The sequence below is a fragment of the Solanum lycopersicum genome, chromosome 10 (genome assembly GCF_036512215.1).
Source record: "Solanum lycopersicum chromosome 10, SLM_r2.1".
In the NCBI taxonomy this organism is placed as follows: Eukaryota; Viridiplantae; Streptophyta; class Magnoliopsida; order Solanales; family Solanaceae; genus Solanum; species Solanum lycopersicum.
Window position 1 is genome coordinate 15,207,986 of NC_090809.1, and position 72,089 is coordinate 15,280,074.

Genomic DNA, 72,089 nt, shown 5'->3' on the forward strand with positions numbered 1-72,089 from the left:
CCTAAGGGTCTTTGGTTGACCAACTGTCCGTCGTTTGGTCAGTCTATTGATAATGCAAAGGCAGTGTCTCGACCATCCTTGGGTCCTTCTTGTGTTACCTTTTGCGGGGCATTTTAGAAGTCGTATCCGGACGTTTCCAATGTAAATACATACTTTAACAATTTTTAGACCTTAAATATAAATTTCACCCAAATCAAATAGCTGAAAATCGTCCAAATAGGCTAGGACCCATCAAGATACACGTTGACCGTCTTAATGGCTATCTTTCGAACGCCTTGGACATTCTTGGTCGTTTGACCTCCATACCTATCAAAACTCCATATACCATCTTTGAAAATAGTTATAACTCAATTTTAAGACTTATTTAGCTCATCTAATATAATACATAAACATGCATCGGCGCATGAGACAAATAGGTGAATAGTCATCGAACGTTTTGATCGCCCCTTGACGTTCCACTTCATAATCACTTCAACCTTTACACACTGACTCTAAACCATATTATAAGTAATTTTAGGACATTATAACCTTAATACAAACATTTTAGCATCTAGACACACTAACTCATTTTGGGGTCTTACAATATCCCCCACATGGGAACATTCGTTCTCGAGTGATACATGGGGATCTTTAATGGCAACAAGGATTTCAATGCATCATACAACAATAAATAAAATTTATAACGTCATCAAATCATTTTAGCACTCAATGATAACAATAAAACTAAACCATTACTCACTAACATTTTAATGCATCAAACACATTGTCTATTATCTTGTTCATAGGACGAACATCCTTATCCTAATCACAACACGGTCATCACACCTCGATTTATTTAAAGCTCATCTTGCAACTCTTCTTTATGTCATACTTAGGCAAATTTCAACAACACTCAAGAAGAAATTAGGCACTCATTCTTTAATGCACATAGACTGTAGTTAATTGAAGCAACAAAGATATTTATTAATTAAACCAAGTGCCATGAAGGTCATTCTCAACCATAATATGCTTAGTGGTGTCCATGGAGGAATTACCTTCTCCTCAACACACTTATATGTATCATTAGTTTACCCCTTAGAAAAGTACAAGGTCAATTCCCTTAAAAATGAGAAATTCTACAATTTTTCAAAAAAAGAAATGAGCATGTTTTCTTCATAGTGAAGTATAAATGGCAAGTTACACCAAATACATCACGACAATTAGGAAGCCATTTCAAAAAATATCTTTTTCTAACATAGTATTCACCTTCACAGTAAGTATTATTTGGGAAATATAATGCCAATCATAGGCATACAAATGAACACTTAGCTAAACATGCTTTAACTTTTTAAGAGTGAACCTACAATCATATTCCCAAACCATACAAGTCACATAATTTTCAAGATACTCAACATATTTCCTCTTAAAGAGACTCAACTTTCATTTTAAGGGTAAACATTACACCTTACAAGTGACTATTACCATGTCATTTATCTTATCTCATGAAGTCAAATGCACAAGTAAGCATATCAAGATGCAAATCAACATGAGAGAACATGAATTGTTATCAAAAATTTTCTTTCAAGCACTTTGGATTATTCATTATATCCTTAAGTTAATGTCAATCGATAAATACCAATCATATAAAGGTCGTGCAATTCATAAATTAACATAGGAAAACCAAGGTATTCTAAACCTTATCACCAAGGAAAATTTATCTGCAATTATAAAGGTCATATCATTCAACCACATAAGGTTTTTATACAATAAAATAGACACCAAGGTCATACATCATTAGGGGAACCATATAGGAGATTTACTCTTAAGGAGTCTTTCTTTTCTTTCGACATCAATGTAAGGTAACTTCTAGTCCAATCAAACCCACATCATCACCCTACATAAATAAGAGTGCTACCCTCAATTGAAGGGAAAAATCAATTCCACAACATCGAGGGTCTCATAACACAATAAGAAGTTTAAAAAAATTCTACAACTCATCATGACATAAGAGTGTCATTCTTCATTCTAAATAGCAAAAATCCTTTTTTTTACATTCATTATCATGTTCATATGAAGAAATTCTATGCATATTTCAACACTTAGGCAATTTAAAGTGATACGTTTAAAGTGAACATGCCTCAACATTCCAAAAATGCAACACTTAGGCAATTGATGGGAAAAAACATGACAATATGATATGCAAGACTTTACCAAGGCAAGCATAATATTATCACACCTAGGATAAATTTATACAAGGGACTCCAATCCATACTATGCAACTTATCAAGGACAACATATATAAAAGGAAACATTGAACACCTTAAAGTACAAAATCTTAGGGTAGCATGCTTCAATGTGTAGTCACTAAGGATTTGAAGCTCAAATTAGAATATAAGGCTACCATCATTCAACACAATAAAATAACATATTATTTCAAAAGAAATTCATGTAAACCATAATATTTTCTAACATGGTTTAACTATATCATGACATACATTTCTCAATATAACATGCATTTCATATAATTTTCATATATATATATATATATATATATATATATATATATATATATATATATATAATTGGCATCACATCACAAATATTCCAAAAGTGAACTTCACACATACTCAATAAAACCATAAAACAAAGATAAGCATTTAAACTCACCTTTTCTACCTTAAGCGTAGAGAACAATCTCATCCAAGAAATCACATCTTAAATGACTTTCGGACAAGAAAACATAAGCAAGAGATCTTATAGATTTAAGTTCTAAGGCATGATATAAAAATAATGAAGAGGGGAAACTCTATCGTTCAATAACATCTCGTACAAGTTGATGCGTACTCACCACCAATGATAGAAGACTCTACTAGACGTGGCAATATGAGACTTCTTGGACCCTAAACCCCTTTTAAAAATCTTGGTTTGATACAATGTTTGTCAAAACCAGGGAGCACCCCCTAGAAGTAACTTGGCGTACTTGACCTCTTCATACAAGCCCATATTTATCATTCATTGCATTGACATAGTAAATTTAGCAGAAAAATTTAATCTTTTCATAGCACATCATATGCTAGAAACTTTACTTGTTATATATAAAAAAATGTAAGTCGTAATACATATTTAAACCCTAAGTTTATTTGTGTACTTAGACTCAAAAACCTTAGAATACATTAGGGACAGAACCCTTAAAACATAAAACACAACTATACAGTCTTTAAATATTTTACATTAAGACATAACTAGGGAAACCTTGGAAATTAAGGACCCCTTTCCTTGAGCTTGGGAATCACATATCAACCTCCTCCATTATATAAATCCTTTAAGCATCCATAACCTACACTTTGACTAAAAATATAGAAGAATGGGATTAGTACAAGAATGCACTAAGTATGGCAACCATGCAATAACATGCAATTAAAAGGGACATTTTCTTGAAATTAGACTTCATGCATTTTTGGTTAAATCTTTATAAAACCTTGAAACAATAAAATTGATATCATTCACATACTTCATATAAACATATTCAAAGGCCAAAAATTTTATAAGATAACTTGTAGAATTTATTTCATTTTGGAGTCACATCATATTGAGCTTTTGTTCCCTTAACCGTGAGCTAATTTACCTTTATTCATTAACTTCCCATGAAACCCTCTAATGATACTTGGTGCAATGCATCACCTTGAGTTCACAAGGAAACATGCATATAACCTACCTACGCCAACACATTCATCATATAAGCATAATATATCCAGGACACATTTAAGTCAAAACTACATTGGCTCTACGGTAATCTACTTCAAGATATACATATTTTTACTCTCTTCCACACCCATCATTATAAATCCTCTTTAATGAGCCTAATCATAGTATACTAGTGCAATGAAAATATGAATCCCCATAACCCCATACATCCTTAGTTAACTCTTCATAAGACCACAAACCTTAACACTTCATACATCAACATAACAATTAAAAGTTACTTCATCCAAACTCGGAAAGACCTTCATCATATAGTCATTAAGACTAACATTATGAATATACATAAAAACCAATTTTGTAGGCTCATATCTTGAATTTCATCACAACATGTAGAACAATACTACAAAGGCATGCGTATAGTCATAAGCGTAAACATACACGTTAAGTCACCTTCCTAGGACTTCCTAACAAGCTACTTGTGCAATGTCTAGATTGGTTCACTACTTTCACCAATACTATGTAACCTCCCTTAAGTCCTCCTCGTTAGGATTTTATTCATTTACTTCCGTTGTCCATTTTATCTTTGGGGAACTATAGCCTTAACCGACACTAAGACCATGGGTTCTAAACATGGTATTTGGTGTTGTAGAGACTTACGCAAAAAGAAGGTGTTCCTACCTATAAAAGGTACAACAATAACATACATCTTTGAATCCTAAGTGAATTAACTTTTCTAGATCCTATGTGACAAAAATAGTTTATGGAACTAAGAGATATGTATTCCCTCTTTATACCAATCGATGATTGGGGCCTCATCTCATGAGAAAACATGGGTGAATCTTCCTCAAAGAAAAGTCAACACCTTATGTGATTCCAGAGGTGAGTGTTCCTTTAAGGGAAGTCAACACTCTATAAGGGACAAATGGTGAATTTTCTTCAAAGGTAGTCAACACCTCTCAATGGCAAGTTCAATCGGTGCTAAGCTAGCTTCCCTTGATTTAATAGTCTATATTACATTTATTTATAAAACATAGGCATGAAATATTTGATTCACATATGCTTATAGCATACTGAAGCACCTATCTAATTAAAGTATTCTTGGGCATCCCTCGCAAAGCCCCTACACTTAATAGACCATTATATATGTGTGTTATTGTATACATAGATGTGAATATATATTTCACATTACACCTTAAGTCACACATGTTAATGCATTCATATTCATACATATAGAAACTAAAACTAGAACTCTCCTATCAAGGTACACGTGTGGAATTCATAGACAAAGTCCCATACCCTTGCCCATACTAGTACACCTATGAAGTAATCCTAGTAAGGAATACATAACATACTTCAAATACATATATTTACATGCATAGTAGTAGATACTAGTGAATATAAGAAAAACCTTTCATTAGACATTATGAACATTTTCTACATTGTAAGCACGCATAATTTGTGAGTGTGTGTGTTCATTGGTCGACATGAACACATAATGGCAATCAAGAAATCTATAAGGCATCAACCCTCTTGGACCATATTACTACTTCAAGCATAGACAACACAACACGATAGCATAGGAGACAAGTCAACTTCATATTACACTTAAGATTCGTAACTTGTACTGTTCATGCATTCACATAGGGGTACATAGGTAAGGGACTACTAAAAATTTTAACACATCAGTGGAAGCACCTATACTTTTACCTGACATGAATATACACATGTTTATACAATAGACACACAACCTAGATCAATACTAGAATAGGAAAGTAGGCATAAACTTCTCACAGTGTAATAGTCATAACCAAACACTCAAGACCATGGTCAATAAAAATATAATGACAAAAAAGTAAACACCGCCACCAAATGTGGACCATACCACACAATTCTATACAAGGCTTCATCAACATTACTATAATGTAATAAAGAAGTAGAAGAGTAGAGGAATTTTTACCAAACCATTAGCCTTTGGTCATCATTGACCATTACTACTTTTTTATCAATAAATTAAGTATAGGGAAGTGTCTTAAGGTAGCATAATCATACATGAATTTAAATATAAGATACAATAAAATCATACTACAGCTAGTACAATACATTAACATACTAGAAGTTAGAAAAACATAGACTATATCACAATTACACTTAAATCAATTATATATCTTATTTAATTAATCTTATAAATGTAAGGCAGTATATAATCATACACTTAGTCATAATGAAATCATGCTTTAAGCACTTCAAGATCAAACTTCCAACATAGGCATTAGGCTTATTACTTTGCTAGAGTATAGAGGAATTAGCCAATACTACTGATTCCCTAAGACCTTGATCATCAATTATATTCTAATGATAATGTACATGATAGGAAGTAGCTCAACAGATCTTTACTAAGAAGAAATCATGCTTCATCTAACCATTTTTGAGATCACATCACGTACATAGCCTTTTTACTTCATAACCTAGAAGAACCTACATCAACTCATGAAAAAAATTTATTTAATTTGGATTCTATCCATAATTCACTAATTATTTCACCTAAAATAGGAGCTACAAGTGACTTACCCTAATCCAGAGTCTTACAACAATCGACCTAAAACTGACCTAATAGTGAATAGATAGATCATGTACTAGTCATGCTGAATTCATCATATGTTGATTGCCATGGATAGATCATTATCAATTCATAATATACTAATGTATATTGCAGTAGATGTAGACAATTCAACGTAAGAAAATCACAATTCAACCATTAACAAGTCATGATCACAAAGCCCATGAAAGGATAAATCGATTTGAGAAAGCAGGATGGGTTCATCATGAAATTGGAGTAAAATCATGTTGAAGCTACTGTATTAACTTCAATTCCTCATGATTTAATAATTCAAAACGTTTTTAGTAAGAACCCATGGATATATTAAAGAAGGAGAACTTTGATCATAAACATTCTTTGAAAACATTCACATTAACTCTCCAAATGAAAAGGTTATTTAGATATGAAGGATCAATATACCTTTATATACATTAAGACCTCTAAACCTTTTTGATTCAGACATGTAAATCCAAGTTCCAATCAATTCTTGATCTTCACCAACAATGGTGGTTTCTAGGGAAATATTTTAGAGGGAAAAGGTTTAATAGTGTAGAGAGGATTTCGGAATGTTATGTGCACCTGTTATCTGACTAATATACACCCAAAAGTATCTAAATAAACCCATTATATTAATTTTATGACATGGGATGAACTTCTCATTCACCCCTTAGTTCAAACATAAATTGAGAGCAACTAAGAGGCCACCATCGACGGATCAATCAACTCGTCGTTGGTAAGTCTACAATCCATCCTTTGTCTTCGGTTGGTTTGTACTTGGAAAAATTTTGGGTTGAGATCTGCCAAACCTAAGTATAAATCTAGTATACCTCACCTACGTGCCGTCGGTTTACCAACTGGCCATCATTTTGTTAGTCGATTTACACAGCCAAGGCAGTGTCTCGTCAAGCCTTGGGTCCTTATTGTGGGCACTTGCCCTTCAAAATTCATATATGGATGTTTCCAACGTAAATACAATCCTTAAAAAATTGTATACCTTCCGCATATATTTCACCCAAATTAAATATCTACAACTCGTCTAAACAGCTTAGGCCCCATAAAACTTCTCCAAACTAAATATACCATATTTCATAAAAATGATAACTCTTTTTAAGACATAATGATATCATGTAATACAATATATAAATGCATGGATACATGAGACAAAAAGATGACTAGTTGTCGAATGATTTGGTCGTCCATTGACTTTCGACTTTCAAATCACTTCAAACTTTACACATTGCGTCTAAAAAATATTATAAGTATTTTTAGAACCTTATAACCTTAATACAAACATGTTAGTCACTAGACATGCTAACTCATTTTGGGGTCATACAGGTTTAATGTGTAATGTTTTGGTTTTTGTATTTTGGAATTAGGGTTTAGGGTTTATAATTAGAGTTAGGGATAGGATTCGGGTAAGGGTTTAGGTTTTTTTTATTGTTTATGTTCAGGGTTTACCATTTGTGGTATAAAATCTATAGTTTTTTATTTAATGTTTGGATTTTTGTATTTTTGGCATAGGGTTTGAGGTTTATGACATAGGGTTAGGGTTACGGTAAAGGTTAGGGTTAGGGTTAGGGCTAGGGTTAAGTTTTGGTTTTGTAGATTTTTGGGTTTACATTTTAGGATTTGAGGTTTAATATCAATCTTTACTATTTAATGTTTTGGTTTCCGTATTTTTGTCTTGGGATTTTGTGTTTATAGTAGGGTTAGGATTAGGATTAATGTTAGGGTTAAAGTTAAGGTTAATTTTTTTTAGGTTTTATGTTTTGGGGTTAAGAATTTTACTTGTAATATCAAAGGTTTAGTGTTTAATGTTAGGGTTATGGAATTTTTGTCTTTTGTCCTTGGGTTTAATGTTAAGCTTTAATAGTTAGGGATAAGGATAGGGTTAGAGTTAGGATTCGTGTTTTGGATAGGATTAGGGTTAGAGTGTAGGTTTTTTTTAGTTTATAGGGTTTGGAGTTTAGGATTTACGGTTAAAGTCTATGGTTTAGTGTATAATGTTTGGGTTTTGGTATTTTGGGCTTGAGGTTTCAGGTTAATGGTTTAGGGTTAGGGTTAGGGTTTGTGATAGAGTTAGGGTTATGGTTTAGGTAATTTTAGTTATCATGATTTGTGGTTTATGATAAGAGGTTTAAAATTTTTATTTTAGTGTGTAATGTTTTGGTTTTTTAATTCTAGACTTCTGGGTTTTTTTTGTTTTTTCCACTTAGGGTTTAGGGTTAGGGTTAGGGGTTTGTCAGGTTTTATTGTTCAAGCTTTAGCATTTGAGTTTAAAATATATGGTTTGGTATTTAATGTTTTTTTTAGTTGAACGACCGTTGAGGTGGGTCAGGGGCTTAGCATCACTCCAGGCCTTAACATTTCATAAAATCAAATAATACAAGAAGGGGGACTTGACCTTACCTTCTATGGTTTGGTAAGTATGTAATTGACTTATCTACTAAGATATGTCAATTAAACCATATACAATATAGTGCCTATCTATGAAAAGAAAATTTTCCTAAGAAAGCATGAATTAGGGAGACTTTCCCTTTACAAGAGTGAAAATAAAAAAGAATAAACCTATTCTATTGACTAAATAGTCAATGAACAAGTTTAATGTCATTTGTGATGCTACATATATGATAAATTGAATTATATCTAAGGTGGATGCTTATTTCTATTGATCTTCCTTATTCTAAAGTTTTGTATACCCATCTTCTCCAATAGGTAACTTCCTCTAATCGCACCTTTGAGTTGTGTTGTTGTATAGAAATGTTGAAGTATTTCCTGATTGTGACTCCATTTAGATAACAAGTCTGCAGTATAGTTTGCTTCTCTATATATGTGATGGCATTGAAATTGATCAAATTTGCTAGTTATTTCTTGAATTTGTTGGACAGTGCCTTCATATCTCCAAGGTATATTTATTGTATTGTTGATCCATTTTCACAGCAACTCTCAATCAACTTCCAGCTCAATTCTTTTGTAGCCATGTTTTTCACACCAATCCAGCCCATATAGTGCAGCCTTTATCTCTGCAATGGTGTTAGTACCAAAACCAAATGGTAAAGAAAAGGCATAGACTATTTTACCTTGATGATCTCTTAGGATTCCACCTCCTCCAATCTTACAACAATTCTGCAATGCACTACCATATGTATTGAGTTTGTAAGTGCCTAAACCTGGTTTATTCAAGGTTACCATGACTATCTTGTATTGCTGCTGACATTGATCCACTAGGTTGATCAATTTGCTCCAACTAGATTGCCATGGTATAGTGGGGAACACAGTTTGGATAGCCTGCATCACATATTTGAATATTCCATATTGTACTCTGTGTATACTGGAGTTCTTCCTTCCATACATGACAGCACACCTATTTTTCCATTGATTCCAACAAATAAAATTAGGTAAAATATGTAGAAGAAGTTTGTGTACCTCATTATTTGCTTGCTGCTGTCTCCATTGCAGTAATTGATTTCTCAAATTTTTATTAACTGGCACAACACGAATTGTTGAAACATGAATCTTCCATATATATTTGGCAAAGTTGCCATTAATCAATTTGTGATTAAAGTCATCTTTGCCTTTATTGTAACAATAATAACAGTCAGATATATCAATACCAAATCTCTGCAATATTTCATTAGTAGGAAATTTACCTTTTAAAGCTCTCCAAATAAAGAAGGCTATTTTAAAAGGTATATGTTTATGCCAAATAATATTATTAATAGGATCAGTATTTCTTTTCTTTCTAATACTCTCCCATGAAGAAGCAATACTAAAATTTCCTTATTCAGTAGGTATCCATATTGCTGTATCATTTTTTCCTGCTTTATAATTGATATTTGTCTGCAGAATATTGGGAATCAACCAAGGAGGTAGTTGCTGTCTTAATAACCATTCGTTCCATTTACCCTCTATTAAGAAGTCAACTACTATACTGTTATTTAAACATGATATATGATCATATTGATGAGCAAGAGGTTCAATATCTAACCAATTGTCCCACCAGAAGCTGCAAGTACCAGACTGAATATACCATTTAATGAGAGGCTCCACCTTGTGTTATTTCTAGTTAGATATCTCCATAAATAGAATCCCAAGTATCATATTTTTTAGCCACGGGATTTGCTCTTTTACAATATTTGGCTTTTAAAAACTGACTCCACAAAGAATTTTTTGTTCTAAAATCCCACCACTGCTTATATTGAAAAGCAGTACAAACATCTTCAAGTAACCTTACTCCAATACCTCCTTCACTAGTTTGATATGCCATATTTTCCGAAGATGACCAATGATATTTCTTTCCATATTTATCTATACCCCAAAAGAAATCACCAAATAACTTTGTAATACAGTTGAAAGTAGTTTTTGGAGGGGAAATAGCAGCAAGTGTATGAATAGGAATAGATTGCAAGACATTCTTAACCAAAGTAATTTTGCCACATAAATTTAAAATTTTGGAATGCCATCCTCAATTCTTTTGATCACCTTTTCTACCACCTCAGAAAAGTAAATAATCATTTGCCCTCCAATATATAACGAACATCCAAGATAATTGATAGGGCCGTTCTTCCTGCCAAAACCAGTAGCTCTCTTGATTTCTTCTATAATATCATGACTAGTATTAGAAGTAACCATAAAGAAGATTTTATCTTTATTCACTTTCTTATCAGATACTTCTTCATAATCTTCTATAGTCTTTATTATAAGATGAATGGAATTACTATCAGTAGAAGTAAAAATCATTATATCATTTGCAAAACTAAATTAATTTTTGGACCATTACTTTCCATCTGAAACCCTCTATACTGCTGATTTTGATAAAGAAGACTAAGTTGTCTTGAAAGAACTTCAGCACCTAAAATAAAAGTGCTGGAGATAAGGGATCACCCTGTTTAAGAACTCTCTTAGATTGAAAAAATACATGCCTCTTCCCATTGATCACAATAGAATACCAATTATTGCTCATAATCCTCCAAACTCTATCAATAAACACTTCACTGAAACCCATTTTTCTTAAAAAATGCAAGTATAAGTCCATGAAACTCTATCATAGGCTTTAACCATATCCAGCTTGATAACTACATTACTGCCTTCACTTGGTTTTTTAATGCCATGAATAATTTCCTGAGCCAACAAAATGTTCTCAGAAATGCTTCTCCCTTTGACAAAACCTGATTGATTTTCTGATACAATACAAGGTAAGATAGATGCCAATCTAGTACTAATGATCTTAGAAATTATCTTATTGGTAAAATTACTAAGGCTGATAGGTCTGAAATCCTTTAATCTGCAAGGGTGTTTAACTTTAGGTAATAAGATTATAAAGGCATGAGTCATATATCTGGGCATAATATTACTACTAAAAAAGTATTTAACAGCAGCCAAAAGATCTTCTTTGATAATATCAAAGAATACTTTGTAAAATTTACCACAAAAACCATCAGGACCAGGTGAAGAATTAGGATTCATACTCATAATGATCCTTCTAAATTCATCCTCATCAGGTAATCTATTTAAATCCTCATTCTGTTCTTGTGTGATTATATGATTAATACACTGAAGAGTCTCATCTTTAATCTTCTCATTTCTTCAAGTAAAAGTCTCCTCATAATAATCACAAGCCTCTTAAGCAATATTGTCTTCCCCTTGGATCCAAGCCCCAGTGTCATCCATCAATTTGTGAATAACCATTCTATTTCATTTACCTTTAATCACAGCATAAAAATATTTGATGTTTGCATCACCCACATTTAACCAATGCAACTGAGTTTTCTGTTGGAGAATTTATGTTCAAGCTTCAAATACTTTATATAATTAGCATTGATAGCATTCAACTTCTCTCTATATTCAGTACTATTATTGAATATCATATCATCTTCAGTCTTTTTCACCAACTCCTGATACTGCTTTACCTTATCAAAAACAAACCCATATTCCTGTTTTGACCACAATCTTAAGGTTTTAGTTAACCTCCTCATTTTTGTATGTAGAAGCCACATAGGATTTCCAATCACTTTTCTTTTCCAACAGTTCTCCACGGTTGTTAAGAATGAATCATTCTCACTCCAACAATTCAGAAATTAAAATATTTAATAATATTGGACTGTGTATCAATTATTTCCATCAATAAAGGGCAATGATCAGATCCTACTGAAGGAAGATAAGTAATGCTAGAATGAGGCATTGTTTCAATCCATCTATCATTATTCATACCCCTATCCATCCTTTTCCAGATTCTTGCACCATCCTTCTTATGATTACACCATGTATAATTCTTACCATGATATCCCATATCCACTAAACCACAAGCCTCAATAATGCTGATAAATTCCAAGATTTTATTGATATTATCATCTCTACCACCCAACTTCTCACTAATTGAAGCTATAACATTGAAATCACCTAATATACACCAAGGGTTCATGGTTTCAGGCCACTTTAGCATACCATCCCAAAGAGGGTTCCTCAAGTGATCCTTACACTTAGCATATACATAAGTCATAAGGAACTTCTCACTGCAATTTTCATGTCTAACCTCACAAGTCACCTGTTGTTGATCACTATCCAAAATATCACAAGTAACTTCATTAGACCAAAAAATCCAGATTTTGTTATTAGGATTAAAATAACTATGATCCATGAGCAACTGCATTCTGTAAAAATTTATGTGAGTGTGATTAGAAAAAGGTTCTAAAATAGCCAACATAGACAGATTATGAATTTTCTTAAGATTAATCAACCTTTCTAGAGCACCAAAAGTATTGATGCCCCTAATATTCCAACAAAGCATTTTAATCATCAAAAACCTCTACTTCTAGCTCTAGTGTTAGGTTAACTAATTCTAGTATTTTTATTAGGTTTTAGAATTTTTCTACCTCTTGGAGAAAGGCCTTGTTTGCCTGTAACATCTCTAATTTCATCAACATTAGAGGTATGTAACAAGGGACCCTTTTGAACTTGGTAAAAAGTACCTATGTCTTCTCCTGGTTCCCTACCTTCCCCTAAGAATTGATTATCAGGATCATACTCATCCTCAGAGTCAGGTTCCTTATACTCATCAAGATTGTCTCTATGATGAATACTAAGATCATTGTCAGTGTTAGAACATTTAGGATTAACATTCTTATTAGAAATCTGTTGAGGATCATTAAGATTAATTTTATCAGGGGGTACTTTATCATTTAAGGACCCCTGTTCACCAATTTTACCCTTTCCTTTAGAAAGTCTGGATTGATTAGACCTATGTGTCTCCTGACAATCTCCATCCACACCTCCAACAGCTACACCAGCATTATCAACAACAGCTAAACCAAAAGGATCATGAACATTATGGGGTGTAGGGAAGGGGAGTATTGAGTCAATACCTGAGCTGGTTATTATTTCTTGTTGTTAACCAGTTTGTTCTTTCCTAGGCACATGAGATTCAATTCTTTGTTGTGTATTTCTTTGATCTCTATGCTCATTGAATCCAGTAGTATAAGCATGACTTTTGGGTGGCCTGTTTAAGGGAACATTCTGAGGCCTATGCTCTTGTATAGTATTGTCCTCTCCTCCTCCATAAGTTATGAATTCCTTCTCTTCCAGATCAATATAGTTTTTTTTGGTAGGGATAGTAACAATACCTGTCTGAGCCTGAACTTGTTGAGCAACAACTTTGTCTGCATTGAATCTGACTTTTTGAGGTTGATTCTTTCTCTTTTGTGTATGCCATTCCTCTTGTATCAATTGTTGTTGATTTTCATGTATTTGTCGTCTTTGTTGATTATGATCTGATTCCCTTCAACCTGTTTCCACAGCCTTAGGAATTTGCATACCTTCATTATTATGGTAAACACTGTCTTGCCTTTCTCTTTTTTTTTCCATTTCTTTTTTCCATTTGTTCTCACCATCCCTTTGTTTGATAATACAAGCAGATTCTTTATGCCCTTGATGCTTACAATACAAGCAGTAGTCTGGTATGCTATCATACTCTATTTTTTACCATCTTCCATCTGTTATATCTTCACCATTGTATCGCATCCAAACATGGGAAGGCCTGTCTTTAGTTAAATCTACTTGGACCTTCACTCTAGCCTGGCTACCTCTGGTTTTGTTAATAGAAGTTGAGTCCAAATACAATACTCTACCAATTGGGGATAAAAGGCTGGTAATAAACTCCTTGTTATAGCAGTGCCAAGGCAATTCAGGCAAAGATATCCATGTAGGGACAAGAGGAGTTTCTTCCTCAGGCTTGAAGGTTGGAGTTCATGCCTTGATTCACATGACTTTCCCAGCAATATTCACTCTCTGCTTTGTCCAAACCATATTGTAATCCAACACATTGTCAAGATATACGTAGACATGCCTAGAATTAAAGTGTGCAATTTTTACCCCCCCCCCAAGATAATTGAGTTTAGAGGATAAAGTTTTTCCTAATTAGTTCAACTCTAGGCATGGTGTAGATGAACTTCCCAATCAAGGTAAACTTACAAGTCGAAGCCAACTCTTTTACAACTTTATCCTTAACATATAAAACTGTTGGAATGCCCTGTTTGGTAGTATTCTCAGGCTCACTCAATTTAATACTCACACCTTTTTTGGATTAGTGAAACCTTAGTCTGTCTGCATAGGTTTGAATCACAGTATAAGGAGCAAGCTCTTGAGATTGATCTTTCTTAGGCAAATTATCAGCATTGCCTAGAGGAGGATCAATCTTTTCAGTCCTATTTTGATTGCTAGGTCTATCAAAGTTAATAGAAATCTTAGGAAAATTTGTTTGATATGCCTAAGTTCTAACAAAATCCATGTTCCTTCTTCAAGTATCTGGCAAATTACCATCATCATTGGGATTAGAATTGGTAATAGGAAAATTACCTTGATTTTTCCTTTGTTGATTGAGTATTTTTTATGGATTCCCAAGATTTTGATTGTTATGCATAGGATGAACTGCTATTGTCGATCCAGGAGTTCTTGTATTGATATTCCCAGATTGTTGATGTTGTGAATGTTTTTCTTTTTCCTTGTTCAAATTGGTAATATGCTATTGCGATTGTATAGATGAAGTATCCTTTTGATGACCATCGCGATTACCCTTTTCTTGACGATTTTTTGGCGAATCCACCATTTCACCTTCTTGTCGAGAATCCATATTTCGAACTCCCCTTTCTTCCCCACTCAGTTGAGTATGCGTATCTATACCATGAGATAATTCCCCCATAACAGATTCTTGTTCTTCAATATTTATTGACTGAACAGTCGATTTTTCAACCCCTAAAGCAGGATATGGGGGTCGAAATTGTTCATCTATTGGATTTCCATCCATTCCACTCAATTTACCAATCAATTTAGCCGATCAGCTACTACGAACACGAACAATTCTTGAAACAATTCTAGAGAGAGAATTTTTAGAGAGAGAAAAAATATGAAAAATGAAAATGTGATATGGTGGTTTAGGGGCTGAGCAACACCCCAAAGCCTTATCATTTATTGAAAACAAAAGTATATGAAGGGGGCATAAACCTTACCTCCAATCCTCAGGTGGTTTTGAGTTGATCAACCTACTAAGGTTATTTAATTCAACCCTATTATGTCATGTTTATTCAAAAAGAAACTATGCACCTACGGAGGACTCCTCGTTAATATATAGTTTAGTAGAATATATAAACAAGTAACACTCTCCCCTTTATAAGAAAAGTCTATAGAAAGTAAAAAAACCTATATAAATAACCACATCAAATATATAGTCAGTACAAATAGGATGTATGAAAAAGAAACAGATACGTATACAACCTGTAAACATAAGAATACCATGAATTTAAATAGTACAACAAGATTAACAACCTTTATTTCTAGCTCTAGTGTGAGGCCTTTCAATGTTCCCGAAACTTTTATTATATATTTTTTCCTCCTTCCATTTGGTGAAAACCCTTGTTTATCGCTAAAATCTTGAATTTTGTCATATTCAGTATCAATGGTTTAAATTCCTCTTCATCTACATTATTATCCAAGGATCTAGTATCTTCATCATACTTGTAAGACCTCGAAAATGAGATAAGGTGTCTAGATCTTAACATGTTTTTCTTAAAGTTCTAATGTCCAAAATATGCTTAAAATAATTATATGGGTAGTAGCTAAAATATTAGAGGTATTGGAAGTCCAACATTATAGGACGATTAAGATGTTCGACGACTAAGTTACCTAGATGTCTAATATATGGTTCTATCTTTTTATGGGTTTCATGATGTTTTAATGTATAAAATATCTTATTATATTTGTTAGAGGCAGTGTACAATGTTGGAAGTGATTTGGAAGTCGAACGTCAAGGGATGACCAAGAAATTCGACAAATAGTCGCTTATGTGCCTCATGTGTTTATGCATGACAAAATCTGTATGAAATGAGACTAATAATTCTTGAAATGGTTTAAAATTATGTGTAATGTTGATATATGATGATTCGTGAAGTTTAGAGGTCAAACGCCCAAAAACGTCCAAAGCATTCGAAAGATAGCCCCTTAGACGTTCATCGTATGTTATTTTTAGGCCAAGGCTGTTTGGACGTTCTTCTACTTCTCTATTTAAATATAGAAATGTTGCTGAAGCCTTGTATGAAATTGTGTTGTATGGTCTACTTATGGTGGCGGTGTTTAATTTATTGTCATTATATATGTGTTGACAATGGCCTTGAAGACAAAGTGATGAATATATGATTTAGTGTTCTAGAAGGATGGTGACTTTATGATGTAATTGTGCCTGTCTTCCTATCTAGTTTTGACCTAGGTTGTGTGGCTATTGTATTAGCATGTGTATATTCGTGTTCATTGATGATCTGAAATTATTAGTGGCCCCTACCCATGTACCCCTTATATGAAAGTGTAAATAGCTAAAGTTAGGAGTCTTGGTTATTATGTTTGTATTGTCTTGCTTTCTATGCTATTATGTTTTGTGTGGTTTGTTCTTGTAAATATAATTTGGTCTAATAGGGTGGCTGCCTCATTGAGTAATTGATATCCATTATGTGATCATGTTGACCAATGTACAAAAACTCTCAGTTACATGCATGTTACAAGTAGCATATGTCATGGTGTCTAAATGAAATGTTGTTCTCATATTCACTAATGTCTACTACTATGCATGCAAAGTATATGTATGTGAAGTATATTATGTATTCCTTACTAGGATGACTTGATAGGTGTACTAGTATGGGCAAGGGTATGGGACCTTGTCTATACATTGCACATTTTTAGATTGATATGATAGTTCATGGGTTTTGTTTCTATGTATATGAAAGATGAATATATGAACATGTTATGAATATGATGTATATGAAAGGATGAAGTATGAATGTTCATAGTGTCTTAGTAGGTTTATATGAAAGGATTGCTCATATAGTTATGCCTATAGACTAGTGCATTGATATATGAGCACGTGTGACATTATGGGTTATGTGAAAGGTTTGCTCATATCTATGTATACACTCATACACTTGAATGATGATATACTAAAAAGAGGATGCTTTAAAGGTGTGCTCAAGTGTATCCTAAACTAGATAGTGAGATTACATATGTTATGTCCATGTGAAAGGATATTCTTACATTATATAGGTTGATGAACTCTCATTTATGACCTATGAGCTAAGTATATGTGGGGATGACTCTCCTAAGCCTATGTTTTTATAAGTAAATGTTAATTAAGGCTTTTTAAACCAAGGGAATTTAACTTAGCACCGAGTGAACTTGCATATGAGTGTGTGTGCCTTTTCAAAGTGGGAAGGTAGGTCTACTATAAATCTTATGGGTGAATAGCCTCATGACCCAACATAGGGTGTAGAGTGAATATTTTCATAAATCCCCCAATTTCCATTAATATGTTTGCACCATAAGATACTAGGTAGTTGATCAACCTAGAAAGCTATGTTATGATGCGTTCTAGTTTGGCCGATAGACAACCCTTTATGGGTATGTTGTTCTATTACACCGGATTCCATATTTAGCATCATATGCTCTATGTCGGTTAAGGCTATTGTTTCCCCAAATTAAAATTACTTTGAAGAGGCTACTTAGGATAGGTGGAAGCAATAAACCTATCTAGACAATGCACAAGTAGATCCTTAGGATGTTCTAGGAAGGTGTTCTAATAAAAATCACTATGTATGTGTTTTCCTATGTATTACATTGTAGTATTTTTCTACTTGTTATGAAGATGTGCATGATATGAGTCTTTATGCATGATGTTGATCTTATTGAGTATATGATGAAGGTCTTGACATAAATATGTTTATGTGATATTATACTTCTATGATGGTTTGTGCTTTTCTATGATGTTTGGCCTTCGGTTGTGTTTCTATGAAGTAGGAAAATGATATATATGCTATTGATAATGGTTTTATGATTATTTACTCAAAATGTCATAAAGTATATTTACTCAAAATGACATAAAGTATGATTTCAAAGAAAATATCCCTTTTAAATGCATGTTTTTGCATGGTTGACATACTTAGTACATTCTTGTGCTAATCCCATTCATCTGTACTTTTTACACAAAGGATAGGTTATAAATGCTTAAAGGATGTATTGAAGGGTGAAGAGCTTGATAGGTGATTTCCCAAGCTCAAGGATAGGAATCCTTAAGTCCAAGGATATCCTCATGTGAACTTATTGTAAAGTATATTAAATATTGTTTAGTTTGTTTTATGTTTTATGGGCCATGTCCTTAATGTACTCCAATGTTATTAGTATAAGATGGAAAAGAGAGTTAGTGTCTATATATATATATATATATATTATGACTCATATTTTATATGTATATGAAGTAAAAATTCTAGCATATGAGGTGTTATGAATTGTTCAAAATTTTTCGCAAAATTTACTATGTAGATGCAATAAATGATAACTATGGTCTTGAATAAGACCTTAGAGATGTCAAGTACGCCCAATTACTTCTAGGGTGTGCCTCCCGGTCGTGACAAACGTGGTATTAGAGCACGAGACTTAGAAAGTTGTCATAGGTTCCAAGAAGTCTCATATTTCCATGTCTAGTATAGTCTTGCATCATCGGTGGTGAATCACGACACACCACATGGTATGAGAAGCTATAGGTACATAGAGTTTTACTTCTTCATCATTCTCATGTCGTGCCATAGAACTTAACTCTATAAAATCTCTCCTTTATGTTTTCTTGTCTGGTGGTCTTTTAGATGTGATTGCTTGGATGAGATTTCTCTATGATTGAGGGAGAAAAGGTGAGTTTAAAATGCTTATCATTGTTTTATGATTTGAATGAGTATGTGTAACGGTGATACTTGTCCTTATTTGATGATGTATAAACTAACTAAGGCGACTTGAAGGGTTGACTAGACTTAGGTAGGGGTATGGGAATCTACATATGACTTGCATTGGTTTACCTTTGTGGAGACCTTATGTGATTAATATTATGTATGAGTATGATGATAAATGTAAATCTCCTTATGTGATGATCTCTATGCTTATAATCATGTAAATAGTCTAGTGTGATAAAGATAAGGAGTTATGCATGCATGAAGGTTACAGATGAGTGGAGTATGGTGCTAATTGTAATTTCTGTTGGGTTACTTGATTTAGTAGGGGTATGGGGCCTTACTTTATCATTGAACAAGTTAACTCTTTGGGGATTATGACTGGTTATCATACCTTACTATATATGAAATATCTTTTATTTGATGATGTGATGCCAAATATTGAAATATATGAACTCTATGTGAAATAGCATGTTATGTCGAATAATGTATGTCATGATATAGTCAAAGCATTCTTGAAGTTATGGTGGTTAAAGTGAATACTCTTCGATTGTTGTATTCCTATATGGTTTTGTATGATGGTAGCCAAATACTATGATTTGAACTTGGAATGTTTAATAACTACCTATAGAAGCATGCTATCCAATGAATTTATGTGATTAAAAGTATGCATTGTCTCCTTTTGTATATAAGAGATACTTGATAAGTTGCAACTGTAAATTGGAGTGCCTTGTAGAAACATGATCCTTGTTGTAAAGATAGTATGCATACTTATGAAGGATAAGTTGGTAAGCTTTGTATCTTATATTTCCATGCTTGTCCCCTCACCTAAATGTTTTATTTGTTGATAGTAGGAAGCATGCTCACTATAAGGACTAGGCAACTTATTGTAACATGTTAGGAGAACCAACTAAATTGTCCTTTGATGGATATTTTTGAAATATGTGTAGAATTGATGTATATGAACATGACAATGAATGTTAAAAGGAGTTTTGCTTTTCGGAAATAAAGAATTAGAGTCTTATGACATGATGAGTCGTAGAGTTATTTCTAAACATCTTATTGTGTGATGAAGCTTGTTGTTGTTTTCCTCAAATGATGTATGACCTTAGTGACTATTTCATTGTAGGAAGACCTTATGTGAATTGAATAGTATGATCAAAATTGATGGTTGAGGATGATTTTCCTAAAATGATAAGGTTTAGAATGCCTTACTCTTGCTTAATTTAATTCATGAAAATTCCCTCTAAAGTAGTAATCACTTTAAGTGATGGAAATGAAGGTTGTGAAGTTAAGATCCTCTATACGTTGGGATAGTTTTCTCCTTATTGGGTCTACCCTAAGTGGGGGATTGTATTTGAGTAGTGAGGTTGTAGAAATTGTCTACATTGTCCTTCTATTCCAACTTGAATTGGAAAATAATGAATTCTTAGTAATCTTTGTTATGAATATTGTCTTGCATAAAGTGTGAATTGAATAACAATTATATGATTGGTATCAATTGATTGACATCATCTTGGAGACATGGTGAAATTTTTAAAGAGCATGAAGAGAATTTTCTAATAAAGTCCATGTTTTCTCATATTGATTTGCTTTTTATATGCTAATTGTGAATATAACTTTATGAAATGAGATAAGAAGCATTGTAATACTCACTTGTGAGGTAAAATGTTTTGACTTAAAATTAATTGTGTTGAGTATCTTTAAACTATGTGACTTTTATGATTTGTAATGCATAATTGTAGGCTCATTCTTGAAAGTGAAAGCATCTTTAGCTATGTTTCCATGTTTGTGCCTATAATTTGTGTTTTTTTTCAAAATGAGGCTTACAACAAGGTTCAGTATTATGTTAAGAAAAGAAATTTGTGGAAGGGCTTCCTATTTTGTTTTGATGTACGTGGTGTGACTTACCACTTGGACTTCGCTAGGAACGAACTATGAGCATATCTTGGTTAAAAGTTGAAAATTTCTCATTTTAATGAAAATTGATTTTCTACTTTGTAAGGTGTAAGAGTCATGATACATGTAAGTGTGTTTAGTAGAAGTATATACCTCCATGTACACAACTAAGTATGGTGTGATTGAGTATGACGTTTATGTCAGTAGGTCAAACTAATGAAGATCTTTGAGATTTAACTAACTCTGGTTTATGTGCATTGAAGTATGAGTGCTTAAGTAACTTTGAATAGGGGTTATGATATGTCTATGAGTAGATTTTTCAATATTTTCTTGTAATAAATAAAGATGTAATAATCATGTTATGATTAGGAGAATGATGTTCCTCCTATGAACATGATAGGAGCCTTTGTGTTTGATTCATTATAGAGTTAGTGAGTAATGGTTTTTCTTGATTGTGTGAATTTAGTGCTAAAAAGATTTGATGATATTTTAAATGATAAGAACTTCTCTTATATGTATTGAAGTCCTTGTTGTGATTAAAGAGCCCTCAATATCATTCGAGGACGAATGTTCCTAATTGGGCATGTTGTAAGACCCCAAAAATGAGATAAGATGTCTCAACCCTAAGATGTTTTTATTAAAGTTCTAATGTCCTAAATATGCTTAATATATAGTATATGGGCAGCACCTAAAATATAAGATTTATTGGGAATCGGATGTTAAGGGACGACTAAGACGTTCAACGACTAAGTCACCTATATTCCTAATATGTGGTTCTATGTTTTTATGGGTGTTTCATGATGCTATAATGTTCTACTATGTGTTATTATATGGTTTAGAGGCATTGTAAAAAGTTAGAAGAATTATGGAAGTCTAACGTCATGTGAAGACAACGACGTTCGACAACTAGTCGCTTATGTGACTCATGTGTTTATGCATGCCTAAATCTGTATGAAATTAGGCTAATAAGTCTTGAAATACTGTAGAATTATGTGTAATGTTGTTATATGATGTTTCGTGAAGCTTAGAGGTGAAACGCCGTAGAACGTCCAAGGCGTTCGAAAGATAGCTCCTAAGACGTTCATCGTAGGTCATGTTGAGGCCAAGACTGTTTGGACGTTTTATAGGCATTTGTTTTGGATGAAATTTATGTGGAAGTTCTATACCTTGTTATAATTCGTTATCACATTGGAAACGTCCGCGTACGACTTTTAAAGGTTCCCACAAGAGGCCCCACAAGAAGGACCCAAAGCTTCCTAAGACATATCCTAGCAATTTTCCAATGAAGTACCCCACGACAGAGGCCTGTGACGGTCCTTCATTGCTGTGACGCCCGGTCACTGCCTTCGTTGTATGTGGCCTGCAACTTGCAGCCTTCGTCTGTTTCATTAAAGTGATGAATGGAAAATTCACCCCACATTTTAACCTGATTATTATGGGTTTATTTAACTGATTTAGGGTCTATATAAGTCATCAAAAACATGATCACCCAATTCTAGAATCCTCGCACATGATTGAAACCTTTCCCTCAAAAAATGTTCTCTCTAGAACCACCATTGTTGGTGAAGCTCAGGAACAGATTCAAGCTAGGTTTTCTATGGATGAATCATTAAGTTTAAGAGTTTTTCAACTAATCAAAGGTATGGTGATCTTCATCTCTAGTTATCTTTTCATCTAGGGAGCCATTCTCAATGTTTTTCAAAGAAATCTTATGACAAGGTTTCCAATCTTGCAATCTAGCCATGGGTACTTTATCAAAGCGTTTTTAATGATTAAATAATGTTTAATTGAAGTTAATACAATGATTTGTACCTGATTTCACTCCAACTATATGATGAACCCTTATTCCTTCCAAAATTGGTTTAGGTCTTGCATGTGATTTGTGATTATGGCTTGTTCTTGATTAAATGGTGACTCTCTTACGTTGAATTGCTTGTGTTTATTTTTATTCACGCTTATTGATTGTTAAGTGATGATGATCTGTACATGATGATAAATATATGAAGATTTGAACATGAATAGGTTGTGTTTTCCACAAGTTATCTTGAAGTCGATTGAGGGATCATTTGTGTAAGGTTGTGATTATGTATGAATTGTTGTAGCTACAATTTTGGGGTGATAGAATGGATAAATGTTTTAGGTATAAATCCTTAATGAACAATCTAATAAATTCATGCATGAATTGATCTAGATTCCTTTAGGCTATTAAGTCATAAAACTAAGTGTGTGATGGATCTTGTGTTATCGTTATATAAAGCATGGTTTAATTTTGGTTTCTTACTAAATTAGATACTGCCTAATGAGTGTATTTTTTATAAAATTTTAATGATGATCAAAGCCTTAAGGAGTTCATGGTATTGTTGAAGTCTTCTACACTCTAGCAAATCGATAAGCCTAAATTCCTATGTTGTAACCTTAATCTTGAGTGTATGTAATTATGATTTCAATATATTTAAATTTAGGCTTAGCTACTGAATTATACTAATAATATGTATGAAATATGATATAAATAAATGAAAGGGAAATTAGCTAATGATCTATGTTACTCTACTTTCCTAGTATGTTGATGTGTTGTATTATTTTATAGTATTATCTTTTAGCGACTTGTACGTGGTTTCTTATGTGATTTAATTAAATTTAGATACTCTCATATATAGTTTATTTATTGATGAATAAGGTTTATTGATTAATTATGATCAAAGGGTGAGAAATTGGTAAGAATGCTTATTCCCTCTATTCTTCTACTTCTCTATTTCTGTATGGAAATGTTGATGAACCCTTGTATGGCATTGTGTGGTATTGTCCACTTATGGTAGCGGTGATTATTCATTGTCATTATTTATGTGTTGACCATGGCCTTTAAGTAAAAGTTATGAATATATGATTTAGAGATTTAGATGATCACTTTATGATGTAATTGTGCGATTCTTCCTATATATTTGTGATCTAGGTTGTGTGCTATTGTATGAGCATGCGTATATTCATGTTAGGGTATTGTATAGGTGCTTCCATTGATTTTTTAAAATTTTTAGTGTCCCCTACCCATGTACACCTTATATGAAAGCGTAAATAGCTAATGTTAGTAGTGTTAGTTATAATATTTGTATTTTCTTGCCTCCTATTCTATTATGTGTTGTGTGGTATGTTCTTCGAAGTATAATGTGGTCAAAGAGGGTTAATGACTCATGGAGTAATTGATATCCAATATGTGATCACGTTGACTAATGTACACACACTCTCACTTATATGCATGTTACAAGTAGCATGCATCATGGTGTCTAAATGAAAGGTTGTTCTCATATTTTCTAATGTCTACTATTATGCATGCAAAGTATATATGTGTGAAGTATGTTATGTATTCATTACTAGGATTACTTGATAGGTGTACTAGTATGGGAAAGGGTATAGGACCTTTTCTATTCACTAGACATGTGTATCTTGATAGGATAGTTCCTCGCTATGGTTTCTATGTATATGAAAGTTGAACATATGAAGATGTTATGAATATGATGTATATGAAAGGACGAAGTATGAATGTGCATAGAGTCTTAGTGGGTTTATATGAAAGGATTACTCATAAAGTTATGCCTATAGACTCATGCATTCATATATGGGTATATGAACATGTGTGAAATTATAGGGTTATGTGAAAGGTTTGCTGACATCTATGTATACATTCATACACATGAAAGATTATATAGTCAATAGAGGAGCCTTGAAAGGTGTGCTCAATTGTATCCTAAACAAGATAGTGCTAATAAATATGTTATGTCCATGTAGAAGGATATTCTCTTATGATTTAGGTTGATGAACTCTCATCTATGACCTATGGGTTAAGAATATGAGGGGATGAATCTCCTAAGCCTGTGTTTTTATAAATAAATGTTAATGAATACTTTTTCAACAAAGGGAACTTAGCTTAGCACAGAGTGAACTTGTATATGAGTGTGTGTTCCTTTCCAATGTGGGAAGGTAGAGTCTATTATAAATCTAATGGGGTGGATAGCCTCATGACCCAAAATACGGTGTAGAGTTGATATTTCCATGAATCCCCCAAGTTACATAAATATGTTGCCACAATAGGATACTAGCTAGTGGATCCAGCTAGAAAGCTATGTTATGATGGCTTCTACTTTGGCTAGTAGACCACCCTTTATCGGTGTGGGGTTCTATGACACTAGATTCCATGTTTAGCATCACATGGTCTATGTTTTTTAAGGCTATAGTTTCCCTACATTAAAATGGACAATGGAAGTTACATTACTAGGATACTAAATAGACCGACTTAAGGGAGGTTATTTAGGATAGGTGGAAGTAATGAACCCATGTAGGCATTGCACAAGTAGCTCCTTAGGAAGTTCTAAGAAGTTGTTCTAATGCATATTACTATCTATGTGTTTCCCTATGCATGACATTGTAGAATTTGTGTACTTGTTATGAAGATATGCATGATATGAGTCTTTATGAATGATGTTGATCTTGTTGACAATATGATGAAGGTCTAGACTTAACTATGTCTATGTGATATTATACTTCTATTATGGTATGTTCTTTTCTATGATTTTTTGATTTTTATTGTGCTTTTATGAAGTATGAAAATGATATATATACTATTGATAAAGGTTTCATGATTATTTACTCAAAATGTGATTGTATAAGACCTTCGAGAGGTCAAGTACGGCGTGTTCCTTCTATGGGGTGCCCTCCAGTCCTGGCAATACTCATCCTTGAAATCTATATGGCTATATTCGTCCTCTTCTTTACCTCTTTTTTGTTGTCCCTGTTGTGCCTTCCCTTATCATTTGTTAAACGCATTTTTTCTTTTTTAACTCAGCCTATTCAATGATTTGTTGTTACTGTCCTGAGGTGGATTGCCTTCGTCTTTATTTTGATTTTTCTTATCATAATTTTGACTCTTACTGTTTAGTGCAGGAGACTGATTTGGAACTGATATCTTATTGTCGTCATATTGATGGACTGGAGCTGATCTTGCTCAGTCAAACCTTTTGTTTGTATTTCCTTCCCTTAAAATAGATTCTATGCTCTCCCCTATTTTCATATTTTCAATTCCTTCCACATCTACATAAATTATATTAGTCTCACATATAATAGGAATGTGTTGTGGTAAATGGGATTTTTAAATCATACTTGGTAAAGCAGCTACATTTTGAACTTTACCTAATTCACTTTGTGCCTGGCCTATTTGTTGGAGAGTAACAGTTGCATGATCCTCATTGTTTATCTCCATTTTAGCTATTGTGCTTTATTCCTGATTATATAATTCAATGAGAAGTAGGAACATTAATATGCATATCTATTTGGACTGGTTGTTGTACATCTTACATAGCATGCTGCTGCAAAATTCTAGCTTGCATACAGTGTTGGGACAGACGTGCTCCTACTGCTTAGTTGGTTTCATTTTTGGCTTCTACCATTTATCACCTTGATCAACAAATTCTGGAACATGCTGCATTTGTTGTGTGTTATTTGCAGGCTGTTTACCCTGCTGTATTTCACCTGTAGCATGAGCAGAAGTATCCTTGTCTTTATGTTCTATATTGACTTTCTTTTTTTGCGAAGCTTCCAATTCTGTCCTTTTATAGAATTCCTTATCTCTTGAATTAATTGTGCAGTCCTTGAACATGCCTTGATGTTTACATTAGTGAAAATAGTCTCGTAAATTCTCATACTCAATACTTTGTCATTTACCTTGGTTAAAGTCTTCTTCATAATAACCAAGCTGCACATTCTTAGGTATTTCTTTTGCAAGATCAAGTTGGATTCAAACACTTTCCATATTTCCCCTTTTATTATTTACAGTAGCATTGTCCAAGTATAAAACATTGCCAATAAGAGACAAAATAGAATTTAGTAAGTCCTTATAATAGCAATGCCATGGGAGCTCCGGAGGCCTATCCAAACTGGAAGAATCGGTGTTTTCCTCAATAGGTTTAAAGGTAGGTGCCCAAGTTTGAATACGCATAGGCTGGCACTCAATAACAATTCTTTGTTTAGTCCAAACTGTTACAATGTCTAATACATCATCCAAATCAATGTAGACATGCCTAGCATTGAAATGGGTAATTTTAAATTCACCTGACAGTTGTGTTTTGTTGATAAAGCTCTGTCTAATTAACAAAACTTTCGGCATTTAATAACTAAACTTACCAATTATATTATACTTACAACTATCAGGCCATTTTACCAAAAAATCTTCAGCAGCAAATATAGCAGCAAGTCTACCTTGCTATGTACTAATCTTAGGTGTCTCAAACACTATTGGAGCAGAAGTTTTAGAAAAATTACATCTAAGCCTAGCTGCATACGTTTGTATTACAGTATTGGCAGGACGTTCTTGATCTTCTTCTTTTCTGACAAAGTGCTGACTGCTTTAATTAATGGATATTCTAACAGGACCTGCATTTTCTGGGAACCTTGCATACACAGATTTTGTCAAGTAAAATTGTTTGAAATTTGAGGGAATTCATTACGATTTTAGTCTGATTATCACCCCCATTCCCGCCTTGTACTTGGCTTGTACTTGCCTTATTCCCCTATTCTTTCAGCTTGTCTACAACAACAGAAGGTGCAAAATAATTCATGTTAGAAGTAGAACACACATTCACATTATCAACAGCAGCTAGACCAACTTCCTCCCTATCTATGCGATGCACACTAGTAACATTAGGAGCCATTTTAGTTGAAGCGATCTTACATGTGCGTACTAATTCATCACTAGTTCTCAATTCAGGACCTTGTATCTTCACTCCAGTCCCCTGAACTTGCTTTTTTTTGGTTGATCAAGATAAGGCTAGATTTTCTCCCCTATATGTTGACCTATCCCTGAAATACTTTGTGTTGAATCTTTTGACAAGGAACTGGTTTCAATTTGAAACATAAATTGTACATACACTTCAACAAGATTCTTGCTACATTACTCTAAAGTTTCTTCATGAATCTGCAAGTTAGTAGAAGTATGTTATGACAGATTAGGATTTTTAAATATTACCTTTTATTTAACGACTTAAACACGTGGTTTCTTTTCTTGACATTCATCCTCTTAAATTTTGATCGGAGTTCCTCCTTTACCACCAACTTAACTTTGCAGCTGGTCGATTCTGGGTTTGATTTGCTATTATCTTTCAGTATGTTGATCGCCGTGACAAGGAGAATAATCCCAAATATTTGGATTCACGTTTACATCACCAGAAATCGTTCAAAAGTTAGATCGCTCATCTAGCAATTTGTGATCTCCAATCTCGCGATTTAGCCTACAAACTCACTTGATTTTTTGACCTGTTTATTGCTCGCTACACCAAAACATTAACAATAATCACTTCGATCCATTGAAATATCAACATACCTACCAGTTCTATCAGTGGGAATGATAAAATTCGTTATGTTTTTAGATGAAGACAAAATGTGAGATGAAGATTTCCTTTCTTTCTTTGATTTAACAACTAGGGAAAAAGGATTCGAAATATCCATGTCCCGTCTTTCCAAATCCAATTCCTCTTCTGAATTTTTTACATGTTGTTTATCCGTTGTCTGCGGTTGCTTCACCGGTGGCAGAGATTCCATTCTGAATGGGGTTCCTTGAAGCTTTAGAGGGTCGGTTTTATAGGTTTAGGTATTTTGAGGTCAAGTTTATAGGTTTATGCTTTAGGATTAATGTTAGGGTAAATGTAATGGTTAGGGTTTCTTTTAAAATACTTTTTTAGGGATTAGGGTTTTTTACACCTGGGTCCTAGACCCTAGATGAGACCAGCGTCGTTAACCTCTCAGAGGTCATAGACAAACCTCTTCTTAGCTTTCATCACAATCATACAATTAAATTTAGCAGAAAATTTAGAACTTTTTAAATTTACTAAAATGTACTTAAAGTTCATATAGTTCCTACATAAGAGTGATATACTAACAGCTCAAAATAAACAACCATCTATTAACAGAATTAAAAATTGAAATGAAGAATTCATAATAACATTAATTGTTGACAAATCGACCTTAATACAAAAGTTTGAACAAATGTTTGAAAGAAAACACTAGGTATAACATCCACTAGCTATATCTAATCTACTAAAGCTAGAAAATAAAGCGTAGTCATCCTCAAACTCAAGAGGACCTATCAAAGTCAGGAGGTACTAGTCCAAATGGCTTCAACTGATCTTCAATCTTCTTCAAGGACCTTCACCTATGAAAAGTAATTGTATATGGGTTAGTACACACTTGTACTAAATATGTGTGGATGAATAAAACACATAAGGACTACGCAAGATCAAAGAAACCTCTTCCTATATGAACATGATATTTTTGAAAAGTGATGTCACTTCACTTTCCTAATTTGCTATTTATTAATCATTCAATGTATATGATATATTTTCATTCATTTAAAGAACACAACTCATTTTCTATATGAACATAAGACCTTAGAATCATGAAAATGATTGTAGTGCAAATGAAGAAAAATTTAATATTTTTTACTACCCTTAGGCCGAGAGCTCCCTTTCCCACACAGTTTATTTTTCACTCTTTTCTTATTTTTGTTATATAATTCAATTATCTCTTTTTATCCTATTTTTTACTGACGTGTGCAATTATTCATTGTAGTCCCATTACTAAAATGAATTAAATAAGTAATCCAATAGACTAAGGAAATGATTTGACCATCCTACTAACAAGTTATTCTTTCCATTCTTGTTAATTTGGGCATGGAGTCTTTATAAGGTAATATTTATTGGCTATGCCCTTTATTTGATAATTTGCATAATATAAAGATGCTGGGAATATATTCATACTCCAATTGATGAGTCATTATGTTTTGCTCCATTTATTGGCATGAGCCAATAATTGTTAAAACTTCATTCGTATCAAACACTAATGATTTGATATACTTATTCTTTTGATTACATAGTTCACTTTGAACTTACATTTCATCTTCTTTTATCTCATGTTCACTTTGAACATGGTAGGTTGAATTAGGTTATTCTTTTAAGACTTTCATAGGGATCTTTCTGTGCAATGACAAAGAATGGCTTACATCATTACTTAGTCTAACCTCACCATTTTTTCATCCTATCGGAACACCCTCACATTCCTAGTTCTTTCTTTCTTTATTTCTTTCTTTCTTACTTTCTAAAATAAATCTTTAGCGTTTAAGCAACATAGAACACTTGAGCTTAGGTGAAATCCAGTGTTTTCCCCACAATTAAAAAAGGTGGTTCACTGGCCAAAGTGAAATTGAATACTTCCTAGTTTTCTTAGGTGGATGGACTATGTAGTAACCTATGTTGGCGACATAGTTCAAAGTCTATGAGAATTTGGAGACAATTATCCACCTTTGTGGTAGTCTCATCTCATGAGGCTTACATGTACTTTCACAAGCTCATTACTAGTCAATCGGTGCTTAGCTCAATTTTTCATTCTTTAAAACTTTTAGTGTTCACTCAAAAATTATGGAAGATTCCTTCTAGTTCGAGGTATGCTCAGCTCAATGGATGACTTGTCATCCCTTTCATTACTTGATGAATGTGAACATAAATCCTACATTATGATTATGGTATTAATGAGACTTGTCTGACAATTTCTAACACCCTCTTATGTGAGTATATTTAACATAATTTTTTAGGTGCAAATGAGACTTGTCTTATTTCCTTTAACACCCCATTCTTGGTAAATTTCATAAGTAATAAGCTCTTTGTTATTTCAGTACTTACCTTATCTTGTTCAATGTTATTTGGTAGTCTTTGACAATTTTTTATGAAAGTTAGGAATTCTTATTCAATGTGCTCCTTTGTTCACAAGTTCATTGGGATAGGGTATGTTGGGACTTGTTCCAATCACCGACATACCCTAGGTTATGAATTCATTGAGTTACATCTTGTCAAGTCAATCTTTAACATGTATTTGTCCTTAAAAGAAATATCATAATTTACATTGACAATATATGATTGGTAGAACTTAGTCATTGTCCAATTCTATTACATATTTTGAAAATTATACTGCTTGCCAATTTAATGGCATAAAACAAACATTCACTAAACCCTTGACATGATATCATCACTAGCCAGGACAACTGCATCATGTATATACTATCGTAATCTCATGTAAATGATACATTAATCATAAGGATCTAAACTATAAGCCTCATTAGACATTATTCAATCATAGAAATCTACAAATAATGATCAGTTAGAACGACATACGAACTACATGCACGAGATTTACATTATACATAATACTAGAATCGGAAATAGAGAGAACTAGTGAGATTAACATTCGACAGTTTAATTGCGAACAACACTTGTTTCATTTTTCTTCAATTCAAAACATTTGAAAAGCCTCCTACGAAAAGGAATTTAAGAGAGAAAACCCATACCTTACTGTAGAATTTACAAAGATCACCCTATACTTTGCACGAAAATCTTAAAGTACTTCCTTGAAATCACTTAAGGAGAACCGAGAGTATTTTTTTATTTCCCTTACGTTTGTTAAATTTTTTTTAATTTCAAAGTGATTCTAAGTCTAAGGAATTGAATATTTACTAAGTTAACGTAGGCTAATTAACTTAACTAAATAAATCAATTAGCTAATTACAAAAACACCAATCCTAATTGACTAAAAATAGGAGAGCCATTGACTTAGCCAAATTAACAAAATTATCTAAGGATCTCGGGTTTGACCTTGTATTTTAATTAATTAATTGATTTTCTAATTTATATAATTAAGTGGCATAGGTTTATAACTAAAGTACCCCTAAGTCACTAGGACCATAACCAATCCCTTTGGACCATCCTAGGTTAGATACTAGGATTGTTTCTTTAGCTAGTTACTCAGCTAGTGTCACCCGGTTAGGTCTTAGAATTTCGGGCACTCTAGTTAGTTCATTTTAGCTATTCCTAGGTTACTTAGATAGTTAGGTAAGTTAGTTATAGCCTAGAGTTTTTTAGGAAGCTCAGCCCCACATGGCTTGACCGGATGCGCGACTGCCCCTTACCAGCCTAACCAAATCGGTTTTGCTTGGCCGCGTGGTGTCTTGGCTGGGAGCACATGTGTTCCCATGTACTTTACCATCCCTGCACTCTTTAGTTGCACATTGAAAGTTCACTTCTTATCCCAAGGATCCTCAATATGTCCTGGGGCACTGCTTAATCTACATGATATTTTTAAATGAATACGTACTACGGGACCTAGGCTTGACACTTGGATGACACGTACCTAATGTGTGTAATCGATGAAATCAAAAATTTTAGCTTAGGGTCTTCATTTCAGGTACAATTCCTCAACAAGATTTGATTGGAGCATTTGAACATCAAAGTATACCTTAAGTTACTTGTTAATGCCTAAAATTTAGTTAACACCCTTAAGGCAATATTCTCTAACATGCCCAATATTACTCAATATTTGACATTGGGATGTCTACGTACCCCAATACAATTCTTAAAATCTAATAGACTCTTCACTATACAAGTACATGTTATTGAATGTGATATTACCCACCCCCTTAGGAACATTCGTCCCCGAACGACACTATACATTATTAACTCATATAGTGCAAGTATAAAAACACAAAGTTATGGACATAAAACACCAGAACAGACTAATGCACTAAAATTTAGAGTTTCATAAAGAAAATAAGACTTAGGAAGAGTATATGTAACCTCAAGATCTAATCAAGTGAGGTTAACAGGATCTCATGTCGGCCTCGTCTTTCCATGTTGCTCATTCAACACGGTGGTTCCGCCATAACACCTTTATGATGGCAATTTCCTTATTCCTCAGCTACTTTACATTGAGATCTAAAATTTCAAGTGGAACCTCCCCATAAGAATGGTTCACATCGAATCCTAACCCATAAAAAAAAGGATGGATGTTGGATCACGTAGCCATTTTTAAAGCATCGAATCATGAAACAATGAATGAACAAAAGCCAAGTCATTTGGTAACTTCAGTTCATAAGAAACATTGTCTACTCTCTTTAAGACCTTATAAAGACCTATGTACCTCAGACTCAACTTCCCTTTCTTACCAAGCCTCGTCATGTCTTTCATGGGTGATATCTTAAGGTAGACTTCATCACGTACATTGAATAGAGCCCTCTTCCTGTTATCAGCATCGGATTTTTGACGACTATAAGCAGTATCTAATCTATCACTGATCATTCTCACATTTTACATAACTTCATATATGATATTAGGGCCAATGATGAAATACTCTCCTAACTCAAACCACCCAACTAGGGACCAACATCTTCGTCCATACAGTGCTTCAAAAGGTGTCGTTTCAATAGTGGAATGGTCGCTATTATTATAAAAGAACTCAATCGGTGGCAAGTGATCATGCCAAATCCACTTGAAGTCAATAACACATGCTCTCACCATGTCCAAAAGGGTATGAATGGTACGCTCTACTTTTCGATCCTTTTGAGGATTTAAAGAAGTACTGAGCTTTTCCTATTTACCCAAGCTCTTTCTAAATGATCTCCAAAAGTGATAGCTTATCTGGGCTCCCCTGTCTGAAATGCTAGATAAAGGGATCCATTACACCTTACTATCTTCACAATATATAGCTTTTCATAATCTTCGACCCTGTAAGTAAACTTCATAGGTATTAAGTGAGAAGACTTAGTCATCCTGTCAACAATGACCCAAATGGAATCATGTAGTTTACTTGTACTGTGTAGACCATCCATAAATTACATATTAATAGCCTCCTACCTCCATGTTGGGATCTCAATTGAGTGGGCAAGAACTCCCGGCTTAAGTTGTTCGACCTTAACCTGTTAGCGATTGGGGCACTTCTCAACAAACGTAGAAATATGTCGCTTCATAACTTCCCACCAATAGATCTTCATGAGATAACGATATATCTTGGCTAAACATGTATGAAAGGAATACCATGAGCCATAAGCCTCTTCTATAATATTAGGTCTCAGATTATCCATATTTGTCATGTAAAATTTTTCGTGGTATCTAAGCACACCATCCCCAAAGAGAGAATGATTTATTAAGCTTACTCATCACTGAGTCGTTCAACTCCATGAGTAATGAGTTGAGATGATGTTAAGATTTAAGATCTACAACAAATAAAAATTAACAACGGGAATGAACTTAAACACCCCCACTTAGTGTATTTACAAGCTGTATGCCTAACCTAGCCAATTTGTGTACCTATTCAACGAACTCCTTCTTCTCATTATCAATATGAGATACACTGTAGAGCTCAATCGGCTCAAAGATTCGACCACTACATTGACCTTACCTTGGTGATAGTGGACACTCATGTGATAATCCTTGAGAAGCTCTATCCATCTTCTCTGACAAAGATTCAATTCTCTATGTGTAAAAACATACTAAACAACATTATGGTCAGTAAATACATCATAATATACACCATGTAAATAATATCAGTAATGTTTTAACGCAAATACCATAGAAGCTAACTCAAGATCATGTGTAGGGTAATTCTTCTCGTGGATTTTCAACTGTGTTAATGCATATGCTATCACCTTGCAATCCTGCATAAGAACACATCCAAAACATACTTGAGAAGCATAACAGTACACCACATACCCTTCACCACTCTTCAACAATGTGAGAACTGGGGTTGAAGTGAGTCAATTTTTGAGCTCATGGAGATCTTTTAACAAGTTTTAGACCACTTAAACTACTCCTTTTTCTTTGTTAAAGCCGTCAATCGAGCAGCAATACAAAAAAAGACATCAATAAACATGCGATAGTAATTATCCAAACCCAAGAAACTCTTGATGTCTATAGGAGTGATGGGTCTTGGACAATTTTTTACTTACTCAATCTTTTCTGAATAAACCTCTATACCCTGGTCCGACACAGCATGTCAAAGGAAGGTCACTAATCTAAGCCTAAACTCCTATTTGCTTAATTTTGCATACAACTGATGTTCCCTGCGTACTTGCAATTTCATTCTCAAGTGTTGTCATTCTCTTCTATGGTCTTAGAGTATATGATTATGTCATCTATGAATATTATGACAAAATAATTAAGGTATTCACGGAAGACTCTATTCATAAGGTCCATAGACGAGGCTGGTGCATTAGTAAGGCCAAATGATATGACAAGAAACTCGTAATGAACATATCTAATAGGAAGGAAGTCTTAAAAATTTCCTGTTGTCTCACTCTAAGCGTATGATATTCTGACCGGAGATCTATTTTTGAAAAGCAACTGAAACCTTGGAGCTGATCATATAGAGCATCAATTCTGGGAAGAGAGTATTTGTTCTTTATAGTGAATTTGTTGAATAGCCAAAAATCAATACACATTCTAAGGGTTCCATCATTTTTCTTAATGAATAATAGTGGAGCACCCTGTAGGGATATGCTCGGCTGGATGAAGCCCATATCAAGTAGACCTCCAACTTCAACTTTTTGAGTTCAGTTGGATCCATTCTATAAGGATAAATGTTAATTGGTTTGGAGGTGGGATCTAAGTCAACAACACAGTCAATTTTGCTTTCAGGAGGAATTCCTTGTAAATCCTCCAAAAAGACATCCTGAAACTCATTCAGTATGGACATTTATTCTATGGAAGGAAATTCATGTTCTAAGTCATTGATTCTGACTAAGGGATATAAATACCCATTAGATAACATATTATTAGCTTTATAATGGGAAACTATTTGGCCTGTTGGCTATCTTATTAACTTTACGATGGGAAACTATTTGGCCTTTTGGATTTGACCTACGCCTTTCCCATTCAAGATCTATCCATTAATAAACAGAAACATTACTACCCTATTTCGATAGTCTATGGTAGCATCACATTTATGGATCCAATCCACAAAAAAATTATATCAAAGTCAAGAATGGTTAATTCTATTAGGTCAGCATAGTTAACTCTATGAAGAATAGTTATTGGGAAATCTCTACATACTCTTTCAGCTCTAATGCTTTATCCTATTATATTACTAACTAAAAAAGATTCATTCAACATCTCAGGAAGAAAGTCAAATTTACTAGATAATAAAGGAGTAACAAAAGATGAGGTGGATCCTAGATCTTACAATGCATAGATGGAAATAGAAAAGACATGCAAGTTACCAATGACCACATCAGTTGACTTCTCTTGCTCCTCTCTACCTTTCAAAGCATAAAACCTGTTCGTCTTGGGAGGCTCGACTGCATCAGTATGATTAGGACGAGGCTGAGTATCTTCATTAGCCTGATTTTTCAAATGTGGGCAGTCCCTGATCAAATGCCCTCTCTTGCCGCTCAAATAGTAGGAATTAGAACCTACAATGCACTCACCTCCGTGTAAATGACCACACTTACCATATGACTTTCTTTCACGCTGGGCATTTCTATCATTTTTTTTCTTGGGGCCAGACTTGCCCCCTTTGGCATTAGTGTTCGTGAAGGAGTTGGATTACCTGAGAGCTGGTGCCCCATATTGAACTTGGACTTGTCCTCGACCCCAAACAAACTCATACTAGTGCTAGAACCAGACTAATCGGAGGTCATAGGATTCTTGCCTTCTCAGCCTCTCTTCCTCCCACGACTCTCCTCCACCTACTGTGTATTAACCATAAACCTAGAAAGGTTCATGTTATCATGCAACATGGCTGCCTGACATTCTTCGTCTATATTGTCCATTACACCAATCACAAACCTGATCATTTCATCCTTGGGTATTCCAGGGAAGAAGCATATTTGGAAATTTTAAAAAACTTCAAGCAGTATTCCTTGACTAACATACCTCCTTGATGTAGGTTGATGAAATCCTCCACCTTCGCCTGTCGCTTCTGTTTGGGAAAGAACCTCTTCAGAAATGCAGTCTTTAGAATGTACCAAGTGATGGTGACTTCTCCTGGTGCTCGGGTATCTACCAACATCTTGTACTATAGTTGAGCCACATCCTTGAGCTGGTATGCAGCCAACTCAGCCTTCATATCTTCATTAACACCCATAACATAGACAATCTTGTGGACCTCATGTGCAAACTCTTGGGGATCCTCATTTGTTTTTGACCCAAAGTAGACTGGAGGATACATCCTTGTAAAATCTCTCAGTCTACTAGCCATGGTGATAGTATGTGGGATCTCCCTGGGAAAATCCTCTCTAGTTGCCTGGGCTTTTATATCCTCTGCCTGAACAGTGATGGCTTTGGCCATCCAAACCAGTGTTGTCTCACTTCTCCACCATGAACACAGTTGGGTTGACATGCAATTGCAGTCTAGCAGCTGGAGCTTGAGGAAGATCATGGTTTCCCCCAGCAACTAAACTATCCTACATGTGTTACTTCTTGTGTTCATTTTTCTACACGCACACATAAAAAGGAATTTAGATTTTAGAATAATACAAAGTGTCAATACTCTACACAACATGATAAAGAGTAGAAGAAGGGAAGATTCTTAACATCACTAAGTCTCTTAGTCATGGTTGTGGTTCATTTCACAACCATAAGCTCGACAATATGCATCATAGCTGTTTTGAGACTAGTTCCTAGGTAAATAAACTCATGCTCTAATACCAATCTTGTCACATCCGAGTCCTAGACTGTAGATGAGATTGGCGTTGTCTTAGAGGTCGCACACTAGCCTCTTCTTAGCTTTAATCACAATCATATCGTTAAATTTAGTGGAAATTTTAAAACTATTTTTATTTACTGAAGTGTACGTAGACTTCATATAATTCTTGCATAAGAGTGATATACTTACATCTTAAAACAAACAACCATCTATTAACATATCGAACAATTGAAATGAAAAATTCATAATTTGATTAATAATTACCAAATCGGCCTTAATAAAAAAACTTGAACAACTGTTTAAAAAGAAATTCTAGGGACAACATCCAGTATCTATATCTAATCTACTAAACCTTGAGAATAAAGTGTACGCATCCTCGAACTCAAGAGGACCCACCAAAGTCTTGAGGTACTAGTCCAAACGTATTCAACTGATCTTCAATCTTCTTCAAGGAACTTCTCCTACAAAAATAGTAATTGTATATGGGTTAGTACACACTTTTACTAAGTATGGGCGTATGCACATAAACACATAAGTACGACCCATGATCAAGGAAAGCTCTTCATATAGCAACATTGCCATTTTTTGAAACTAATGTCACTTCACTTTCCTAATTCGTTATTTATGAATCATGATATGTATATGACATATTTTCATGAATTTAAATCACACATCTCATTTTCTATATTAACATAAGACCTTGCAATCATGAACATAATTTTAGAACAACTCAAACAAAATTTAGTATTTTTTACTACCCTTAGTTCAATTATCTCTTTTGATCCTATTTTTTACATATGAGTGCAATGATTCATTGTAGTCCCATTATTATTATGAATCAAGTAAGCAAATTCAAAAGACTAAGGTAATTATTTGACCACCCTACTCACAAGTTATTCTTTCCATTCTTGTTAAATTGGGCATGAAGTCTTTTAAGCCAATCTTTATTGGCTTCACCCATTATTTATTCATTTGCATGATATAAAGATGCTGGGCATATATTCATACTCCAATTGATGAGTCATTAGGTTTTTCTCCCTATTTTTGCATAGGCCAATAACTGTTAAAACTTCATTCTTATGAAACACTACATATTTGATATACTTATGATTTTCATACTTAATTTGAACTTACATCTCTTCTTCATTGATCTTATGGTAACATTAAACATGCTAGATTGACTTAGGATATTGTCACGACCCAAATCCGGGCCGCGATTGGCACCCACACTTACCCTCCTATGTGAGCGAACCAACCAATCTAAACCATAACATTTCGATGTAATATCAACATAAAGTAATGCAGAAGACTTAAACTCATTAATAAAATCAATAACTATTATTATTCCCAAAATCTGGAAGTCATCATCACAAGAACATCTATAATCAAATTATTAAACTAAGAGTATTTTAAGAAGCTAAAAACACATAAGAAGCTAGTCCACGCCGGAAGTTCAAGGCATGGAGACTTGAAGAAGAAGATCCAGTCCAAGCTAGAAACATTAGCTCACCCTGAATTTCCGATGTAGTAAGACTGGCTTGAATTACTATTGAGTCGAAGATGACGGCACGTTTGCTGCACTCCACAAATAAACAAGAAGAAAACAATAAAGGTAGGGGTCAGTACAAAACACGGGTACTGAGTAGATATCATCGGCCAACTCAAAATAGAAAAACAGTATGCATTAAGCAATATCATAAAAACAACTAATATCCTTAGCATGCTACATTTACAGTTACCATAACCCTTGGTTACAACACCAAGCACATCAATGAGTACTCACACCTCCTCATCATACTCATTTGGGAATTTAGTTCATTAGATTGGATATATTAACGTATTTCAAGATTAATTATCTTTATTCCCCTCGTGTTTGTACGTGAAACTCCGCTCCTCAATATACTATCCTGGTATCGGAACTTGACACTCCGATCCTCATTCTATCCTGGTACCGGAACGTGGCACCCGATCCATATTCTATCCTAGTGTCGGAACGTGACACTCCGATCCTCATATACTATCCTGGTACCGGAACGTGGCACCCGATCCATATTCTATCCTGGTGTCGGAACGTGACACCCGATCCATATTCTATCCTGGTACCGGAACATGGCACCCGATCCATATTCTATCCTGGTGTCAGAACGTGACACCCGATCCATATTCTATCCTTGTACCGGAACGTGGCACCCGATCCATATCCTATCCTGGTACCGGAACATGGCACCCGATCCATATTCTATCCTTGTGTCGGAACGTGACACCCGATCCATATTCTATCCTGGTACCGGAACGTGGCACCCGATCCCCTAATCTCACCACTTTCGTTCATCAAGCCTTCTTTTATACCAAGGCATCATCATTAACAAAGTAGATTAGGGTTTCTTTTCAAGATTTGGGATTCAATAGCTTCATCATGCTTATTAATTCACAATTACATAATCACATCATTCATGCAAGCATACAATTAAGCATATAGAAGGTTTACAATACTACTAACACATATCATTCGCTATTAAGAGTTTACTACGAAAAGCATGAAAACCATAACCTTCCTCCACCGAAGAATTGAAATCAAGCAAGTTAATCCTCAAAGCTTTGTGTTTTTCCTCTCGTTCGACTTTCTCTCTCTTTCTCTTGTTCTTTCTATTTTCTTTATTCAAACCCTCTTTCTTTTACCCTAATTAGTATATAATTAAGAATAAAAGATGGCAATAATACCCCACTAATTAACTTAAGGTTACCTCTTTTAACCCCAAGAATTTGAGTTATTAATATAAACCCACGAACTTTATAATTAAGGCAAGAATAGTCAAAAACGTCCCTTAAAACGTATAAAGAAATCCGATCGAGACTGGGATTGCGCAACCTGCGATGGCCCGTCGTGCCTGCGACGGTCCGTCCTGCAGGTCGTCGCAAGGGTCAGAGACTCAATTTTCACTGAATAATCTGTGACGGTCCGTCACGCCTGTGACGCTCCATCCTGCCATTTCATTACGAAGTTCAGAGAGTCGATTTTCAGTCCGTCGTTGGGTTCGTCGCCTCAGCCTGTTTTTCCAGAAATAAAATCTGCTGCTCAAATCGACTAAACAGGTCGTTACGGATATTCTTTTAATACGTCCATTTAGATCTTTCTGTTTAGTGACTAAGAATGAGTTACGTTATTACTTAGTTTAACCTCACCCTTGTTCATGTGAGCTAACATGAAATTCAGTATCTTTCGCACAATGAAAAGAGGTGGTTCATTGATCAAAGTGAAATCAAATACTTCCTAGCTTTGTTAGGCTGATCCATTAGCTAGTAATATATACTAGCGACATAGTTTAACGACTAGGAGAATTTGGAGACATTTATCCACCTTGGTGATAGTCTCATCTCATGAAGCTTACATGTGCCTGCACAAGCTCATTACTAGTCTATCGGTGCTTAGCTAAATTTATCATTCTTTTAAACTTTTAGATTTGACTCATACATTAAGGAAGCTTGCTTCTAGTATGAGGTATGCCTATCTCAATGGATAACTTCTCATACCATTCTATACTTGATGAATGATAACATAAATCTTACATTATGATTATGTTGCTAATGAGACTTTTCTCACGGTATCTAACACCCTCTTATGTGAGTATCTATAACATAATTGTTTAGGTGCAAGTGAGACTTCTGTCACTTCCTTTAACACCCTATTATAGGTCAATTTCATAACTTATAAGATTTAAATTATTTCATTACTCACTTTATCTTGTTTAATGTAATTTGGTAGTGCTGTACCATTCTTTATGAAAATTGTAAGGACTTATTCAATGTGCTACTATGTTCACAAGTTCATTTAGATATTGTATGTTGGTACTTGTCTCAATCATTGGCATACCCTAGGTTATAAATTCATTGAGTTACATATTTTGAAGTCAATCTTTAACATGTATTTAGCCTTACAATAAACATCATAATTTACATTGGTCATATAAGATTGGCATGACTTAGTCATTAGCCAATCCTATAATATATTTAGGAAATAATATTGCTGGCAAATTTATTGGCATGAAAATTTCACTAAACATTTTTCATGATATTATCACTAGCAAAGTCAATTAACTTCATGTATATACAAATGTAATCTCATAAAAATGATAATTTAATCATACGGATCTAACTTATAGTCCTCATTTGAAATTATCAAATCATAGAAATCTACAAATAATGATCAGTTAGAACCACATACAAACAGAATCCTTGAGATTTGCATTATACATACTAGTAGAACTGGAAATAGGGAAAACAAGGGAGATGAACATTCGACAATTTCATTGCGACCAACCCTTGTTTAATTTTTCTTGAATTCTAAACGTTTGGAAAGACACCTGGGAAAATGAAGCAAAGAAAGAACACCCATACCTTACCCTAGAATTTAATCTACAAAGATTACCTTGTACTTTGAACCAAAATCTTGAAGAATTTACTTGAAATCGCCTTAGGAGAACCGAGATTATTTTTCTATTTTCTTACGTTTGTTCACTATTTTTGAGTTTCAATGTGAGTCTGAGTCTTACGAATTAAATTTTAACTAATTAATCTAAGGGTAATAAACTTAATTAAATAAATCAATTAGCTAATTACCAAAACGTATGTCCTAATTTACTAAAACTAGGAGACCTTTGAGTTTGCCAAATTCTTAAAATTTTCTAAGGGTAACAGGTTTGACCTTGAATATAAATTAATTAATTAATGATAATTTAATTTATTAAGTGGCCTAGGCTAATTACAAAAGTACCCCTAAGTCACTAGGACAATAACAAACCCATTAGACCATTCTAGGTTAGGTACTAGGATGTTTCTTTAGTTAGTTACTCGGCTAGTGTCACCCAATTAGGTCTTAGGTTATCGCGCACACTAGTTAGTTCAATTTAGTTAGTTCTAGATTAATTAGATAGTTAGGTAAGTTCTTTAGAGCCTAGAATTGGTTAGGAAGATCGGCCCTACGTGGCTGTACACTACACGATGTTGCCCCCTAACCGCCCTAACATAATCGGTAGGGCTTGGACGCTTGGACATTCGGCTGTTAGCACATGTGTTGTCGTGCACTTTCCTATCTGTGCACTCTGTAGTTGCACTTAGAATGTTCACTTCCTGTCCCAAGGATCCTCACTGTGTCCTTGAGCTACATAATCATTTCAAATGACCATGTTCTATGGTACTTAGGATTGACACTTGGATGCGATATACCTAATGTGTATAAGCTATGAAATCAAAAAATTTAGCTTAGGATCTTCATTGCAGGTACAATTCATAAACAAGCATGGATTGGAGCATTTGAACATCAAAGTATATCTTAAGTTACTTGTTAATACATTCAAATTGGCTAACACCCTAAAGCCAAAATTCTCTAACATGCCCAATATTACTCAATATTGGGCATCGGGATGCCTATGTACCCAAATACATATTCCTAAAAGCTAATAGACTCTTCACTTGACAAGTACATTTTCTGTAATGTTACAGGGTTAGGGTTAGGGTGTTCGTCATGTTAAAGTTTTTGGGTTTAGGGCTTAGGATTTAAGGTTTAATATTAATTGTTTAGTGTATAATGTTTGGGTTTTGGTAATTTGGACTTAGGGGTTATGGGTTTATGGGTAGGATTAATGTTAGGGTTAGGTTTAGAGTTTATTTTTCTTTTTTTTAGGTTTCAGTGTTTGGAGTTAAGGATTTGAGTTGTAATATCTATGGATTAGTGTTTGATGTTAGAGTTTTTGTATTTTGCGCTTAGGGTTTAGGGTTAACGATTAAGGGTTAGGTTTAAGGATAGGGTAAGGGTTAAGGTTCGTGCTAGGATAGGGTTTAGGTTTTTCGTAGGTTTTAGGTTTTGGATTTTTTTTTGTTAAAAATCTACGGTAAATGTTTAAGTTGTTGTATTTTGGACTTTTTTTAAAAAAAAATTAACTACCCTTGTGGGGGTAAGGGGCTAAGCAACACCCCAAATTCTTAACATTAATAAATCCAAAAACTACTGGGAGTGGGGCATAAACCTTACGTAGAGTCCTGTGATGGTTAAGAGTATACTTACCAATGAAATGTGTCTCAATCCTTTTTAAACAGATAACTAAGAAACTAAGCACCTTAAAGAGAGGACTCCTCTCAATAAGAGGGTTCTAGGAAATTTAACAAGGGAGAATCTCCCTTTATATTTTAGAAATAAAATAAAATGATCTATCTAACCTATTCAAAGAAGATATAATTTTAAATCATATATATGTTTAAAAGGTTATACACATTCAAGGGAGGTTCTCTAATCATCTCAGTCTTCTTCCTTCAGAAACATGGCATATCAAGTAAGTCTGGTTGACAATAGGCCTTTGCTTCCTTAGGTAAATCTTGATTGTTGTAATAGAGTTGTGGGCTAGTGAGGTTGTGTCTATGTTTTGAAATAGAATCAGCAACACAATTTGCCGCCCTAAAGATGTGTAAGTATTTGAATTCGTGGGTCTTGGAGATAAGTTCTTGCACCCTTTCCATCTGTGTATCGATATGCCATTCTGGGGTTTATTTTTGTAGAATCCAGTTCAGAGGTAACGGTGACTCCACCTATAAAATAATTTTCCCGTAGCCTAGTTCCAATGCTCAAATCATTCCAAAGATAGTTGCTCCTATTTCCGCTTGATTGTTTGAGACTTCTCCAAGGGGAGATGTATGATCCATCAATCCTATGTGGTATGTCAAGATTCCACCTACCCAAATCTTGCCCGGATTGCTTAATCCAGTTCAATCTGTGTTGATCTTGATACATTGGTTTGTTGGTCTTGTCCATGCAACCATTTGTACCTTGATGTCATGCAAAAAACTTTCTGCTAGTTGAATGATTTCTTTCCATGTTGTAGGCAATTAACCTTGGGAAAATTAGCAGTAATTAGTTAATAATTGTCGTTATAGATTGTATACCTTACCCTTCTACTGTTGGATGTTTTTCTTCCATATTTACTAGCACATTTATTTTTCTAGCGGTTCCAAAAGATGAGAATTAGGTGGTTAGTAATGAGTTTATGTGCTTTATTTTTGTGATTAATTGTCCACCACATTAAAATGAGTTGTTGCAGGAAACATTGAACTGTGATCAATTTTTACTCTATCCATGGTTGCAAAACTTCTCTAGACTTGAGTTTCTAGTGTTGTATTGTTCAAGGTGTGATGAATTGTGTTTAGACCTGATCTATTACAAAAATAGAAACAATTGATTGGCTTAATGCGAAATGTCATTAGCATTTAATTAGTAGGGAGTTTTTCTTCTTAAGCCTATACATAATAAAAAAAATGCTTTGAAAGGAATGTTTTTATGCCAAATGAAGGAACTAATTTAAGATTGAGTTCTCTTCTCCCTAATATCATGCCGGCTGAAGAGCAACTAAACAGTACGTTGGAGGTGAGTTTATTGTAATCTTGGTTAGGTACTTCCTGTTATGGTTGAATTGTTGTTGCAAGGACGTTTGCTAGTTGACATGGAAGATCCTATTTGATTAGCATATTATAATGTCATTCCCTTTTACTCAAGAAAGCTTCCAATTTGCGGTTGTCCAACCTGATAGTTTTAGTAGAGAATTGAGCAACATGCCCCCACCCAACTAGTTATTCCACCTGAAAGAATAGGTGCCAGAATTCAGTTTCCATTTAATGTGTTGCTCAACTTGGTTTCTTTTGTGTAGCATATGCATCGAGGTAAAAGAATGACCATAATCCCATTTCTTACGAATGGGATTGTATCTTTGACCTTACTTGACTTTTGTGAAATCTTTCCATAAGGTGTGTTTAGTCCTAAAGATCGACCATTGCTTTTAATAAAAGGACATACACACATTTTCAGGTTCCTCATTCTTACCCCCCTTCCTTAGTAGCGAAGCTTTAGTTTCTCCATGAGGCCCATTTGTAGATTCTTTATTCACTCTTCCATCCCCAGAAAAAATCTGCCGTAAGCATTTGAATCTGTTTAAGCACTATGGAAGGTTATGTGACTGCAGATAGTAAGTAGACTTGGAGAGCTTGCAACACATGCTTAATCAAAACATCCCTTCCCCCATTTCTTAGTTGTTTGTATGCCACCCTGTAATCCTACAGATCACCTTATTGACAAAGTCAGAAAAATAAATAATCTTAGGTTAACCAATAAAAAGAGGGCACCCAAGATAAGTAAGAGGTCGCTTTTTTTGCTTGAAACCTGTGATTCTTTTCATTATGTCCCTTGCACATTCAAAGACATTAAAATGAACCAAGAAATGCCTTTTATACTTATTAATTAGTAGCCTAGATGTTTCGTCATAATTCTTTAGTGTTTGAATGATAAGCTGAAAAAATTTTGCTATTCAAGAAGTGAATAATATTGTGGCATCTGCAAATCTCAAAAGATTCACATAGGGACCTCTCATATCCATGAATAAACCATAATATTCAGGATGGTTATGCAACCTATTCAATGAACTTAAAACACCTATGCACCTAAAATAAATAGGGAAGGGGATATGGGGTCACCTTGCTTGAGACCTCTAGTGAACTGGAGAAAACCAAATCTCCTCCCATTAATAATAATGGAATACCAGTTATTGGTCGTAACTCTCCACACGATGTTGATTAATGCCTAATAAATTCCCATCATCCTTAATACTAGACAGATATAGGCCCAAGATACTCTGTCATAAGTCATTGCCATATCCAGTTTCATAATGAGATTACTACCAATTTTAGGATTTTTTATTTAATAAATAATTTTTTGAGCCATCATGATGTTTTAAGAGATACTTCTACTCTTCACAAATAAATATTAATTGACAAAAATCAAATTAGGAAGAATAGGGCTCAATGTTTTGCTCAAATGTTTGGAGATAGTTTTTCTAATGAAATTGCTAAGGCTAATACGTTTGAACTACTTCATTTTCCTTGGATTACTCACTTTGGGTAGAATCACTACGGATGAATATTAAATATATTTAGGAATCATTTGACCACTCGAGTAAACCTTAATGACACCCATGAGGTCATGTTTGATAATCTGCCAACATTTTTTAAAATGATACCCATTCATACCATCAGGCGCTGCTGCAGACATGGTGTTCATGAAGAATATCACTTCTCGTAATTCTTCCATCTTAGGAATGTTGATGAGCCAGTCATTTTATTCTTGATTGGCCATTTTTGGGATACAGTCTAGAATATATTCAGTGATAATTTTTTCTTCCATAGTAAACAAATGCTGAAAGTAATCATACATAGCCTTACCAATGTTCTCTTCTCCCTGCAACCATTCCCCATTCTCATAAATTCTGTTAATAAATGATTTCTCCTTTTTTTCATCGTTAGAGAATGGAAGAATTTAGAGTTAGTGTCTCCCTCCTTGAAACAATGTATCTGCCATTTCTATTTCATAATGGAGTCTTCCAATTTGGGATATCAAATGTAATTTGTATTTAGCTAATCGAGTTCCTCCCTGTTGATTTAACTTTTATTTTGTATAAGATTTTCTTCAGCACATTTAATTTTTTCTTGATAGCCTCTAACGTTTAGAAAATTATCCCAAAATTCTCTCTTACACTAGGAACTAAGAGTGTTAGACAGTCTTTTCCACTTTTGACAGAATCTCCACATAGTATTTCCTTCAACCTACCAGTCCCACTATGTTTTCACAGTCTCTAGGAAATTATGGTTGTCTACCCAACAGTTAAGATTAGAATCTGAGAGTTGTCTACCCGGCAATTAAGTAATCTGAAACACTTAATTTACACCTCTTCTTTATTGACCATCTCCATTTACAAGGGATAATGATCTAACCCAGTAGAGGATTAATGAGTAAGGGTGGTTTGGGGCATCAGGTCAAGCCATGTATCATTAATAAGTGACCTGTCAAGTCTTCTCCATATTATGTGGTTGACACCTACCTTGTTGGACCAAGTAAATTTTTTACCACCAAATCTGATATCCATTAGACCACAAGCCTCAATAATAACTGTGAAATCCATGATCTTTCTAATGATATGAGGTATCCCTTTCAACTTTAAATCTATAGTTTTTATTAAATTATAATTTCCCACTGAACACCAAGGTTTGTCTACCCTATCACCCTATTAGAGCATTTTATCAATAAATGTCGTCTGAGATGCTCTTTACATTTGGCATAGACAAAGTTTATAGTGATATGATTTGCAAATGATTATGTTTAAAGTCACAAGTAATCTATTCCTTATCGTCATGAATAAAACTACAGTCAATATCACCATCCCAAAAAAGCAAAATTTTACAATTACAGTTACTCACAACATTATCCATGGGTAATTAAATTTTTAAGTTCATCACATTAACTATGTCCGCAAAGGGATCCAAAGTAACAATGATAGAGAGTTGATGCATTTTGTTTAGCGTATTAAGTCTTTCTACATCTTCTTGTGTGTTGGTTCCCCTCACATTTCATATGATTGTAATAATCATTGAGAACTTTAGAAGCGAATAGTCTGGTATTTGGTCTTCTAGAAGTCACTGTTCTAACATCCTGAGTCTTCAACTGAAATTTTTCATGCTGCAGCACTCTTGGAGATAGACCTTGATTTGGAGTTATCTGTTGAAACTCATCTTCAAGAGCTTGAGAATTCTGAAGACTAAAAGCCCTTATTAAAGATTCACTAGTCTCATCTTCATCATCAGGATCATGAACTGACTAATTATCTTTGTCAACCTCATTTTCTGAATGTTCCACTTCATAATCATCTATAAGGGGTATAGTATTAACTTGACAGTAGCTTTGTTCTTTGTTCGGCGGGGCCCTTGAAGGTGGTGTCCTATACTTAGCTTGTAAGGGAGGGTGTCCAACACCTGCTGATCACTTACTACTACAGATTTAGTGCATGGTTCCTCCTTCCCTTCATGTTCCCTTTCTTATTTCTTACTTAACCTTCTTTTAGCTGCATCTCTTTTTTGCTTGCTTTGTTTGTTTTTGCTCTTGGGGGCACTTTAATGTGGTTGCGTTAATCCTCATCTCTTTATCCTTGGAACCGTTGCTTTGATTCTCACTGCAACCAGCTTGCTTGCTCTACTTTTACTTTTTTCATGCATTAGTACCTTATTTTTTTGCTTCTGTCTACTGTGTTGTATGTACCATATTCTGTTTTTGCATGTTTTTGTTTATTTTTGGTGTTAACCTAGAATCTATGGTAAGTGTTTTGTCTTTGTAGGCCACCCATGCGAAACATGAGGAAACTTCCCCCCTTTGGTCACCCCTTCCTGCATGTTATAGTAGGGTTCTCCTGACATCCCCAATCCTTCCCTCTTTCAGCTACACCAGTCATAATTTATTTCAAATGCATTTTATTGGAGATAGGTTTTACAGCTGTGATACCAGAATTCATATTCTTGTCTTTATTTTCTTTTACCTTTACTTCCTTTTTTGACTGCTTCCGTGATCAAACTTGCTGTGATTTTATTGTGTTACATTTTCCTAATTAGTTGGTTCTTCACTTGTTGTAGTGTTTTTTGCCTATATACCTATATTAGTAAATATGTTATTTGGAGAATTAATAGTCATACATGTTTGTTGTAGATGTAACTGTTGGTTTTCTCAATCTTTTGAGCAGCTTCCAGTTGATGTCTTTGGTTTTTCATTCTCTGAGTGTGCCATTCATCCTCCTTTTGCTGAATTGGTTTTTTTATCACTTTTCTTATAATGTTGTTGTTGCTGTTCTATAACATCTTTTATTTGTCCTGTTGATTTTCATTTTCCTTGATGTTTTGGTTTCATTTATTTTATTTTTGTTTTCATTTTATCTTTCATTCTTGTCTGTATTCCTCATCCCTCATTCTGGATTTTCATTCTTCTATACATTGTCTTTTATGTCTATAATACACGCAACAAGGGGGGTTGTTTTCATATTCGACCGGTTGCCATATACCTATTGTATCATCATCATTGCATAACCCAATACACACATGTCGAGGCCTATGTTAAGTCAAATCAATTTGCATCTCAACCTTAGCCATCCATACCCTAGATCTTTTGATAGAGGTTCTATCCAAATAAAAGACCATGCCCACATATTCCAATAAGGGAGTGAGGAAAGGTTTTTTCAAACAATTTCAAAGTAAGCCTTGTAGTATGATCCAAACAGGGACAATAAGTGTCTCTTCTTACGGAGTAAGGAAAGATGTCCTAGCTTGTATCCTCATGAGTTTACCCTCAATGGTCATTCTCTGCATTATCCAAACAACGTTGTAATCCAATTCATTCTGAAGGTCAATTGAACAAATATTAAACATTACAGAGAGCAATGTTGACCTCCTCACTTAAATAAGTCTACTAGATGAAGCTTTTTTTATTAGCTCAACTTCAGGCATTGTTGTACTAAACTTCCCAACAATAGATTATTTACGTTCCACAGTAAGTGTGAGCATATAGTCATGCATATAAAACATCACTGTTGTTTAGCCTTAGTGGTTTGTGTGTTGATGGTTTTAAACACAATAGTTGCACTTTGAGTTGCATGGATATGTCTTAGTCTAGCAGCCAAAGTTTGGACAACTGTATACGAAGGGGGGATGATTCATGGACATGTTCCTGATTGTTCGTTGGAAGGACTTTTGAGATGGTAGGTTCATTTGGTTAGGTAGTTTTAGCATTTTTGTTGTAATTGTTGACTACATGGGTTCTTTTACAAAAGTTACTAGAGATTTTTGGGAATTCTCTATGGTAGTTATTTTGGTCATCTATCTTTCCCATCTCATACTTTTTAATTTTCCTAATATTCCCATCCATATGTTTTTTATTTTGGTCCCTTTGGATATCAAAAGGGTTGATTCTATCTCCCTGCATCTGATCACTAGACACCAAAGCTGAATTTCCCAAGGCATTATCATGCACACGAAAAATACTAAAACCATTACTAATATGATTATGACTAGAAGTAGAAGTAGAGGTAGTATACTTACCTTAATGTTGTTCCTCCCCTGATTAATATTTATTCTTATGTTGATGGCCATGTCTTCAATCCTTTACGGCTTCCTCAATGTCATTTGCCCTCATACCTTTTTTTGCTATTCCAACAGTGTGCTTAAGTTTATCTGTAGGATTGAATCACAATATTTTGATGACATTTCTACATTTATTACTTCGTTTTAAACATGTAGAACATTTTCTTTGTAATTCTTATTAGCCAAACTTGCTTCCATGGTTCTAGCTCTCCCTATTCCACTATTATGAATCGTCTCATTTCATTTTGCTTTAGAATTTTCAGATATATTTTGTTCTTTAACTAGGTGGTTAGATATATTTTTGATGTGTACATCATGTATAGTAAACCAAGCTTAATTATCCTCCACACTATTGGCTTTCCTTTGACTTATATAATGGTCATCCGAGTTTTTGGCCTCAATGATATGGCTTTCCGTTCAACTTGATAATGTTGTAATATGGACCTCTTCTCGTTGGGAGTAAATCCCATTAGGTAGTTAATCTCGAAACATCTCAGAAAAGGTTTGATTTTGGGATTGGCCATCGCGCAGCTCGTCTGCAATTTACCCAAAAATTGCCTTACCTATTCTCTCGATTGATGAGATGGAATTCTGTGATTTTTGAGTATGTTGTGGTTCTTGATTATCATAATCATTCCCTGTAACTTCGTGTTCTTGCTTTAACCTAATGTAGTCAAGGGAAATAATTTGATGATTCCCTTCAACTTTATTTTGAGCGTTTGCACTGTTCATCGCTCCTTTTGATTGCGAATTCATGGAGGTTTACAACGAATACGAGGGCAACTCATGGATGGATATGTTCTTATTCTCAAGGAACCTCTTATGGGGCTGGTCCGGTTGTATGGAACGTACCTCTTGCGAGTCACAAATCATGTCGGCCTTGCTGAACTAGCCGCTGGAGAATGAATTTTACATAAATTTTATGGATCTTTTGGCTTAAAGAGATATTTTAGATAGAGAAAAAATAAAGGAATTGTGGAGGCAATTATATTTTGGGCTTAGGGTTTTGAATTAAAGGTTTAGGGTTAGTATTTGAGTTTTTATTAGGTTTTATGGTTTGTGGTTTATGATTTGATATTTAGAATCAATGGTTTAGTGTTTAATGTTTTTATTTTTGTATTTTGAACTTAGGGTTTAACGTTAAGCTTACGATTAGGATTACATTTAGGGTGTAGGTTTTGTTAGGTTTTATGATTCACGGTTTTGCATTTTAGGTTTAAAATATATGGTTATGTATTGAATGTTTTGATGTATATATTTCGGCTTAAGGATTCAGGTTTATTGTTTTGGGTTAAGGTTAGAGTTAGGGTTAGGGTTAGGGTTTTTTTGTTTTTTCAGTGTTTCTATTAAGGGTTTAGGATTTGAGGTTAAATATTAATGGTTTAGTGATTAAATTTTGGGTTTTGGTTTTTTTGGTCTTGGGGTTTAGGGGTTTATGGTATATTTAGCATTAGAGTTAATGTTGTAATTATGGTTATGGTTTATGTTGTTTTTTATGTTTTAGAGTTTGCTGTTAATGATTTGAGTTGTGACATCATTAGTTTAATGCATAATGTTATGTTTTTGGTATATTGTGCTTCGGATTTAGGATTTATTGTTTAGGGCTAGGGTTAAGGATATGATTAAGGTTAGGGTTAGTGTTATGGGTAGGTTTAGGGTTTAGGTTTTTTGAGGTTTTATGTTTTGGGGTTAGGTTTTTTGATTAAAAACTATGGTTTAGTGTTTCATGTTTTGGTTTTTGTATTTTAGTCTTGGGTTTTTGGTTTAATGGTTTAGGTTTAGGTTTAGGGTTAGTGTTAAGGTTATAGTTAGGGTTTTTGAGTAAGGATTAGTGTTTAGGTTTTATTTCGGTTTTGGGTTTGCGTTTTAGGATTTGAGGTTTAAATTCTATTGTTCAGTGTTCAATTTTTAGGTTTTTCAAATTTGAACTTGGTTTTTTTTGTTTTTTTGACAGAGGGTTTAGGGTTTAGGGTTAGAGTTAGTATTAGGGTTAGGGTGTACGTTTGTTTTGGATTTTATAATTTAGGTTTAGCATTTGATGTTTAAAAAATAAATGGTTTAGTAATTATTGTCTGGGTCTTGGTTATTTGGGCATAGGGTTTTGGATTTATGATTCAGGGTTAGGGTTAGGGTTAAGGTTAGGGTTAGGTTTAGGGTAAGGATTTTGGGTTTTTTTAGGTTTTTGTCTTTAGGGTTTAGGATATGAGGCTTAATATCAATGTCTTAGTGTTTAATGTTTGGGTTTTTGTATTTTCTCTTGGCATATAGGATTTATGGTAGGGTTAATGTTAGGGTTAAGGTTAGGGATTAGGTTGTTTTTTCGATCTTGTGGGTTTTGGGTTAAGGATTTGAGTTTTAATATCTATGGTTTTGTGTTTAATGTTAGGGTTTTGGCACTTCTTTATTAGAACGACAGTTGTGGTGGGTCAGGGATGATCAACACCCCCTGACCTTATCATTTATTGAATAAAAAATTACTAAAGATGGGAACACAACCCTTACCTCCGATCCTAACGTGGGTTATATGTCGACTATTCTACTAAGGATAGTCAACTCTACATGGTACATCAAGTTGTATTTAAATTAAACTAAGCACCTAGGGACTCCTCCTCCTTAATAGATAGCTTACTAAGTATACATAAATGAGGGACACACTCCCTTTTACCAGAATGTCTAAAGAAAATAAAGATCCTACTCTAATAACTACATAAAAAAATGTAATCATTATATTTAGGGTGAACATAAGTATGTGTATTATAAGATATTCATTACTGTCTTCATATTTGTGTTAGGAATAGGGTTAGGGCTTAGGGGTTTTTTAGGTTTTAGGTTTTGGGATTTAGGATTTTTGGTTCATAATATATAGTTTTGTGTTTATTGTTTGGGTTGTAATTTTAGGCTTGGGGTTTTGCTTAATGGTTTAGGGTTAGGGTTTTGGTTAAGGATAGGGTTAGGGTATGGGTTAGTGTTAAGGTTAGGATTATGGTTAGGGTTTAGGATTCTTTTCAGGTTTTAAGTTTTGGGGTCTAGGATTTTTGGTTTAAAATCCATAGTTTACTGTTTAATGTTTAGGTTCGTTATTTTGGGATTAAGGTATGTTTTAGGATTACACTTAGTGTTAGGGTTTAGGTTTTTTTTGTTTAAAGGTTTTTGGCTTAGGAATTGAGGTTTAGAATCTATGGGTGTGTTTAATGTTTGGATTTTCTTATTTTGGACTTAGGTTTATTTTTTGACTTAGGGTTTAGGGTTAGGGTTATTGTTTAGGTTATTTTTATGTTTTATGGTTAAGGGTTTAGCTTCTGAGGTTAAAAATAAATGGCTTAGTATTTAATGTTTATGTTATGGTATTTAGGTGTTAGGGTTTCGGCATTATTGTTTAGGTTTAGGGTTAGGGCTGAGGTTAGTGTTTGAGTTTTTTTTTTTAGGTTTTTTGGTTTATACATTGTGATTTGAGATTTAATTTAAAAGGATTAGTGTGCAATGTTTGGGTTATGGTACTTTTTGCTTGGATTTTATTGTTAATGGAAGGGTTAGGGTTAGGGTTAGGGTTGGGGTTTAGGTTGTATTTTAGTTTTTAGAATTTGGGGTTATGTATTTGAGTTGTAATATCTATTGTTTTGTATTTATCTAAGGGTTTTGGTAATTTGGACTATGGGTTTAAGGTTAGGCTAAGGATAGGGTTATTGTTAGGGATTAGGTGTTTTTTTTAAGTGTTCGATTTTGGGGTCTAAGATTTTTGGTTCAAAATCTATTATTTGCTTTTTAATGTATAGGTTTTAGTATTTGGGTTTTGGGTTTTCTGGTTAATGGTTTAGGATTCGGGTTAGTGTTAGGGTTTAGGTTTTTTTTTAGGTTTTAGGGTTGTTTCTTTAGAATTTGAGGTTTAGAATATATTGTTGAGTGTTTAATGATAGGTTTTTCGTATTTTGGACTTTGATTTATTTTATGACATAGGGTTTAGGGTTAGAGTTAGAGTGTACATTTTAGGTTTTACAGTTTATGGTTTAGCATTTGAGGTTTAATATGAATGGTTTAGTATTTAATGTTTGGGTTTCATTATTATGAGCTTAGGGTTTTGGTTTAAGGGTTTAGGGTTAGGGTGAGGGTTAAGGTTTGGGTTAGGGTTACGATTTTTTTTAAAGGTTTTTGGGTTTAGTTTTTAAGATTTGATGTTTAATATCAACGGTTTAGTGTTTAATGTTTCGGTTTTTGTAATTTTGACTTGTATTTTAGGGCTTATTGTAGGTATATGGTTAGGGTTTAGTTTAATGCTAGGGTTAGAGTTATGATTTAGGTTTTTTTTTTTATAGATTTAAGGTTTTGGGGTTAGTGATTGAGTTGCAATATCAATAATTTAGTGTTTAGTTTAAGTGTTTTGGTATTTTGGGCTTTTGATTTAGTTTTTAGTGTTAGAGTTAGGCTTATTGTTAGGGATAACGATAGGGTTAGCATCTAGGGTTATTTTAGGTTTTAGGTTTTGATATTTAAGATTTTTGATTTAAAATCTATATTTTATTGTTTAATGTTTGTGTTTTGGTATTTTGGGTTGGTGGTTTTGATTTAATGGTTTAAATTTTTTGTAGGTTTTAGGGTTCGTGGTTTTGAGGTTTAAAATCCACTTTTTAATGTTTAATGTTTGGATTTTCGTGTTTTGGACATATTTTTTTTGGATATTTTTTTTGGACATAGGGTTTAGGGTTAGTGTTAGGGATACGATTAGGGTAAGGATGTATGTCTTGTTTAGGTTTTATTGTTCAGGGTTTAGCATTTTATTTTTAGAATCAATGGTTTAGTATTTAATGTTTGTGTTTTGGTATTTATGGCTTAGTGTTTCAGCATTAGGGTTTAGGTTTAGGGTTAGGGTAAAGGTTAGCGTTTGTGTTTTTATTAAGGTTTTTTTAGGTTTTTGGGTTTATAGATTAGGATTTGAGATTTAATGTCAATGGTTTAGTGTTTAATGTTTAGGATTTTGTACTTTGGCTTGGAGTTAAAGGTTTATGGTAGGTTAACGTTTAGGGTTTTTGTTCTTTTTTATGTCTTAGGGTTTGTCGTTTAGGATTTGAGGTTTAGAATTAATGGTTTAGTGTTTAGTGTTTGGATTTTCATTTTTTGTACTTACGTTTTAGGATTAGGGTTAGGGTTAAGTTGTAGGTTATTTTTTTTGTTTTATGATTCAGGGTTTAGCATTTGAGGTTTAAAATGTATGGTTTAGTATTTAATGTTTGGGTTTTCGTATTTTTGGCTTAGGATTTTGGGTTTATGGTTTATGATTAGGGTTTTAGGGATAGGGTTATGTTTAACATTTTTTTTTTTGGGGGTTTAGTTTTTAGGATTTGATGTTAAATATACATGGTTTAGTGTTTAATGTTTTGGTTTGGGTATTATAGGCTTCTGGTTTAGGGTATATTGTAGGTTTATAATTAGGGTTAGGGTTGACATTAGAGTATTTAGGTCGTTTTTTTAGGTTTTAGGGTTTAGGGTGAAGGATTTAAGGTGTAATATCAATGATTTAAGCTTTAATTTTAGTGATTTGGAATTTTGAGATTTGTGTTTTTTTTAGTGCTAAATGTAAAGATAATGTTACGGTTAGGGTTCTTGTTGTGGATATGGTTAGGTTTAGGATTTATGGTTTCTTAAGGTTTTAAGTTTTGGGGTTTAGGATTTTTTGTTTAAAATCTATAGTTTTGTGTTAAATGTTAAGGTTTTGGTATTTTGTGATTGGTGTTTCAGGTTAATGGTTTACGATTAGGGTTAGGGTAAGGGTTTATTGTTTTTTAGGTTTTAGGGTTTGTGATTTAGTATTTGAGGTTTAAAATGTATGTTTTAATTTTTAATGATTGGTTTTTCGTATTTTTAACTTAAGGTTTGAGTTGTAATATATGGTGTAGCGTTTAATGTTTGGGTTTTTGTATTTTTGTCTATGAGTTTAGGATTTAGGGTTTATAGTTAGGGTTAAGGATAGGTTTAGGGTTAGAGTTAGGGTTAGTGTTAAGGATAGAGTTAGGGTTAGGGTTAGGATTTAGGAATTTTTTAGGTTTTAGGTTTTAGGTTTTGGGGTTTTTTTAAAATTCTATTGTTTAGTGTTTTGTCAAGACCGGAATCTAGACCCAGACGAGACTGGCATCATTGACCTCTCATAAGTCACAGACAAGCCTACATACGCCATTCTTACTTCATCTAGCTTTATTTTAGAGGAAAATTTGAACTTTTTTTCTTATTTCATGGTAAACATTGAAAACTTAACATCATAGGCATTCAAAAATCAACCATAAATATATAGATAATCAAATGAAAGAAATTGTTCATAATTGCATTAATGTATTTTCTCCAAAATGGCACCAATACAAAGTCTAAACAAAAATTGAATGAAACACAAGCGGAACATGCTCCACTAGCTATAGCGTACATATAATCTAGATTATAATGATAGACATCCTCTAAAGCATGAGGGCCTACATTTCTGGATGAAAGCTCCCTGTTCGGATAGATGCAAGGTCAAGCTGTAAGCTCAAGCGTCCACCTATGCCTAAACCTAAACATGTAGAATTCTGTGGAATTAACACACACTTGTACTAAGTATTGGTCTTTGCCATCACACGCCAAGGACATATATGTTTAAGAACAGCTCTTTCCTAACAACATGATTATGGAAAGTAAGGTCGGTGGACTTACCAAAATAGGATTAGGAAAGTTAGTGAGCTTTCCAAATTTTGATTAGAAAAATTAGTGAGATTTCCAAATTTGGATTAGGAAAGTCATGCCATGAGAGTAACATGCATTATCATAATTATCGTATTGCACACATCACATTACAGCTTGCAAATAGCACATAACATATTGCATATAGCACATAACATTTTTCATATCATTCCTTCATATACCATGAGGCGTTTGAATCATTCACATGACATCAAGACTTCCCAAAATGAGGGCTCAACATATGGGACCTAAACTAGTGAATTTTCTTTAGAAAAAACAAAGTCTACTTCATTCATTCATACGTAGTTCATTTCTTTTTCATTCATAGGCTAGTGTGAACAATAGTTATACCTAGGATATAGTTTAGGACTTTAATCGGGTTTACAGTACAATGATCAAGAATGACATAGTGTCATTGCTTGAGTTTAGCTCACCTCTTGATTATCCTATCCTAACACCTTTGGTATCACTCAATTCATTATGTGCATCATCTGAGGATGGACTCTATCATTCATTGGGAATTTTATCTTTAACAGAAATAGATCATATGAGAATCATGAAATCCAGTGTCTCCCTCACAACGAAGAGAGGTGGAATCACCAACCAAAGTGATCCAAAACATGCTATCTTACGTGGGAATTGAACCCCGCTAGATCCTTGTATTAACAGAATAGGTTCGAAGACTAGGATATATAAGGAGACCCATACCCGGCATGGGAAAAGTCTCATGTGATGAGAGTTACGTGAACCTCCGCCTTTCCCAAAATAAGGCATCATTTCTCAAAGATAGACTATCGATGCTCAGTATAAAGTTCCATTACATTCAACTCTTACGTCATGGAAGCTGACTTCTAGTATGAGGACATCATAGCTCAATAGGTTATTTATCATCTCATCATTAGTATTTAGTGTGTTAATCTCAATAATTTAATTAGAATGTTCATAAAGACTGGTCTCTTAATTACCTTTACACTCTTATAGGTTAGTACATTTTGGTAACATTTACTTAGGCTCATTTGAGATTGCTCTCATATTTATCATTACACACATATTATGTTGTCGCCACATTAATTAACATAAGCACATTTTCTCTTCATATGCGTGAATTTTCATTTAATCATATGCCAATGCACTTGACTATTTGGTGTGTTTCACACTATTACATAACCCTTCTACAGTATCATCATTTCATTGTTCATTTATTATTTCATTGTTCATTTCATCATCTCATTGTTCATTTAATTATGTGCCAATGCACTTAGCCATTTACTGTGTTTTAGACTCTTAATTAACCCTTATAGGGTTACATCATTTCATTACATACATCTTAGTTTCACTTATTTTTATTTATATGCTAGACTTATGGGTCTATACATACAATCCATGAGGCTTTGTGCATAGTTTGTGTAAGTGATTCATATCTTCTTTAGATTATTTGGTACAAGACTTATACATCTTGTATGTATGCCAAGATCTTGATTTCGATGTAAGTATGCAACTTTATTATTGAATATTTAATGCATGTATGACTTATGTATCAATAAGAAATCCGAGAAAGGGAACCCGGATTCGATTACCTTAGACAACACTTACATTTTTCATTTATATTATTTTGGTCCACATGGCTTGGGGACCTCAAGATCAAGCCCCACCACCTTAATTTTCTTTTAATTTCTTTTATTTACATTTTCTATTTCTTGAACGAGGCGTTGTGGGATCTAACCCGCACAACCCCTTTTTCTTTTACTTTCTTTTTCCATGGCTTCTTCGAGGTTACCATAAGGTTATGGGATCGAACCCCCACAACCTTACTTTATTTTTCATCTATCTCTCCTTTTCCGCCTAGGGGTCGTGGACTTGATTCCCACGCCTCACACCTATTTTATTTTAATTTTCCTTAAGCTTGTCTAATAGGTTGTGGGTTCGAATCCCATTCCTCTTATTTCTTAGTTTCATACATCCTTTTCCACCACAAAAACATTGTTCGAATCCCTTTCACAACATTCCATTTTACTTTTTTAGTTTAATTATTCTTAACATGGTGAGGTCACGGGTTAAATCCCTAGTGATCTCACATATTTTAATTCATTTTTTCATAGCATGAAATTTCCCCTAGCTTTTCCAAAATTCATTAACAAGATGGTGGAAATTATTACAGCCTATTTTCTCACTTCTTTAATATTAATTATTTAGTCGTTTTAAGTAGTTTTTAGTTTGTTCTTTAGGTTAATTTTCAAGATTTCATTCGTTAAAGAATTGCACTCAAATCAGCATCATTACAACACTTATGAATATAAGTGTCACGACCCCAAATCCGGGCCGCGACTGGCACCCACACTTACCCTCTTATGTGAGCGAACCAACCAATCTAAACTCTAACATTTCAATATAATATCAACAGTAAATAATGCAGAAGACTCAAACTCATTAAATAAAACCATTTCATTAACTTCTAAAATTCAACATCTATTATTATCCCCAAAATCTGGAAGTCATCACCACAAGAACATCTATGATCAAATTACTAAACTAAGAGTATTCTAAGAAGCTAAAACAAATAAAAGCTAGTCCATGCCAGAACTTCAAGGCATCAAGACATGAAGGAGAAGATCCAGTCCAAGCTAGAAGCGTTAGCTCACCCTGAAGATCCGGTGTGACGAAGACCGGCTAGAATTACTGTTGAGTTGAAGACGACGGCACGTTTGCTGCACTCCACAAATTTAACAAGAAGAAAACAATAGAAGTAGGGGTCAGTACAAAACACGGGTACTGAGTAGATATCATCGGCCAACTCAAAATAGAAAACAGTATATATAAAGCAATATTATAAAATCAACTAATATCCTTAGCATGCAGCATTTACAGTTACCATAACCCTTGGTTACAACACCAAGCACATCAATGAGGACTCACGCCTCCTCATCATACTCATTTGGGAATTAGGTTCATTAGATTTGAATATATTATCATCTTTCAAGATTCATTATCTTTATTCCCCTCATGTCAGTACGTGACACTTCGCTCCTCAATATACTATCCTGGTGTCTGAACGTGACACTCCGATCCTCAATATATTATCCTAGTGTCGGAACATGACACTCCGATCCTTATTCTATCCTGGTATCGGAACGTGACACCCTATCCATATTCTATCCTGGTACCAGAACGTGGCACCCGATCCATATACTATGCTGGTGTCAGAACGTGACACTCCGATCCTCATATACTATCCTGGTACCGGAACGTGGCACCCGATCCATATTCTATCCTGGTGTCGGAACATGACACTCCGATCCTCATATACTATCCTGGTGTCGGAACGTGACACCCGATCCCCTAATCTCACTACTTTCATTCATCAAGCCTTCTTTTATACCAAGGCATCATCATTAACAAAGTAGATTAGGGTTTCTTTTCAAGATTTGGGATTCAATAGCTTCATCATGCTTATTTATTCATAATTACATACTCACATCATTCATGCAAGCATACAATTAAGGATATAGAAGGTTCACAATACTACTAACACATATCATTCGCTATTAAGAGTTTACTATGAATAGCATGAACACCATAACCTACCTCCACTGAAGATTAGTGATCAAGCAAGCAAATTTTCTCCAAAGCTTTGTGTTTCCCCTTCTCGATCGACCCTCTCTCTCTCTTCTTGTTCTTTCTATTTTCTTTATTCAAACCCTCTTTCTTTTACCCTAATTAGTATATAATTAAGAATAAAAGAACACAATAATACCCCACTAATTAACTTAAGGTTAACTCTTTTAACCCCCAAGTAATTAGACTTATTAACATTAACCCACTAACTTTATAATTAAGGCAGGAATAGTCAAAAACGTCCCTTAAAACGTATAATGAAATCCGACCCGAACTGGGATTACGCAGCCTGTGACGGCCTGTCGTGCCTGCGACGGTCCGTCCTGCTGCCCGTCACAGAGTTCAGAGACTCAATTTCTCTGAAGAGTCTGTGACGGTCCATCACACCTGTGATGGTCCGTCCTGCCATTCCGTCACGAAGTTCAGAGAGTCGATTTTAAGTACCCAGTTTCAAATTTTCTAAGTGTTTTGAAACGAGACCCCTCGACGGTCCGTCGTGCCCATGACGGTCCGTCGTGGGTTCCGTCGTCTTAGCCTGTTTTTTCCAGTAATAAAATCTGCTGCTCAAAATGACTAAACAGGTCGTTACAATAGATACCAATTTACCAATCGTTCGTCCCCGAACGATCACAAGAAGGAAAACAAGGGCGAAAAGGAGTACCTGAATCTGTAAACAGGTGTGGGTATCTTTCTGGCATATCATCCTCTTTCTCCCAAGTGGCTTCTTCGACTGGTCAATTCTTCCATTGAACTTTGATGGATGCAATCTCCCTTGATCTCAATTTGCGAATTTCTCTATCTAGAATGGCAACAGGTTCCTCCTCATAAGACAAATTTTCACCAAGCAAAACGGAATCCCAACGGATGATGTAGTTTCCATCCCCGTGGTATCTTTTCAACATCGATACATGGAATACCGGATGTACTCCGGACAGCCCTGTAGGCAAGGCTAACTTATAAGCCACCTCCCCTACTCGCTTAAGTACTTCAAAGGGACCAATGTACCTTGGGCTTAGCTTGCCTCTTTTACCAAACCGCATCACCCCTTTCATGGGCGAAACCTTCAGCAAGACTTGTTCCCCCTCCATGAACTCTAAGTCTCTAACCCTTCGATCTGCATATTCTTTTTGTCTACTTTTCACCACTAGAAGCTTTTCTTGAATATATTTCACCTTCTCCATCGAATCCCTCAAGAGATCAGTACCCCAAGGTCTAACCTCGAACGCATCAAACCAACCAATGGGGGACCTATATCTCCTACCATGCAATGCTTCAAATGGAGCCATATAAATGCTTGAGTGATAGATATTATTATATGAAAACTCCAGTAAGGGTAAGAAGCTATCCCAATGGCCACCAAACTCTATCACACATGCGCGAAGCATATCCTCCAACACTTGGATCGTTCTCTCAGACAGACCATCGGTCTAAGGATGGAACGCAGTACTAAGGTCCAACCTAGTACCCAATTCCTCATGCAATGTTTTCCAAAATTTAGAAGTAAACTGCGCACCTCTATCTGATATGATGGATAGTGGAACCCGATTCAACCGAACAATTTCTGAGATATAGATCTTGGCTAACTTCTCGGCATTGTAAGTCACCTTAACCGGAATAAAATGAGCAGACTTAGTTAACCTATCAACAATCACCCAAATAGAGTCGTACTTACCCATCGTCTTTGGAAGACCAACCACGAAGTCCATTGCGATTCTCTCCCATTTCCATTCCGGAATGGGCATCCTCTGAAGTGTTCCTCCGAACCTTTGGTGTTCATACATTATTTGTTTACAACTTGGACATTTGGCAATAAAATCCACAATATCACGCTTCATTCTACTCCACCAAAAGTGTTTCTTTAGGTCACGGTACATCTTGGTTGCACCAGGATGTATAAAATATCCGGAACTATGAGTCTCTGTAAGAATGGTGTTGATCAAATCATCGACAAGGGGTACACACACCCTTCCCTTAATCCTCAAAACGCCTTCCTCATCGATCGTCGCTTCTTTAGCCTCTCCTCGCAACACTTTATCTCAAATCCGGATCAATTTTTCATCATTGAACTACTTTCCCTTAATCTTGTCAAGGAAGGAAGATCTTGCCTCCACAAAAGCTAAAAATCCTCCCTTCTCATTTACTTCTAATCTCATAAGGTCGTTAGCCTGAATCTGAACTTCTCTAGCCAATGGGCGTCTAGAAGCTTGCAAGTGAGCTAGACTTCCCATGCTTCCCGCCTTTCTACTTAAAGCATCCGCTACAACATTCGCCTTCCCCAGATGATACAAAATAGTGATGTCGTAGTCCTTCAGTAGTTCCATCCATCTCCTCTTTCTCAAGTTCAAATCTTTCTGAGTAAAGACATACTGTAGGCTACGATGATCCGTATAGACCTCACACTTAACCCCATATAAATAGTGTCTCCATTGCTTTAATGCAAACACTACCGCAGCCAATTCCAAATCATGAGTTGGATAGTTACGTTCATGCACTTTTAATTGCCTCGAAGCATAAACAATCACATTCTTCTCTTGCATCAGCACTACACCCAAAGAAGAATAGGATGCATCCCCATAAACAATGAAGTTCTTACCTTCCACTGGCAAGGTGAGAATTGGTGAAGTAGTCAACAGAGTCTTGAGCTTCTGAAAGCTTTCCTCACACTCATCTGACCATACGAATGGGACATTTTGCTTAGTCAAGTTCGTCGGTTGGGAAGTAATAAAAGAGAATCCCTTGACAAATTGGCGGTAGTAGCTAGCTAACCCAACAAAGCTCCTTATTTCTGACACATTAGTAGGTCTTACCCAATTCTTCACAGTTTCAATCTTAGAAGGATCCACCATTACTCCATCCTTTCAAACCACGTGCCCCAAGAAGGACACTGCATCTAGCCAAAACTCACACTTAGAGAACTTGGCATAAAGCTTTTTCTCCCTTAACATTTCCAATACCATTCTCAAATGCTCCTCTTGTTCTTTCTTGCTCTTTGAGTATATCAGTATATCATCAATAAATACGATCACGAAGAGGTCCAAATATGGCTTAAAAATCCCGTTCATCAAGCTCATGAACGCAGCAGGGGCATTCGTAAGGCTAAAAGACATCACTACAAATTCATAATGCCCATACCTCGTCCGAAAAAGCAGTCTCTGGCACATCCGTTGCCCGTATTTTCAATTGATGATAACCTGATCTCAAGTCAATCTTAGAGAAGACACAAGCACCTTGTAACTGATCGAACAAGTAATCAATGCGAGGAAGAGGATACTTGTTCTTTATGGTTACCTAGTTTAGTTTTTCTGTAGTCTATACACATTCGAAAACTCCCATCTTCTTCTTTACAAACAAAACCGGAGCACCCCAAGGCGATGCACTTGGTCTAATGAAGCCCTTGCTCAACAACTCTTGAATTTGGGCTTTTAACTCTCTTAACTCCGCGGGAGCCATTCTACAAGGGGGTATAGAAACGGGGAGAGTACCCGGTTCAAGATCAATACAGAAGTCAATATCCCTATCTGGTGACATACTAGGAAGATCTGCAGGGAACACATCCAGAAACTCACGGACCACCAAAACCGACTCAATCGAAGGTACTTGGGTAGTGTCATCCTTGAGATGTGCCAAGAAAGCTAAACACCCTTTACTAACCATTTTCTTAGCACGAAGAAAGGAGATGATACGCACCGGATTGGAAGTGTAGTCACCCTCCCACACTAACGGATCTGTCCCAGGCTAACGTCACCGTTTTAGCATTACAATCCAAAATCGCAAATTGCGGAGAAAGACAAGTCATACCCAGAATGACATAAAAATCATCCATTTCTAAGATAACCAAATTTACATAAGTGTTGCTCCCCACAATGTTCACCAAACAAGACCTATATACCTTTTCAACTACCACAGACTCACCCACTGGAGTAGAAACACGAATAGGCATATCAAGTAATTCACAATGTAAATTTAGACCACTAGCAAATGAGGAAGATACATAAGAAAATGTGGATCCAGGATCAAACAATACAGAAGCCATGCAATCACAAACCAGAAGATTACCTGTGATGACAGCATCAGATGCCTCCGCTTCAGATCTCCCAGGGAAAGCGTAGCAATGGGCCCTCTCACCCGTCTGTCCGTTGCCCCTACCATGTTGTGATGTAGTGGCTACAGGTTGCCCATCTCCTCGGCCGTTCTGGTGACCACCATTACCTCGACCACCACGTCCTCCAGAATAACGGCCTCTACCATGACCACCTCTACCTCTAACATTTGGAGGTCTATAACTCTGTTTTGGACAATATCTCTTAATATGTCCAATCTCCCCACATCCATAGCACTCTCTGGGTTCATTCATAGGTCTCTCAGAGAAGTGTTGACCGGTCGGAGGTGGACCCTCAACTACAGTCTGTAGTGAAGACTGAATTGGTCGGACTGAGTAACCTCCGGAACCTTGTCCTCTAGAGTAAGAACCATTAAACTCATCTCCCTTTCGAAACCTTTTTTTATGTAGTTGTCGTGGTGAAGTCATCTGGCTTCACTCCTTCCACCTATATCACGAAGTCTACCACCTCTTGGAAGGATTTTTCCATAGCCGCTACCTGTAAGGCTGAAATACGCAACTCTAACCTCAACCCCTTCACAAAATGGCGAATCCGCTCTTGTGGACTGAAACATAGTTGGGTGGCATACCGGGATAATGCACGAAACTTAGCCTCATATGCATTGACCGACATCCTACCTTGCTCTAGGCTCCAGAACTCATCCCTTTTCCTATCCCTCAATGTTCGGGGGATATACTTCTCCATAAACAAGCTAGAGAATGAGGCCCAAGTCATAGGCGGTGCCTCTGTTGGTTGACACTCTATATGTGACCGCCACCACATTTTGGCGTTCCCTTGAAACTGATAACTCACGAACTCAACACCAAACCGTTCTACTATACCCATCTTGTGTGGTAGCTCATGACAGTTAACCTGAAAATCGTAAGCATCCTCAGATTCCGCACCCTTGAAGACTGGAGGTTTCAATTTCAAGAACTTACTGAAAAGTTCATGCTGATCATTTGTCATTATACGCCCAGTAGTCAGATGTGGAAACGTTCCTATGTCCAATGAGGCATCCATACGAGGAGCCATAGTGGCTGCATGTTGTACCTCTGAAATCGGAGGTGTTGGTGCGGAAAACACAGGAGGTGCCTGACCCTGATCAGATAACCCACTAGATAAGCTAGAACCTAATTGATCATCGCTAGGGTAGGTTGGGGTGGCAATTCATCATTTTGCACTTGTTCATTTCCCCTTCCTCACCCTCTCTTACTACTTCCTCAGTCGGTGGAGGAGTCACCGCCCTAGTATCAGACGGGCTAGGTGCTCGTCCTCTTCCTCTAGAGGACGTCCTCCCACGACCTCTACCACGGCCTCTTGCCGCTACTCTTCCTCTAGCTGCAGCCCTAGTGGCTGGTTCAGACGCACCCTGTCCCGCCGGTGCTGGTGTTGGCGCGGTCGTTGCTCTAGTTCTAACCATCTGCGAAATAGAGTGAAGATGGTCAGATACCAATTTGTATCACCTAGATACCAATTGGACCCAAGTAATAGCACGAAAGGAAGAAAGAAAGAATGGAATTTTCCTAAAGTCTTATAGCCTCTTAAAGAAAAGTAAAGGCGTCCCCCGACCTTTCCTTAAGACTCTACTAGACTCGTTCTTGTGTGATGAGACCAACGAAGCTAATGCTCTTGTACCAAGTTTGTCACGACCCCAAATCCGGGCCGCGACTGGCACCCACACTTACACTCCTATGTGAGCGAACCAACCAATCTAAACTCTAACATTTCAATATAATATCAACAGTAAATAATGCGGAAGACTCAAACTCATTAAATAAAACCATTTCATTAACTTCTAAAATTAAACATCTATTATTATCCCCGAAATCTTGAAGTCATCACCACAAGAACATCTATGATCAAATTACTAAACTAAGAGTATTCTAAGAAGCTAAAACAAATAAAAGCTAGTCCATGCCGGAACTTCAAGGCATCAAGACATGAAGGAGAAGATCCAGTCAAAGCTAGAAGTGTTAGCTCACCCTGAAGATCCGGTGTGACGAAGACTGGCTAGAAATACTGTTGAGTTGAAGACGACGGCACGTTTGTTGCACTCCACAAATTAAACAAGAAGAAAACAATAAAAGTAGGGGTCAGTACAAAACACGGGTACTGAGTAGATATCATCGGCAAACTCAAAATAGAAAACATTATATATTAAGAAATATTATAAAATCAACTAATATCCTTAGCATGCAGCATTAACAGTTACCATAACCCTTGGTTACAACACCAAGCACATCAATGAGGACTCACGCCTCCTCATCATACTCATTTGGGAATTAGGTTCATTAGATTTGAATATATTATCCAATTTCAAGATTCATTATCTTTATTCCCCTCGTGTCGGTACGTGACACTCCGCTCCTCAATATACTATCCTGGTGTCAGAACGTGACACTCCGATCCTCAATATACTATCCTAGTGTCGGAACGTGACACTCCGATCCTCATTCTATCCTGGTGTCAAAACGTGACACCCGATCCATATTCTATCCTGATACAGGAACGTGGCACCCGATCCATATACTATCCTGGTGTCGGAACATGACACTCCGATCCTCATATACTATCCTGGTACCGGAATGTGGCACCCGATCAATATTCTATCCTGGTGTCGAAACGTGACACTCCGATCCTCATATACTATCTTGGTGTTGGAACGTGCCACCCGATCCCCTAATCTCACTACTTTCATTCATCAAGCCTTCTTTTATACCAAGGCATCATCATTAACAAAGTAGATTAGGGTTTCTTTTCAAGATTTGGGATTCAATAGCTTCATCATGCTTATTTATTCATAATTACATAATCACATCATTCATGCAAGCATACAATTAAGCATATAGAAGGTTCACAATACTACTAACACATATCATTCGCTGTTAAGAGTTTACTACGAATAGCATGAATACCATAACCTACCTCTACGAAGATTAGTGATCAAGCTAGCAAATTTTCTCCAAAACTTTGTGTTTCCCCTTCTCGATCGACCCTCTCTCTCTCTTCTTGTTCTTTCTATTTTCTTTATTCAAACCCTCTTTCTTTTACCCTAATTAGTATACAATTAAGAATAAAAGATGGCAATAATACCCCACTAATTAACTTAAGGTTAACTCTTTTAACCCCAAAGTAATTAGACTTATTAACATTAACCCACTAACTTTATAATTAAGGCAGGAATAGTCAAAAGCGTCCCTTAAAACGTATAAAGAAATCCAACCCAAACTGGGATTACGCAGCCTGTGACAGCCTGTCGTGCATGTGACGATCTGTCCTGCTGCCCGTCACAGAGTTCAGAGACTCAATTTCTCTGAAGAGTCTGTGACGGTCCATCACACATGTGACGGTCCGTCCTGCCATTCCGTCACGAAGTTCATAGAGTCGATTTTCAGTACCTAATTTCAGATTTTCTAAGTGTTTTGAAACGAGACCCCTCGATGGTCCGTCGTGCCCATGACGGTCCGTCGTGGGTTCCGTCTTCTCAGCCTGTTTTTCCAGATATAAAATCTACTGCTCAAAACGACTAAAAAGGTCGTTACAATAACAATTTTCATAAACATGTATACATGAAATACAAAGAAATAAAATCACATTTTAGAGCCTTAAACGGAGGCACATAGTCATGGTTCACATTGCACACATATTTACATACTTCCGGATCACATAGGTTATCCTTCATACGATTTTAATAAAATTTTCATGAATATAGTAAACACAAAAACACAACACACTCCTAATATCTACCAGCAAGCATACCCAACCTACGAATCATTGGGAGCTAGTGATAGGGACATGCAACGGGGAACAACCCTAGTTTAAGGAATAGATTCTTTTGAACCTTAGGGGTCTCTTGGGAAAGGGACCAGGAGAGTATAGAACCTATACGATTTTGACGTTCAAGCCTCAACTTGCTGCAAAAAAATTTCTCCAAACACATGTCCAAAACAGAAAGTTCAACACCCCACTCGATGGAAAACCTTCCTTTTGCCTACGCAATTTATTAAATTTTATTTTTCTTATATTTTTGTGTGATTTATTCAAGTGTGAAATACCTTGGTAAATTTTATATTTTTGAATAATATTAGGTAGAGAGAAACGTGAATGGAAAAAGAGGGTGACCGTGAATGATGAGGAGATAGACGTGAGAGAGTTAGAGTCTTATTAGGCTTTGGAGTCAAGTTTAGGACTTAGTCAAATAAGGTTTTATTGAATGATAAAAAAATCTGATTTCCCTTTTATTTATATCATCTAATAAATATTAATTAATTACAATAATTTACTAACTTAAATTAAAACAAATTTTATTAATCACTTCCACCTAGGTTGGAACTCAGGTGGAGCAAGACATTACTTCAAGAGACAATTTCCCGTCCACTCTCACAAAAATACCCCTCCACCATATTAAATAAAAAAATAATTATACATTTAGGGTAATTAAGATACTACCCTTAGCCTGGAAAAAGACCATTTTACCCCTAGACCCTCCAAAAATAAGATTTTTCCTTTTTATGTCCGGTAAAGACTCATTCGAGTAAATCTTAAAATTCAGGAGCCCTACATGGCTGGACTCAACCTCTCCAAGCTCAAATAACTCCCCAAGTTAGTTGGCTTGGCTGTCGTAAGGGTTTAGAGGTTTGGTTCGATGCTCATCAATCTGTGTGAACCCGGTCTAATTGTAGGGATTTTAGGCACCTTAAGCATCATTTAGCATAGCTGTTTTAATGTTTGTTACATGTTTAATGTTTAGATTTTTGTATTTTGTGATTGAGATTCAGGGTTGATGGTTCAAGGTTAGGGTTAAAGTTAGGGTTTAGGTTTTTTTTAGGTTTCAGTGTTTGTGATTTAGAATTTTAGATTTAGAATCTTTGGTTTAGTGTTTAATGTATGTGTTAGGGTTAGGGTTTAAGTTATTTTTGTTTTACGATTTGTGGTTTAAAATTTAATATTTAAAATCAATGGTATAGTGGTTAATGTTTGGGTTTTCGTATTTTGGTCTTTGGATATTTTTTTGACTTAGGGTTTAGACTTTAGGGTTTAGGGTTAGGGTTAGGAATACGATTAGTGTAAGGATATATATTTATTTTATGTTTTATTTTTCAGGGTTTAGCATTTTATTTTTAAATCAATTGTTTATTATTTAATATTTAGGTTTTGGAATTTTGGGCTTTGTTTTTCAGCATTATGTATTAGGTTTAGGTTAGCGTTAAGCTTATGGTTCGGGTTTTGGTTTTTTTATGTATTAGGGTTTATAGATTAGGATTTGAGATTTAATCTCAATGGTTTAGTGTTCAATATTTGGGTTTTTATATTGTCGGCTTAAAGTTAAAATTTTATGATAGGTTTAGTTTTAGGGTTAGGGTTTAGTTTTTTTTTGTTTTTAGGGTTTTTGGTTTAGGATTTGAAGTATAGAATCACTGGTTTAGTGTTTAATGTTTGGGTTTTCGTATTTTGGACAAAGAGTTGGGTTAGGGTGAGGGTTAATATGTAGGTTATTTTTAGGTTTTATTGTTCAGGATTTAACATTTGAGGTTTAAAAAATATGGTTTAGTACTTAATGTTAGGGTTTTTTTTATGTTGGGCATAGGATTTTGGGTTTATGGGTTTGGATTAAGGTGAGGGTTAGGGTTTAAGTTTTGGTTTTTTTAGGTTTTTAGATTCATTTCTTAGGAGTTGAGGTTTAATATCAATGGTTTAGTGTTTAATGTTAGGATTTTGGTATTTTTGTTATGTGGTTTAGTCTATATTTTAGGTGTATGGTTTAGGTTAGGGTTAATATTAGGGTTACATTTTAGGTTTAGGTTGTTTTTTTTGGTCTTAGGGGTTAAGGATTTAAGTTGTAGTATCAATAATTTAGTGTTTTGGTATTTTGGGCTTTGGGTCTACTGTTTAGGGATAGGGTTAATGATAGGGTTAGGGTTAGGGTTCATGTTAGGGTTATGATTAGGGTAAGAATTTATGGGTTTTTTAGATTTTAGGTTTTGTGGTTTATGTTTTTTGGTCTAAAATCTACAGGTTAGTGTTTAATGTTTGGGCTTTGGAATTTTGGGATTGGTATTTTAGGTTAATGGTCTAGGGTTAGGGTTAGGGTTTAGGGTATTTTAGATTTTAGGGTTTGTATTAGAGGATTTGAGGTATGAAATCTATTTTTTAGTGTTTAATGATAGGGTTTTTGTGTTTTGGACAGGGTTGGGGCTAGGGTCATGATTAGGTTTGGGGTGTATTTTATTTTGTTTTATGTTTTAGGTTTATCATTTGTTGTTTAAAATCTATGGTTTAGTATTTAACATTTAGGTTTTTGTATTTTGGGCATAGAGTTTTTGGTTTATGATTGTGGGTTAGCGATAGGGCTGAGGTTATTGTTAGAGTAGGAGTTTTGTTTTTGTTAGGTTTTTGGATTTAGGGTTTAGGATTTGAGGTTTAATATGAAATATTTAGTGTTTAATGTTTGCGTTTTGGTACTTCTGCTTTATGTTTAGGGTTTTATGCATTTGACGTTTTTAATATATGTTTTGGAATTTAATGTTTCGGTTTTGGTATTTTAGGCCCTTGGTTTTGAGTTTATTGTTTAAGGTTAGGGTTATTGTTAGGGTTAGGGTTAGGTTTTGGTTTTTGTATTTTGGGTTTTTGGGTTTAGGGTTTAGGATTTTAGATTTAATATCAATGGTTTGGTGTTTACATTTTTGTTTATTTTAGGCTTGGGGTTAGGGGTTTATGGTAGGGTTAGGGTTGGGTTAATTTTCTGAATAGGGTAAGGATTTAGGT